The sequence below is a fragment of the Pelmatolapia mariae genome, linkage group LG4 (genome assembly GCF_036321145.2).
Source record: "Pelmatolapia mariae isolate MD_Pm_ZW linkage group LG4, Pm_UMD_F_2, whole genome shotgun sequence".
Taxonomy (NCBI): Eukaryota; Metazoa; Chordata; class Actinopteri; order Cichliformes; family Cichlidae; genus Pelmatolapia; species Pelmatolapia mariae.
In genome coordinates, this window is record NC_086230.1 from 24,739,439 (window position 1) to 24,810,828 (window position 71,390).

A 71,390-nucleotide genomic window follows, 5' to 3' on the forward strand; every position below is an offset into this window, starting at 1 on the left:
CATCTCAGCATCCATCTCAGTTATTCAATTTACAATAGACAAACTTAGAAAGCAAACTATTACAACGACAGTTCTCCAGTGGCATTGGGGAAGTCGTAATTTTCGTGCTTATCTGTCTAGACCCAAGCGGAACTTAAGCCCATTTTTCACCATATGCTTGTAGCGCTGTGCGATAATATCAAGTTTGATTGTGTACTTTGGTTTTTCTTTTTACATTTGATTCAATTTGTTTGTTGTACTACAGTTTTTAATTGTATGTACCTTCACATAGGTTGTATTTTCCTTAATGTTTAAGCTTTTCCCTATTTACATGCTTCTTCTTTTTTTATAGCATTTCCAATTTTGCTTGTGCTTTCATGTACTACATGCACTCTCCCCATAGCGTCAGCCACAGCAAAGGCCTTCTGGAAGGTCAGATCCAGACTGCTTTGTGTCACGTTGGAGATAATGGACAAACTTTGCATATAGTTGACACTTAAAGTAAAAAGGTTGACAATAGTTAGTGCCAAGGTGAAGAAACAGCAGAAAAGGATCATGAAACATGTGGATAGAAATGCCTGGAGTCACATATACACACATGAGATGCAGAATTTCCTCAAGCTGAAACAATCATTTAATCACACTCAAAACTTTCTAGAAAATAAAAGGAAGGAACATATTGACACCCTTTATTTTCTCCCTGAAAAGAGCTCATTAGCTTCTCGTTCCCTCAATTGAGCTTCCCAGACAGAACTTCCTCTCACATTGAATACAGATCTCATCTCCTTGTCTTAGATTGAGACACTCAAACCCTAACCATAGCCATAACCCTCAGAATGCCAAACAAATATAACCAAAAATATCTCATAATTAGATCTCATAATGCCTGCAGGCATGATGCCTACCTGAAGGGATCAGTTCAGGATGGAAGCATTGTCTCTAAATGAAAACATTTCCATTTCCTACACCTGTACTATTTACTTTTTTTTTTTTACTGTTTGCATATTTATTTTTTAAAAAAATACATGTGTTTGTCAACTGCTTAGTCAAATGTCTCACCAGACAAAATTGCCTTCCTCAGTTAATCACCCCTATTTACATGTAAAATCTGAACTCTGCCTATTACCCATTAAGTACCTGTCAGTTTGACTGAGGAGCAATTAAACTGAATCACCCCCATTACACAAATAAGTAGTAAGTAAGTGGTGGCCTCTGTTGTGTGTCCTCTAATTTAATTTAAAACAGTAATTCATACAACTTGGTATTTAGAACTCAAACACTTATTGAGTCTGGAAGCACATTAAATAATATGAAATGCGAATGGCTGAATCCTTTTCAGTCTCAAGATCTTAAAAATATTCAGGGGAAGACAAAACTACTGTGAGTAATTCAGGAGGTGAGGCAGAACTTGCATAATCATTTTATCATAAAAAGTGTAGACATTTGGATTTCATAATTCCCGTTGAGTTAAAAAAAAAAAAAAAAAAAGGTCAAATACCCAAAAGAAGTTCAAATTCAGTTTTACTATTACCCCAAACCAAGTTTTCACTAATCTTGTGATTGATTTTGAAAACTAGTGATGGAAATAAGTAAGGCAGACCTGTTCCAGAGGAGTAGTTTTCAAATAAAACAGTAGGTAAGCACATGTTAGTGTTGACATAAATTAAGGTTCTCTGCTATTAGATATAGAGTCTTAATAAATTTGAGTAACACTCATGTTACCCTACCACTTCATGTCAGTGAAAAGTTCTATTAAAGTAAAAATGAAATGCTTAAGTGAGTCAGGGCGAGTGTAATGTCTGGGGGAAAAAAACATGTAAATGTAATTGTAAAAGTGAATTGAACCTTTCAGTAAATAAATAATAAAATAAATTGTTTTTTGAGTCTACCAGATCAGATCCTACTGTTGAGATTTTTTTTCTGGTGAGATCAGCAGAGGTGACGGTCAACATGAAGGTGGAAGTTAGAAAAATAAAAATGAAAGTACACAAATCAAAAACGCACCATCCACGTTTTAATCAAACATAAAAACTTATTTTACATTTTGGAATGGAAAAAACGCAGGCCATCAACCTGTGATTATGAACAACAGTAGCTTATGAACAAACTGTTAGCTATTTTTTATCCAAGACCCACAGTCATACAACAGTGTGGAAACAAGGGTTTTTGTTACATGATTGACACTGAAACCCAGGAATGTGCAGATTTTTTTTCACAAACACAGCTATATCCACACTCTACAGAGAAGTGAAGCTTACAGCTGAGTGTAGTTTGAATACAGTAAAAAGAGTTGCATTTTCTCTAGATGTGTTGAAAAAAGGTCCATCCATTCATCCATTTTCTTCCGCTTATCTGGGCCCGGGTCACGGGGGCAGCAGTCTAAACAGAGAAGCCCAGATATCCCTCTCTCCGGCCACCACCTCCAGCTTGTCTGGAGGAGGCGTTCCCAGGCCAGCTGAGAGATATAATCTTTCCAGCATGTCCTGGGTCTGCCCTGGGACCTCCTCCCGGTGGGACATGCCCGGAACACCTCACCCAGTATGCATCTTTATCAGGTGCCCAAACCACCTCAAATGACTCCTTTCGATGTGGAGGAGCAGCGGCTCTACTCTGAGCCCCTCCCGGATGGCTGAACTCCTCACCCTATCTCTAAGGGAGAGGCCAGCCACCCTTCGGAGAAAGCCCATTCCTTTTTATTTATCACTGAGATTGATCACCTTGAAAAAAGGTGATAAATCACAATATACGTTACTGCAATACTTTGCCAACCTGAGAATTCAAAATCAATCTAATATCATAGTAAAGTATCTTAATGATATGGTACCATGGGGTCTCGCGGTGATTCACACGTGTAATTTTGACCACAATTCAGATTCAGAAGGTTAGACAGTGCTAGGGTCATTACTCATTCTTTGTTACTTTTCTTAAAAGTAATGCAATATGTTACTTAATTACTTGCTGGGGAAAGTAATTAGTTACAATATTTGTTACATTAATTTTCTGTTACTCCGTAAACTGACCTTAAACACATTGTCTGATGACTACCAGCACACATACAATCTTTCTTGCCTTTGTTTTGAAACAACTTTAATCTCCACTTTTCGACTTCTCAAAATAGTATTTTGAGTTTAATCTTGAATTTTCAACTTTATTCTCAAAATAAACAAGAATATTTTTTAATGCTGCCTTAATACTGCTTTGTAATATACAAACAAAGAATCGCAGTGAACAAAACAAAAAACATGCTTTTTAAAAAAAAGTGTTATAACCTAAAATTGTGACAGCAACATTCAAACCAAACAGGTAACGGTGCAGAGGAACAATGATGATCTGACTGAGGGAGGACAACTTTTAGTACACAGGGGCTGTCTGGGAATGAGTCATACGTGGATTCAAGGCACCGGTGTTAGAGTAACTTTTTTTTAAAAAGTTACACATCGCATTTGTAGCACACTACTCCATAAAGTACTTTTGCATTACTTCATTATATGGCCTGATGATTCTCAATTATCTGGTAATGATAAAAACCTCGAGTTAGAGTCCCACACACTGACACAAGTTCCTGTCATCTGAGGACAGAGGCAGACCTTTCTTTTAGTGTTTAGGCATCAACACAAAGCCAGTATTAAGGCTAGAAACCCAAACAGCACTTAACAGCTACTGCCACAGCAATTCTACAGTATAAACAAGCACCGGTAGAAATGACGTTAGAAGCAGCATCACTGCTTTGTTAACTGTTTAAAATCACACTCTGGTTGTCTGGCTGGGGCCTGCATACTCTCAGCTAAATTCTCTCAATGTTGTGTTAGCAGCAGTTCCTTCTAACCTCAGTGGAGTTTTCACTTTATGTTCTTGTTATTTCATGAAAAAAGGACTAATATTCATATCTCCATCCCTCAAAAGACCTCCAGTATTCACATTCAGTTAGCCTTTGAAACTCAAGTGGAGATAATTGGAAGTGTAACATGATTAATGATTTGAGTACAGTAATGTGTTGCAGCAAACATTTAATATGATTACACAAAACACTGCAAGACACAAGTGGAAACAATTAAGGAAAGACAAACACTGTGGGGGAAGGAACAAAAGCAGGAAGTAAAACCAACAATAAGATGCATGACAACTAACTTACAAAATAAAGTGAGAATGAAAAAACAGAGAGGGACGCCTCAAACACAACAAAGACACCTAAAATAACAACCGTGATATGTCTCTTGTATTAAATTATTATAAAATGTCATCTGTTAAAGGGAACTGACAGCTTGTAAGGAACTCTATGACTCATCATGTTTGGGTTTTATATTTTTTCTTTGTTGTGAACAGACTGCAGAAAAAAAAAATGGGACGAGCATCTTTAAAAAAGACTGTGGTATACAGTCTGTCGAGATTTCAGGGGCTTTAAAAAAAAAAAAAAAAATATATATATATATATATATATATATATATATATATATATATACATATATATATATATTACAACACTGTGGTGGGGAAGTCGTATTGGAAGTCAGCTGGCATTTTGTGTTTCTGTGAAAGTAGGTGGGTCTGCTTGAACTCCTCACAGTGTCCTCTGCATACAGAATGAGTAAATTAGTAGGTTGGGCTTGAACCTTCTTAAAGTGAAGTTGTAAGATAAGATAAGATAAGATAAGATAAGATGACCTTTATTAGTCCCACAGGTTTTTTTGTTGTATCTCCAAAATCTCCAAAATGAACCTTTAACCAGGTAACCTAAACAGGTTACCACCTTTGCCCTTGACCTAGACTCATTTCAGTAAATACATCCACTATCAGCCAAATTAGTTGGATATGAGTACATGTGTCAGAACCTGCGGCACTCTTTGTTTAAATCATGTTCTTTGTCTATTGAGAATAAAAATGAAAACACTGAAAAAGAAAATTCCTTTTGTTTTCCACAGAAAAAAAAGAAAGAAAGAGAAAAGTGAATGGCATTTTTACACCCTGACCAGCCTGAGAAGCTGAACAGCGGGGTTGTGGTTGTGAAGGCCAGAGGCGCTTCTGTTTAAAATGAAACTTAAAAAGAAAGTTATTCACTTCTGTTGGGATTTTAAAAAAATTGACGATGATATTAAAATTTGATTCATTTTGGGGTCTTGTGGAGCCTCAGAGAGAATTACATGCCTCAGTATTACACTGATCAATATTTACTGGTTATACTCAAACAGGGTTTAGTCTAATGTTTAATAATTTATGTCTGAGTAATGAAGCTGACAACTTAGTCGAGGCAGTTTTGTGTTACTCCTAGCTCTGCTGGCTTGATGGTAGTGTTAAAATACTTTTGATTGGTGGAGCTTATTAAAAGCTCTTTGGGTCCACATATGCAGAATGGCACAGTTACGAGGGGACAAGCTTCAACAGAATGGCTGTGAGAAGACAGAAGTTGTAAACAGACAGAAAATTGGCCTCAAGCTGTGCCGCAGGAATGAACATGAGGCAGTGATTAATCTGAGGGACATTTATTTATTTATCTACAGCAAAGCTACAATTACAAAGCAGTTGACTCTGACTCTGTTGTTTATTTGTGGATTTTTGTACATGTCACAAAGCAATCGACTTGAGTGAACCGGAAACGTTATTTATTTAGAGATTGTCCTGCTTATCTTGTAAATTGCCTTTTCAAATTTCTTAATGATGTAGTTTGATCATTCTCTCTTTGACCATGCGGAGCAGATGAAAAGCTTAAAGGTTATCCTGCATATTTGTCTTTATTTTCTCTAGTGACTCCTGAAAGATCTGTTTCTTAAATCTTTAATCACCTGTGGTGCAGAAGGGTAGAGAAATAATTGCTTATTTTGTAAACCACCGCAGTAAAATGGAACTGGTGTTTCACTTAGAGTGACACATAATGCAGTTACTGAATTCCTGCCAGGGAATGCTTGTTTGGAGCATTTATGCCAATAATCAGCCAAATAAAAGCATTGCTAATGGTGATCAGGTTGTTGTCGATTTGTTGATCACCACTAGAGCGTTAAAATTATGTCTGAGCGCTATTCATTTTCTACAATCTCTGATTCTGCAAGAACAAAAACAATTATTAGTTAAACACAGGCAATTCAAAAAACCATGGCACCACATAACTAGCGTTTGAAGTCCAACAGCTAGATTCATCTTTCCCGCTGGACATGTGTCAAAAGCAGCATTAATACACCAGGCACTGTTTATCAAGACAACATGTTTTTATGAGTCATTTTTTTTCCTCACATTTTTATAGTGAAATCCTTTGCAGTAGATTGTGATCTATTTTTATGTAAGGTTAAAGAAACAGTCGATTTTAAAAAATGAAATGTGAGTATCCATATCCAATTGTGGGTATCCATAATGGATGTTCTTGGTCAGTCCCACATAGGAATAAAAGTGTTGTGTAAAAATGTTAAACTTGATGTGAAACGATTATAGACACATGAAATCAAAGATTACACTGAGTGAATATATTGAACAAGACTTGCCAGAGATCTCTTAGGAACAATAATCTTGTACTGTGGTACATAACCTCCAGACAAAGTATCATCCTAGATTTTTTTTTGCAATATGGATGTTCCAAAAACAGGAACAGCTTTGGTTATCAGGTTTACCAACACATCAATAAATTATACAAAATTAGGTTGTGCCTGATATCTGCTTAAATAAATAAGTCTTTAAAGATTCAAATAAAATGAAACACATGAAAGCCACTGCCCAACTCTGACTCGGTTCATCCTTCAGGTAAGTTTGTTTTTCTGTCCAGAAAAACCGTTTAAATGTCTTCTCTTGTGTATCCTCCCCATTAACATCGCCACTAGGGTGAGACGAGAGGTACCAGGATGCAGTGTTGTCCCCACCGAGCTGTAGGCAGACGGAGAATGTTGGCCGGTTCCTGTTAGCCTTATTTAAAAGCTGACCTTTAATGCATCTTGAGAATAAAGGCTTTGCATACAAATAATGATCTTATTCCTCAGTCAGTCAGTCTCTCAGTTTGGCCACACCAAACTGATGCACTACCATTTCTGCCAGTGATTTTTTTCCCCCCCATTTCTATTAAAATATGATGTATTATTCATTTAAACCTTGTTTTTAACTAAATTCACATTCATTGCATTTTACTTCACTTGTGCGGTATTGTGAATGAGGTGATACGAAAGTGGGGCACATGCCAATTTTGGGTTATTTAATTAGTCATTATAAACATTATGGTTTTTGAAGCCAGTGCAATTTAATCAGGTATGCAAATGCATGGCCTATATTGAAAACATAATTATGCAGAAGAGAGTAGATGGCAGGTCTATGATACAAGTTGCATCACTTAAGAAATGATGCAACAATGCCACCTACTGAGAATGAGCTGCATGTAATCAGTTAAGAGTGTGAGACATACCAATGCAGTCTGGGCCTCGATTCTTAAAGCAGGTACTGGGATTTTGTCTTTTGCAGTTGGTTACAACACCATCTCAATTTGTATTCCTAAGAAAATGCAGCTAAAATCCTATAATTGTTACATTATATATAATTCAGATTTTTCTAGATCATCTATGTAGATGGATTGCCTTGTGATTAGATAAAAAAGAAAAAAATCATCTGGGTTTGGGGTGTTTACATTTAAAATGTAACAAAATAAAAGAATAAGTCTTTCAGATTCTACTTCTGTGCACACAACAGCTCAGTCAGCATATTGAATGTACAGACAGAGCTGTTGTCAACTTAAATCAGTGACACAATGGCACAAATATTATCTTATATGACCAGATATCATGTTTTATTTTATTTTTCTCCAACTTCAGAAATGACTTAACCACTTCAAACTCTGAAATGTGCTTAACATTTATTAAATCTTGAAAAAAAAAAAGAGAAAATATTTTATATGCAAAAATGGTATATACACATTGCTTTTAACCGGAAAGGCACCAAAGACACATAAGCAGTTACTTGGATAAGTAATGCTGCTAGCTGGCTTCATGACAACATAAAAAAGACATTGTATGACAAATTAAAGTGTGAAAAAAGTAACATTATCAGCCATACAATTAGCTTTCAGTTTTCTCTCTAAAAAGTAAGTTTTTTTTTTTTTTATTTGAATGGTTAAATCGCTAATAAGACAATAGTGGTGTTGCAATAGCTAAAATATATATTATTTATTACATAAATACAATAGTCTTAATGAAATACATTTTATTTACTCCCTTTTGTGGCTACAAACTGTCCACTATGTGTGCAAGCAAAAAACGAAGAACATGAAAACATCCTTAATACAAAGTACAACTTCTTTCAAACATGAACATTTGCGCATCTGCAATAAATTATTTTTCACTATAATTTCAGGATGTAACCATGAGAATAGGTCCTGCATATCCTTATTACTGCTAAAGGTCTGAAATTAACTTAAGTGAGAATGATATGGCTGTGATTGTCTGAACATTAAAGTGTTTGTATGGTTGTTTGAATCTGCTATGATGGGAGAGCCGTCCTCAACTTCTGGTGTTACACACTGCTAAAAACCAAAAGTAAAGTATTCTGCCGCAAATGAAATTCACCACCCGGTGACACTCAAGCACTATCGAGGGTAGAGAGTGGCATGCTTGAAGCAAATAAAAACTAGCAGTGGAGTAGACTGCAATGAGCCATAGGAGGTCAGGTTTTTAACTGAAAAGGTAAACAGGAGAAGTAACTTCCTCCCAAATATTAATGGTGTTAACACCCAGTGTAAAGATGGCAGCAGCACTCCTCCTTTACTCCTTCCTCTCACACTCAAACTAATGCCTCACTAGTCTGTGGAATGAGACAAGCACTTGTACCATTAATGGTGCCTGAAAATGACTTAAAAAAAACAACAACAACAAAAATGACAACTGTATATTGTGATGCAAGACTAGAAAATAGAAAATAAAATGTCTTAGTGGTTCAGGTGGCTTAGGTAACTGGGATGGGGAAAAATGTCATTGAAGCCATGATGAGCACACTGTTAGCACCATTCTTCTTCTTCTTATATGGTGCACCTCTTTCAGTCAAAACACGTCATCTGCATATTTCTGGTAGTCTTGTCCATTAGTGCTGTCTTCTTTATGATCAGTCCAATAGGAAGAATTGCATACAGTTTTTTTTAAAAAAAAATGTTAATGTGTTTTTCACTTATTTAGAGTGATGGTAACATAAGATGTAGGTATGTAGCCTTCATCTCCATTGTTCCTACGGACACGGGTCCAACCATCCCCTTTGTCCTCCTCTACCACAGCCAGCACCTCCCCTTCCTGCATAGCGATGGTCCCTTCACTGGCACCTGAAAAAGAAAGACAGGCTAGAGATGATTTCATATACCGATGTGCTGACACAAACCTTGCTCAGTCAAATCTAGAGGGGAAAAATTGATTCATAATTTTATGACTGACTTCTTATTTTGTGTTTGTTGTGTCTGAAAGTTTATTAGATAACAGTATAATTATGCTACAACCTACAGGTAGAATTTCAAAAGCCAAGCCAGCACTATAATTTTAAAATCAATATGCATAGACATGCATATTGATGCATAGACAATTGGCAAACACACTCCCTGGACTTATTACTGTCATATAGCATTCTGTAGCCATAATGAAAACTTAGAATAAAATTGTCATTGTACATGTACAACAAAATTGTGGGTGTGCCACACCAACTGTGCTGGAATGAAATATAAACAGCAGACAGCAGGAATAAATAGCAAACAGGAGAAATATATTCAAAAAAATAAGAGAAATGCACACATTGGAAAACAAAATAGTTGCAAAGTGCTTGGAAGTAGTGCAAAGAAAAGACTTTGTCTGAATAGAGTGTGTGAGTGGCCAGAGTGATGGGGGTTACTCTGACCATGACTGAGATTGGTGAGGTGGGTGGGCAGGGGTGGGGGCGATATTGTTTATTGACAGTCTGAATGGCCCAGGGGAAGAAGCCGTTCGTGACTCTGGAGGTGTGGGACCTGATTGACCTGAGGCGCTGACCTGAGGCGCTGACCAGAGGGCAGTGGTTCAAACAGGTAGTGAGTAGGGTGCAAAGGGTCACCTGTGATGACCAAGGTTTTCCTGAGATAGACGGATCTGGCGATGGCCTCCAGTGTTGGCAGAGGGCAGTCAATGATTTTGTGCAGCCTTCGTGTTCTCAGTAGTGGCCCCTGCGTACCAAACACCCAGGCAGTAGGACGCTCTCCACTGAGGAGCATTAGAAGGCCAGCACCAGCTTCTGGTCCAGGTTATTCTTTCTCAGTACATGGAGGAAGTGCAACTACTCTCGGGCCTTCTTTACCAGGCCGTTGGTGTTGTGGGTCCAGGTGAGATCAGCGGAGATGTGGGTGACCAGAAACCTGAAGGTGGAGTCCAATTCCACCTGTTCTCTATTTATAAAGAGAGGGAAGTGGACCTGTCTGTGTCCATTATGAGTTCTTTTGTATTGAGGACGTTCAGCTTCAGGTTATTTTCCAGTGCTGACTGACTATGGGTGGGTGGGTGGGGGGGCAGATCAGCTGACAGCTCACCTGATACCCTTCAACACATGCAGTTAGATTTACCAAAAAAAAAAAAAAAGAAGAAAAAAAAAACCACTTTGCAAACCACGTCCACCTCATATTCTTCTTTCATGTCGTTTCTGACTTAATCGGTGTCATGTCTGCTGTCATTAAGGCTCGCTTTCTTCACTAAGTGAGCCTTTCTGCTGTTCTTGTTGCCTCCAATTTTCCATGTATGAACATGGAAGTCTGGAGACATCTCAGAACAGAGCACAAATATTACAACCAAATTCTAAAAAAAAAAAAAAAAACTTAGGATGCTGTGTTAAATGTAAAAACAAACAGAATTCAAGGTTTTGAAAATCTCACAGATCCATATTTTATTCACAATAAGACATAGAGGGAGCAAAAAAGGGTGTAAAGTTGTATTTAAAAAGAACATTTGGTAACTGATTAGGTTATTTGGCAAAAGGTCACTAACATGATTGAGTATTTAAAAAAAAGACATCCTTGCAAGATGATGCAAGACAATTTTAAAGGACATCTACTACAACGGCGTAACTTTGTAGTAGAAGAGTCTGGATGTTCAACTGTGATGCCTGCAGTCGGAAAAATATGACCAAGACAACCCGGGATTATTGAACAGCAGACAATAACAGGAGACAAAAGTCCAGCAACTAGACTCGAGTTCCCCGATTCTTACAGACACTGTTGTTAAAAGAAGATGTGACGCTACACAGCGCTAAACTTAGCTCTGCTCCAACTTTTTTCAAACGTGTAGGTGCCATCAAATTCAAAATAACTTTTTTAAAATGATAATTTTCTCAGTTTAAACATATTATATGCTTTCTCTATTCTGTTGTGAATAAAATATGGGTTTAGGAGATTTGCAAACCACTGCATTCTGTTTTATTTGCGTTTTACAAAACATCCCAACATTTATTGAAAATGGGTTGTAAAGTATACCTCGCAGGAGAATAAAAATCTTAGACTGTAGTGGTTCTTACTAAACAGTGAGAAATAATATTTCCATAACTCAGCTTTTTAGGAATGCAACTCTTGTAATCACACATCCTAGCATACAGCATAGACTCACTATGCCTCATTTTGAACAACAGTAAGTCGATGAGTCCATTAGTTAAAAAAAATAAAAATAATAATAAGTGTATTACATACCAGGGAAGTTGTACATGGCTGTGCATTTCCCGATAGGAGCAGCTAGGTCTTCATCCTCAAAGTCATCATCAAACTCAGCATAAATGGCTTGTGAAGGATCAGGAGTGCTTTCATCGGAGTAAGCTCCATCAGGGCTGGAAAGAAAATAGACATGCTTCCTGTACAGAGTAGACAACAAACCTGTGTTTTAAAGTAATGTCTACAAGCAGAATGTAATCCTACCTGTGTACATCATTAGCTCCATTATTGTTAAATGAGTGGGCTTTATAGCGCAGCGTGTCTCCTCGACCTCCAGCTTCAGCGAGCCATGTCTACTCAAGAGAACGGTCCCAAAAAAAAAAAAAAAGGAGAAATTTCCATCAATCCATTATTCTGCCATTTGTGTGACTACATGCTTTAAAAGCTTTTAATTGGTTAGAAGAAAAGGCTGGAAACCTATTGACCTAATAGTTTATTAGAAATAACATATATGGGCCACATCATTTGACAGCAGCAGAGAGCTAGATTACCTCATATTTGCTCTGCTCTCCTCTGAGCCGCTCTATATTCTGGGATGTCTGGTTGATTTGGGATGCCAGGCTGGCGGGGTCTCCCATTTGAGGATTTTTCTCATAAACATCTTTCATCTTTCCCAGCGCTTCACTGAAAAGAGAGAAAAAGAGAGCAACAGACAGAAAGGGAGGGGAACAAAGGAAGAAGAGGGAAAGTGACTTTCAGTAGAAATCAGTTCCCTGCAGACCTCAGGAGTGGATAAACACACAGAGACACAGCACAGTTGTGTACTCTGCATGAATATTATATCCACTTTCCCGGTGGAGAAGTTCTAACAGAGATGGTTATTAATACACAGAAGGAACTGCACATGTGTGTCTAATATACACACACTTCACACACCTCTGATCAACTTCCTTTTGCAACTCTTTGCAGATTTCATCCAGTTTCTGTTGTAACCTTTTCCTGCGCTGCTCTGGAGGGAGGTGGGCAAAGTCCTCTGTCACTGTAGGCTGCAAGAGGGTACAGGAAGGGGGGAGGGGGGGGGGGTGTTAGCACTGAATGTCTTCTTACACTTTCATAATGACAGTTACCGTGGTGTGAGAACTGGACAACTGCGGAGGAAGCCTGTGGTTTGTGTTCAGCTCAGGAGACGTCAAACTAAAAACCATTTCAGCTCTTTGAGTTTCATGTTTGTTTGGTTTTGAGTTGATATAAAGCCAATGAAGTACAGAACATCAGTGAGCTGAACACAAAACCATCACCCATGGACCAACAACCACATTCCAATAACTTCGTACAGTCCCATCTCTTATCATCTTCACATTAAAAAAAAAAATAGTCTTGATTTACATGTGTGACACAGAAAAGTGCACGATTGAGGCCATTTGGAAAACCGGGTTACTGATTGCTCAGTGTTTCTGTGTGCCACCAAGCATTCCTCCCTTCCTCCACCACCAGGTGGCCACCTCTTCAATACAGGCTTAAGAGGACAAGTCCTAGACCACATTACCTTATGCAGGATGCGGCATATTGAGGCCGTTTAGGGCAAAAACCAGCAGAAACTTATGAAGTTCCTGCTGGTTTCTGCTGGAAACTTCATAACTTTCTGCTGGTTGAGAAGGGAAACTACAGAGAATTCACAATGAATGTGAAGGGAAATTACAATGAAATGAGCCATTGTAAAGAAAAGGTGGCTACTTTTTACGAGTCAAACACCTCCACACCCCAGCTTTGTTTCCCGTATTACCATTATCCTCTCTGGAGTAAACTTCTGAGGGGGAAAAAAGAAAGAGTATGTGTATATAAAAATGGTAAAATAACCTTAAAGTGGGTTTCTTGCTTTTCACTTTTTACCTTGAAATGAATTTTAATTACATTTTTATATACATAAACATTAAAAATCAGACTAAGTTTAATACAGCATGTTCATGTCCTAAAAATATAAATCAAATTATTCATTGCAGGAATTCAGTGACTCTTGCAGAGGCATGAACACAGGATGATGTGTAAGCCCTTATGAGTGAACGTCTCCTGGCACCCGAACCGTCTTCTGTGGTGACTCACCGATCTCCTGAGTGTCCGGAAGGAAGAGATTCTGGGTTTGACTGTCTTATTGATCTCCTTCAAACAGTACGACAGGGGGTCCCGGCCAAACTTGGGGGAAGGGGGTCCGTTAGGTGAAGGGGCAGGGGGAGTGGAGAAAGGAGCGAGCACTGGAGAGGACAGCTGGTGTGGGAAATGAGCAAAGTACGAGCACCCAAAAATAAGGTACACAGACATAGATTGGTGTATTGGGGAAGGAGAAGGGAAGAATAATTGAAAAGAAGAAGGGGAAGACAAGAACAACAAGATGACATGGGAAAGAAAAAGACACCGTCAACACCTTAAAGCACACCACAAAGCAAGGAAGACAACACTGAAGCCAACCCAGCACATGAGCCCAATAAGCATGAAAGCAAAAAACACTCTCATAAACGCATACATCAAGTAATAATTACAAAAAAAATATCCCAAAACACTAAGATTACACAGCAAAACAACCAACCACAGCTCCCACATTGGTGCCACAGCAACCCTGCAGCTAAGTTCAAGCCCAGCTGATGGGCAGCCTGAGCTCCAGTGAGGAACTGGCTGAAGAAGGCCTGCTAGGTTAAATTACTTTGCATTTTTTACAGCTTTAATTGTTTATTAGTAATAGCAGTAATATAATCATTCATAATAACAACATATTTACTACCCAGTTTCAATGCTAACAATAACAAGACCTAGGTTTCTAACTATGGACTGGATATGATCCCTCTCAATACACCCAATAGGCTATGGTTACTGGCTTGCTGAGTATCTATAGACAGTGGTCAATATGTTTTTCCAATTTGGCTGTAATTCAGTTACACTGAAAAGATTTATTTTGTGATGAGACGAAATTCTAAGAAAAATGTTTGATTCACAACTAAATATATATTTTTAAAGTTCAACCAGCACTATTAGAAGTCTGACCTATATAGACAGAAAATATCAACTCACAAACCAGAACAGTAGCTATAAATAGCCTGCTTAATTACCGCAGTGGGATTCTGCACATAGATTTTTGGGGGGTCTAATGAGTGCCCTCTGTGACCTATTAGAAAGAGGTTAAATTGCAAACATGTCTGGGTGAACTAGACGCTGAGGTGTACATAAATGTAGTAAGGTGGGTGGGGGTCTATTAGCTAAATTACACAGGAGGCTGATGGCTTCTAGTCTCCAATAATGAATGTCTAAAAGAACCACACACAGTTTCTTGTGTAAATACTGTGAGCTAGAAGTACAACATTGTTATTATATGAACATCTACTGAGTAGGTGCTGCTTTTCTTCAGGGTTACGGGGGCCTAAATACAGGAGAGGAGTTAAGAATGGGAATGTTTAGGAGCTAGACATAAACCAAGAGCTCACTCAAGCCGATATATTCAGCCTCCTATTCACACGGCCGAGTCCTAATTGGGAGAGCATGACTGATGATACAGAGCACTGTGCCACACACATACACAGAGCGGGAAAAGTGCACAGCCAGTAAGACATGCAGAGAGTAGAGGGGTGCTGAACAAGCAAACACTGCAGGGAAGAAAGAAGGGATCATTTAGAGCTAGGACTGGAGGTGGGGGACCATTAGCTTGTTAGTGGTCAGCCACTCATATCACCGGCTTAATTTTGGACCACAGCAAAAGTGCTCCATTGAGATAAGATTTACAATGTAGCGCAGCTCTCTTGCTCCAAACACAAAGTCATACGCAAGAACATAAATGTCAATGAAAACATTCAGGTCATAAACGTGTGACTGTAACTGGTCAGGGTTTTTTTTTTTTTTTAAACCTACAAAATGTGGTATCATTCTGAAGTTGGCACAAAGATTTTATTGTGATGCAACACATAATGGCAGGTTCTGCACAGTATAATAGAAGCAGTGTGTTTGTGGATGCCTATAGAGAAAAATTCAATGTTGTTTGGGTCCCGTGCTGATGAAAGCACAAGCACAGCAGAATGCTGCCTGCTAGTTGACCTATTGGAAACCAGGGATAGGGAGGGTGTGGGTGGGCAAGGTTTATACACTGACAGCCAGTCATAGAGTCATGCAAAAGACCTTTTCCAGAAGTGTTGGGGTGTGTGAGAGTGCCCGTATAACTCATGGCAGAGGGTCATGCATTATTATTCTGAGCATTAAAGGTAAGAAGGGTGTGTATGTGTGTGTTGCAAGTGTGTGCAGCTGCAACCACAGGTCCACCAGGGGTGCTCTCTGTAGGGGATTTCCTGGCTCTGCCATGCAAGGAGTCACACACTAATCCGCCTGATTGCCAACCTGAAGACTCACTGATTCATTGAAAAATTTCAAAAAAAGTACAATAAAGGACATCTGTGTGAGTGTGAGTCCACGTCATTAGGCTAAATTAGCCTAATGTTGCACTCTATAGTAAAATCTCCTACCTTACTTCGCTTGCTGAAAAGCCAAAAGTTATTGGTCTTCTTCTTCCATGGGTCAATGGAGACTTTAGGTGTACCGAGGCTACTGTCCGAAGAGGCTCGATTGATCCCCTGACTGTAGTCCTCAAATTCCAAATCTCCCGGACGCTCAAAGCCCGACTTATTCTGCTCTATTACAATCATGGAGTCCTGCATTAAATGCAATTATGGATAAGAGCAATTAAGAGCTATCGTCAAGCAGATTTAAGGCTAAAACGAATTAGCTGTACAAAGCCATGCTTCACATTAATATCCGTTCTTTTTTTTTTTTTCTTTTCTTTTTTTGAGATCCACTCACATTCTTCTCATTAACATTAGTTCCGGCTTTAGTAATGCCTTCCAGGCACTTGCCAATGATGGGCATCACATGCTTCTCTGTGTCTGAGAACAACATGTAGCCTTGTGCCAACTTCTGTATTCGCCTCTCATCCAAATCCTGCAATTTCTAGTGAATACAAATTAACAGTTATTTACAAACAATGCCATTATTAGAGATAAAACAAAGCACAATAGATAGCAGCTAAAAATGTGTATTTTAAAAAAGAAAGATCAGGTTTATACTAAAATATTGAAATCATATACATATTTATCTGAAACAAAATAAACAAGTTGTAGCTGTTTATGATTTTCAAATACCTTCAAAGCATAACTTTGACATACATAATTTTTTAAGTTTCTCATTGATTCATAATAACTAATACGTGTTACCAGTAGAATTTCTGCTAAAACCTAAAATAATGATGGTGGTAGGTTGTCATTTTGCAATAGATAATTGACTTACATTGAAAATGAGAGGCATGTCACTAAAATAGAATTGGTTCTGTTCTTTGTTGTATTTCTGGAGCTGAGCAGCATAGTCGTTCTTACACTCGTCTGCTACGTGTGCCCTCATGTGAGCTTGCTGTTTGGCCTAAAATCATGCACAAATAAAAACAGGTTAACAAAGCGCATCTAGTATTACTTTGGACGATGTCAAATAGGATATGGATATTCAATATGTTTCCTGTTTACTTTTTCAACATCAGCTTTTGTGGCATTGATGTCTTGATCTGTCTTTTCTGCATACTGTGCTGCACGCTCTGCTTCTCTCCACTCTCTCTCAAAGCGCTTCTTACTCTGGTGTGGATGGAGGAAAGAAATAGAGAAAGAAAAGGAAAAACATTACATTCAGTTCATTTAGTAAAGAATTAACTCTTAAGAGGTTACACAACTTTAAGCAAAAGATATGGCAGGTTTGACAGAAAACAGGTCTTGTAGTGCGAGGTGGTATTACCAAAAAATTGTATCTCTGTAATACTTAAGATTCTGGCCCTCTGACCTACTTTAACACATTACTTCAATTTTATTATTATTTTGTATTACATAAGTACTCCTTTATATTGGTTTACAGCTACAAGTAAAATGTAAATAAGGTACACACATTTAACTGCTCTTTAACACAATTATCAGTTGGTCACATGGCAGTAATTGAGTGCATTCAGGCATGTAGGCATGATCGTGATGGCCTGGTGAAGGTCAAAGCACAATGGGGAAGAGAGGTGATTTAAGTGACTTTGAACGTGGCGTGGTTGTTGGTGCCAAATAGACTGGTTTGAGTATTTCAGAAAATGCTGATCTACTGGGGTTTTCCCCTCACACAAGCATCTCTGGTGTTTACAAAGAAAGATCCAAAAAACAAAGAGAGAGAAAAATAGCCAGTGAGCAGCAGTTCCCTGGGCCAAAATGCCTTGTTGATGCCAGAGGTCAGAGTAGAATGGCCAGACTGCTTCGGGTTGATAGGCAGACAAGTAACTGAAATGATCACCGAAGCACAGAGAAAAGCTTCCTGGAATGCACACCACGTCAAACCTTGGAGCTGATGGGGTACAGAAATAGAAAACCACACCGGTTATCACTCTTGTCAGCTACAAACAGGAAACTGAGACTGCTATTCGGTACCCTTAGTACCAACTGAGTACAATTAGCACCACAGCCTACCTGAGTATTGTAACTGACCACAGTGTGCCCACGTCGAGATGGTTGCTTCTAATAGGGTGACTCGCTATTTCACAAAGCCTCAATTATCTCAATCACAGACACCAGGATGTCAATCCAACGGAGCATTTTGGGATGTGGTGAAATGGGAGATTTGTATTATGATTGCGCAGCTGACAAATCAACTATGTGATGCTATCATGTCAATAAGGACCAAAATTTCTTAAGAATGTTTCCAGCTCCTTGTTTAATCTATTCCCAAAAGACTTCTGAGGGGAAGTCAGTTCCGAGGGGAAAAATTAATCCAAACTGGAACTAGAAAAGTGGAACTAATAAAGTGGTCAGTGAGTGCATCACGAAAAAGAAATAAAACACAAAAACCAAAAACAAAACAATGAATTCATCTGCAATAAAGATCTGTTTGGTACAGGAAGTCCTCAACAGGCTGCTTAGTAACCTTTCACAATATGCCACCGTTTTTTTGTTTTTTTTTATTCTTTCTTAAAGTCAACAAACGGTTTATTAGGATTTAAAACTCTTATGTCTGCATACAGGAGTAAAAGGCAACTGGATTGTGTCCCAACACCGGTAGTTGTAGCCACTTTGTGTGTGCTAGGCCTCACATCCATTAATTCAAGTCACTGAACTTGACCTCGCTGCCATGTATGTGCTGCTGGTAGTTTTGGACCATTCAGTGCTGGTTTACATGAGTTCCCTCTCAATGCCAGCACAGCTTGTCCAGTGACCAATGTAATAATAGTAGACAGTTTCTTGAAATGCCACAGTAGCGTGTTTTACTTTTCACCTTTATAGTGGTACTTGGTACTTATGATGTTTGTGCTGCATACCAGTTTGTCCAGTATGCCGCCCAGCAGTGGAAATTCAAAGGGAGGCTTGCTTTCCACTCTGTTCATCTGATTTTACTATAGACAAATGTAGTCACCTGACTGAGCACACAGAATCTAGAACCATTCACTTTATCTTTCATTTTTTGCACTCAAATCAAACATTCCAGTTTTGGTTATAGAGAAATCTTTTTTTTTTTTTGGTGGTGGTACTTTAAATGTTAACATGCATTGTAGAAATTACTTGTGTGCTGTGTTCATCAATCTTTAAATTCTAAGAGTAAACTTACACTGTCAAGCTGCTTGTAGGTGCTCTCCAAACTCTGCTGGGCCTTCTTGGCATCCATCAGATACTGCAGACATCCATAAAAATAGAGTGAGAGGAGGGTCAGATGACAAAAAGAGAGACAGCCATGTGCAGGGGCAGACAGAATAAACAATGACTGCCTAAAGCCACACAGCACAACAGACAAGAAAACAAATACCAGTGTGTCTGTTTGAGACATCACGTCTTCAGTAGAAGCCTGTACATGGCTGCTCTGTTCTAACAGGAAAAAGCCAAAGCATTCCTCAGAGAAATGGCACACCACCACTCAGACCATGCCTCCCTCAGGAGACTCTAAGTGAGGCTTCTTTCCTGCCACAGCAGTAAGATCTCTGCATCTCCACTCCTCCTTATCACTGTTTGTTGTATATTCTAAAGAAAAACCCCATTTGGCATGTTGTCAGAATGTTGTTGACTATGGTGTAACAGGCACATACACAGTGAGTTCTAGGTGTTTTCATTTACGTCATTCACATAACGGGGGCTTCCAGTGTCACACAGTATGACTCAAACCAGGAAGTAAACAACAAAACTGTTAAAACAGCATGGAAGTGAAACAAAAGTGGCCTAGAACAAGACAGTTAACCATCTGCAGGTAAAGAGTGGTATGAATGGGACTGTGGGAAACGAGACCAACTAAAATGAAAACATCAGTTTATCTTTGTTGCCACAGATTAGAACTTTAAAGACCCTAACCCTCATCCATTACATATCGAGCTCACCGTCTTTCGTTCCTGCTTAAGCTCTTGCAGGTACTTGGTAAGATCGATGCAAATGTTCATCATCAAGTTCTCTGCAATTAGCTCTCTCTGCCCCGCATAATCGTTCATCTCAGTCAGGATGTCCAAAAATGCCTGGTAGCTGGACAACCTATCATTTAAAGAGGTGGAGAAAGGAAAGGGTGGAGAAAGAAGGACACTGTGATGAGGCAGCTGATAAGATGACAAACAGACAGGTTAAAAGAGAAGTTTGCAGTGGACCACGGCACGATAAGAAGTTTATGGCTTCCTTATTCCTGCTTCCTTCTAAAGGCATTTAAATGGCAACGAAAACAGCAATGCACTACTGCGTGGATAACAACACCAACTGCTTGGATAACAGGGGGAAATGAAGGGAAAACCTTTAGTTTCAGATAGCAAATGAACTTAGGGGATGCACCAAAGTCCAGTATTAGACAAATAAGGATTATTTTTAACTATAGATAATGCAAAGGTAGATTCCACAAATAAAAATATACAAATATAAATAAGGGAGCTCTTCTATAAGAACAATCCTGCAACATAACCAACAACAACTCACCTGCATTCGGGCTCATCTTTGCTGCTTCGTTTTTGGTTATACTTCTTTGAAAGGTTCCTGTGAACAGTGACAGATCATTAACACAATCTGAAATGGGGAAAGGGCTGAAACGGCAGATGGCAATAGAAGACAACTCGCTGACTTAAAATGTTCTTATGTAACCATTTGATTTGTTTCCACACCATAGGATCAACAACAGCAGTCCACTATGAACATATTTAAATAGCTGTTCTTCCTCCTTTCACTCTCCTTCTGACCACTTCCTGTCTATCATGCGCCAGTCTGCTCCCGCTTCCTCTCCTTTCCAGCAAAGCTCAGCACTACAACAGATGGGGGCCTGCAAACTGGGAAACAACTGGGAGAGGAAGGACTATGTAAGAAAGGCCAGAGGAGAGAGAGAGAGAGAGGGGAAAGATACAGGGACAACAAGCTACAGCTGGAGAATCGAGCTAGTGTTTCACAGACAAGTTAGATTCTGTCCCACAGTGGTCATAAGACCAACAAGCATTTCAATAAACAGCCTTTTAACAGGCACCCATGCAAACACAAAAGGACACATACGCTGCAAGCTGCTTTGAGCAACACACTTGTACACAATTCTTTGTGGCAGTTGGGCAACAACAACATGAAAAACATAGAGGAGGAGAAAAAAAAACAAACAAAAAAAAAAAACCAGGCCTACCTCAGTTGTTTGGCATAGTTTTGCTCAATCTCTGTCCTCTCCTTCACAAATTTCACATACTTCTCTACCAGCTCCAGGCCAGATTGTGTGTGCTTTTCAATGATGTCACATTGGTCCTGGTGGAAGGAGCACAACACAAATAAGGAAAAGACAAAACACAGTGAGATACCAAACATGTGTTGAATCATAGGTAATGACCGGGATGTTGCACTGGTGGACTTTGAGGTCACCAAATTGCATCTTAAGCAGGGGGGAATAAAACAAAAACACATCAAGGTTTGTTCTTGCATGCTAGGTCCCAAGAATGCTCGCCACATGTGCACAAGATATTGGCAACCGTTTCTTAACTTCCGCTAGGCTTTAAATCATGGGGGACCTGCGTTTTTCTTACGAGGGGGAGAGAACTGTCAGAAGGACACAGAGGTCATGCTTCTCAGGCATTAAAGAATGAGGTGCTTTTCTCTTCCTTATGTGGTCAGACTGTGTGGAGTGAATAGCAACGTGACGCCCGATTCCCTAGAAAAAAAGATTTTCATGCCAGTTCCATTTACAGCCGAATTTGCTGACTTCTCCTCATCATTATGCAGTATGACTGAGGCATATATGGTTTCTGTTCCTCTTTCACTGCTCTCTTTATAACACCTTCAAGCTCTGACAAGCCTACTAAGAGTGAGAAACTATGCTGAAGACTTGAAGCGGGAGCATGTTGAAAGGGGATTCCTGACGTGTTGAGCCACGTTATTCTACACCCTTCCCGCTCTTCAGGTAAAACAAAAGAGTTAAAGTCCACATAAATGAGATGGCACTTAACCTAACTACAGTACACAGTTCAAAGTTAAGAGTAAGGCCTGCAATCCAGCGCTACAATAATGCCTAGCCAGTAGGCAGTTTGGGGGTTTTAATTAAGGGTCAATAATTGTGTAACTGTAGTAGAGAAAAGGAGTGAAGTAAGCAGGATTAGTGTATTGCTGAAAATGTTTCCCACTTAAAGGTAAGCGGTGACAATTTATGCATGATTTAAAATTAAAGATCAGTAATAATACTAATAATAATTATTTTACTATATGAATATTTGGATTTGCAGCATATTATAATTTACCACACAGTTTTTGGATAACAGTAAACTAGCCTCACATGATTCCTGGATCACAAAGTTAGTGCATGTGACAATTTCTCCTAAATTACTCGTACCAGCCACTTAAAACCAAATCCCCCTAAATGAGTGATTCCTCCATCAGGCCCCAGTTAGATTCATAACTGGAGAGGTGTCAAAGTGCAAACCAAATACCAGGAATACACCAATTACAAAATTCAACTCATGTTTAAAATAGCATTTTGTTTTAGTTTTTGCAGACATTTCCTCCCCATTTTGGGAACTGAAGTAAAATAGACCTCATTACACCATCTCTGAACATTTACATTTATGACACAAGAGATAAAAGTCAGCCACTGCCACTTATAAATGTCACGCCCAAGACCCTTATTTGGTAAATATATTAGCGCACCTCTATCAAAATCTGTTTACACATGAAGTAACCAAGAAGCTAGAGGCAACAGGAATAATAACACAACTGAAAGCCATATTATTCAGTCAGGAACTTGTAGGAATAACTACATGTGTACGAACTAAAAAGCACAGTAAGTTATGAGCTTACAATACCTGTTAGCACCCATTCAACTTAGTCCTGAGGCCTGACCTAATGCTGTTTTCAAACTCATAAGCTTGATTTAGTCTTCTGCAGGAAGCATCCTAACTTACGATGTAACCGGAAACCCCTCTTAACCACAACATTCCACGCCACTCAAGTCACCGCAGGCTGTGTCAACCCGACGTGTAATTACATTTCTCAAGAGGTGCAAATCAGGTTACGGCATAGGGTTAAAAGGGGTTTCCAGTTACGATGTAGACTTCCCACTGAAGCATAAATCAGGCATTGGTAGCCCCCAAGACAGATTATCAGAGGCTTTAAAATAATGTCCAAGACTGGACAACAGCTGGTTAGTCAAAATGCATTAATGCAGTGCCTTCGACTTGTAGGCAGATTACTTCCGACATATTACAATTACAAATTAATCACTCTGATGGGTTTATTTTTTAGATTGTTAGTTGCACCACTAAGACAGATGTGCTCATCATATTATGAAGACTTGGAAAGTTGTAGTCTGCCTCTGTAGTCTGGAAAAGGTCATTTGAATAGATAAGCCCTTTATTTGCATATTCAGTTTGTGGGCTGCCGACCAACCTGTGGCACAGTGTGCAAAAAGCTTACTACTTACTGTGGAGATTTAAGGGGAGGTTAGAAACTACAAGCTGTGCTAGGTGTAACCTCTTTGTGTGGGTTTGTCCTTAATCCAGTATTTAGGCTCCAATTTCAAAATACTATACTTGAAGTACTCCTGCCAATATTGAGTACCATTCTAACATCCAGACACTTCCATTGAAAATACAACTGCATATACTTATTAATGTTGGAAAATATTATCGATCCAGGAAATGTCACCATTTCTACATCAAGATAAAGCAATGCAGAGCTAAAGGTTTAAAGGTTTGACAGTTCTTTAATGGTTATTTAATAGTTGAGGTATACCAGGTATATTTTAATAAGGTCAATGGATATTTATCTGGTAAAGCTGTATGCTCTCAGTTATATTGTCTGGATGTTGGATGTCCAAGTGTGATGCTAAAAATAATTGTGATTAAGCCCTTTTTTAGGTCAACATTTTTCACACTGATGAAGAAAACCCTTTAGTGAACTGCCTGTTTTATAGATCCAACAGGAAAATGGAACTTTTAAACTTTTCATTGGATTAACGCTCATATCAGAAATCTGTTTCAATTAAAAAAAAAAAAAAAAAAAAGATGTTTGGCTTATTTGTTATCAATAGGAGTATACCGGTATTACAAGAAAGTCCTCACATACACACTACCCCATCTGTCCCGCAATATCACCCCTAAAAAAGCATCTACATCTGTTTTTTAAGCAATTATGAATAAATGACATGATCGAAGAAGAGTGGGAGGGGTTTCCACGCTAAAAAAAAAAAGATGTGAGAAATCTCAGTGTGAACTCCATCAGACACACTCTAAAACACAACGTTAGGAATAATTTCAAATAAATGATTAAAACCATTTCTGGGTAAATATTCAGTTTCTATAAGTTCCAAAAATTACATTTTGTTTTTTTCTTTAACATTTTAAACCACTTTTTCTGGAAATGAGGTTGGAAAGCAGAGCTCATAGAGCTCATCTAAAGACCGTGTTCTTCAAACTTTTCACCTGAGGAAAGTGAATTAGAAAACATTATTAAACTTTTTAATGGGTGTTGCTACCATAAAATTAAAAAGTTCAGTGTTGAAAAAACCCAAATGTTTCAATCTTTGCTCTGTGGTCTTTGGACTATTAACAAAAAAGTAAAAATATTTAAATTGTGACCTCCTTTTAGTCAACATTCTACACAACAACCCATTTTCCCTGTGATGGACTGGTAACCTATCCAGTGTATATCCCATCTACTGACTTGGGCTCCAGCACCCCCTGCTACCTTGAACCGGCAAGTGGCTAAGAAGATGGATGGACAGAGAGTATACCAGATTTCTTGTAAGCAGTTTCGTAAAATACTGAAAAAGTCACATTTGGTTATCTATAAACCTCAAGATAACAACTTTAATCTGAACAAGAACGCCCCACTTAAAAAGCAAAACCATTAAAACTATCTTAAAATAAATCAAAACAACTTGAAAAGATATCATCAGTGTCTTCTCAAACACCATTCAAAGCTACAGTCAAAGTTATGTATACAAGTCCCCACAGAGTTTGTACTGAACTGATTTTCATAAGACTCAAGTTTAAAATGAGCATGTTTTTGTTTTAAAAGCAAATGTTATGTTGGTGGCTTGCACGACTGCTTTTTATTTGTTCTTTTAACTTGCCTTTACCTATAGTTATTTTTTTATTTTTTTTATGGAGTAATCGCTCCTTTCCTCAGGAATACTTTGAGCCATGACTAGCATCTTTATCCTCCTCTTATTTCATCGTTTTGAAGGATAGTCTAAATATTCTAGTTCTGCCCTGGTAATTATACAACTTCCAAATATAGAGAGCCATAACCTATTTTGTACTGCACAGATTTATGTATGTGGGGTGCGTTAAAAGTATGACAGTTTACTTTGTTCTTCAACTCCCAGGTCTCATCTAAACCTCTGTCCTCAAAATAATGCCAAAAGAGAACTGGCATCAAGTAAAAGCCACACAATTTCTAAAGGAGGCACCCCTGAAAGTCACCAACCTACAATGCTTGGATGGATATTTCAGCCTTGAGTCACCCTGTCATCTTCAAAATGAGGGGCCAGGCCTGGCCAGACCAGCCTTACTGCAGTTCTGCAGAGTGCCCTGGTAACACTCACTATCACAGTTAATGCCCAGACAATGATCTTGTACTCTGTAAACTAGTGCCTTAAAATAGCCATTGGATTAACGACAATCAGGGGACAGATGTCATAGAGCTGATTTGGCCCAAGGAAGGGCCCTGTAGCCAAACATTAAAAGAGCCAATTATGCCTGCAGGGCTTTGTCCAAGCAGGCAGGTGAAGACATAGCCTACAATGAGATTTTTTAATGAAATCTATATTGACTGAAAGCAGAACAGTTCGCTTTCCTGTGAGGAATTTCCTCTAAAACTAGTGAAACAACTACATGTTCTAAAACAGGAAAGCCTTACAAAGAGACAAAGCCTCTGATTAATCCTGGGGTACCACATTTCTCTGAGTCAATCAAAGTAGGGCAAAACTAATTAGGCTGTGTTGCACCAGCACATAGGATGGAAAAGGGACAGGGGAAGAGGCCTAGGGGGAGATTGTAATGAGGTCACAACCTCACTATCCTCATCTTTGCAGTGCTCCATTTTACATATTCAGGTTTGTTGAAAATGTGCATGAGCAACAACAGGCTTTGTCTGGATTCTGGATAATGTCATTGCCTTTACAGCTGCATCCAGGAAGTGGCTTACAGCTGGCTACCTAGCAGTCTGTAAAACACAATTCATACAAATCCAGTATTTTACCAAATCATTGCAGCACATGGGAATAAAAATCTCTCTCAATCTGCACTCTTTGTTGAATAAAAAAGAATCACGGCACTGAGATGGACACATTAAGGGATTTACTCATGAAACTTGTTCGCAAGGCAAATCACAGCATCTGATTTCATCTCTATGGAAGCAAGGTGTGCCAGACTGTACACAATGAACCATCCCACGGGGCACAACCCACCTCTGCACTGTTTAAAGGCCTTTCTACATGTGAAATAGTGTTTTTCGGCTGATATCAGACACAACTGTTAAGAGTCATCTGGGTCACAAATAGTCACTTGATCCAATTAATTAATTAAGTAATTAATACTTAGATTTGGAGGAAAGAGAGGGACGAAATGATAAAACAAAAGGTGTAAAAAATATATATAATATGCAAAACGTGGATCCTTCATTTTCCAGAAGTGCTTGTATGGTGTTGAAAGTAAACTTAATCCTTTTTTTTTACGTACTAAAAGTTGAAGAAATAGCTGGAAACATGTTAGTATATTCCTGAATGTACAGCTGTGCACACAGGCGAGTTACACCGCTTCTGGATACATGTATGCTTCCTCGCCGGAGGTCGTGTAGCGTTTTTCACTTTCTCATCCCTCAATGCTTAAAAAAACTGCACTGCAACCCTGACACCCAGACAAGCTATTAAAATATCAAAGGAGACAGAAGCGAGACAGATGATAGACTCACCCAAAGCTCTGTGCCCCAATCCATGTTCAGCTTGTTGGCCAAGCTGTCTGACTACCCCGAATACAAAGAACTTCTCCAAAGTTATCCCAACAGCTCGGAGGACGGCCCTGGCAAGTATAATCCCAACGTGATAGATCGGTCGTAAACACTACCCTTCTCCGGCTTTTTCTCTCTTCAGCACACACAATACATCAACATCATGATCCTGCAATTAATTAGGTGTGCCAGTCGTTAGTCTGATTCTTCTAAATATTTTACATAGCGAGGGAAACAGGGACAAACTAGCTTTCGTATCCGCGTCACTCCCAAATCCTAAGCCTTAAAGGGGCAGTACCCTGAACCACACACGCTACCAGCCAGGAGACTGTGCTGCATCCTGACAGCCCGCACTGGTTACTTCTGTTCAAGACGTGTTCTTATCTAAGATGGTTATTTTTAAAAAGTCCTCTGTAGGCTATAAGCTCCGGGAATTCTGTGCTTCCCTGACAGAGAGCGTCCCCCGGACTTTCCCACATGAATCATAGCATTATGTTCATCATCGATCAACAAGTAACACGCTGACTGATTCTGGCAGTGCCTCACCGTCTGATTCAAATCATTAATGACTCACAATTAAGTTCTCATGCAAGAAAATAGGCTACTCTGTTTAATTTGCTTATATGCAGTGATGCCTAATAAGGTCTACAATGAACACATCCACTACTTCCAGACTAAAAAACAGCCAGACTGTGAAGGAGGAACGAAAGACGGAAGCCAAAAATGTAAGATTTAAATTCAAACACAACATAAAATAAAAATGTCTTAATGTTAACAGTTTAAAAAAAACCCCTGATTTATAGCACTGCTCAGCAATGCATTATTAGCATTATTACCTCTAAAACATGAGCATTTATATATATATATATATTACTACAATTTCTTTTGAGAGATATGAAGCTACGAATACTTCATACAAAGGGAAATTGAAAATAGTTTGGGTTTTTTTTTTACAGGAAAGAACAAATAATTAGGTTACCCGTGCAGTTAAGTTTTCACTTCAGTTTTCAGAATCCTGTAAAAACCCCTAGCCTTATCACTGGTTGATGACAAAAGGACATCTATGTCATCTGGAATTTTGTTTCTCTACATTTTTTTTCTTCTGAGAGTTGTGAAAAAGGACCAGGAGGATGAGAAACGAAACAATCAACACCCAAGGAACTGGAAAGTGTGTGTGTGTGTGTGGGGGGGGGGGGGGGGTTGTTACCTGTGAGATAAGCAAAATAAAACACAGTATTTCTTCTCACCTCTTGACATTGTTTAGTTACCTTTTTTTCTTTATTTATTTCCATATCTGTTCTGCACAGTCAGCAATCATATCTTTTATCACAAGTGTGGCAAATCTTGTCTTTCTTCCAACTTTATTCTCTCCAACACAAATGTAAACACCAGCACTGGTAGACGTGGCTCTAGTGACAGTGATAGACTTCTGGCGCCTCTTAGTGGTCTCATTTCACAGCAGCTGTGAGCTGTGTAGATCAAGCTGATGTTTGGGGGAGGGAGGGTTACTAGAGCTTCAAATAAAATCACAGTGACTGACGCTGGATCTTCAATTCTCACAACAATTTTAGAAGGCGACAGTGATACAGGGCAATCTTCTACAAGTAGACTTAATAAGTTACAGCTTTTCTTTTCTTCTCTTTTCTAAATTAAGAAATAAGTCAACAGTATCCACTGAACGGCTACCCTGAGGTACCCCTGAGCAAGGTACTGTCCCCACCGCTTCCGGGCGCCCAATGGCTGCCCACTGCCTCACAGAGTGAATGGGATAAATGCAAAGAGGAATTTCCCCACGGGGCTCAATAAAGTATACATTATTATTACTATTATTATTATTATTAAAGGATGCATTAGCATATTACCTGTAAGATAAACAGTGATTTATATGACAAGGTGCAGGTTGCCTTGCTGCAATGGAATGATCCTAAGATTGTTTGTGTCCTCCCCATCGCATTTCCAGTTATAGACAAGAGGAGGGTTTCCCTTGGTTTCACAGCTCAGGGTAATATCAGTGCCCTTAAGTTGATAGATATCACTGTGTTGAGTTTAGCTCAGAAGCATCAATAGAGACACGCATAGTTTGTTTGTTTGTTTGTTTGTTTACATTTAAACAATGGATAGCTAAACTGGGTTGTTTTGTTTTTTAATCTAAGCTAAAATTCAAAGTAATGCACTGTTTGCCTGGACACAGTAGGATGTTTACTCACATTGTTCAGAAACACTGTGTGAATGAGAAAAAAAAAACAGGAAGTTGTGGTCTCTTCCTTAGTTATGCTGCAATTGACGTAGGGCTGCTGGAGGGATTTTTATGATACGCTGAGCATTTATTCATCTGTTTATCTCTTTAAACATCTCTGTGTTTATTTAGCCTTTTTGTATTTAATCATTCTTTGGTCTCACTCCAACCAGTCACAGCAGATGACTGTCCTTCCCCGAGTCTGGTTCTGTTGTAAGTTTCTTCCTGTTAAACGGAAGTTATTCATTTTTTTTCTTCCTATTGTACAAGTGCTTGCTCATAGAGGGTTGTGTGATTGTTGGGGTTTCTCTTTGGTATTGTATAGTCTTTACTTTACAATATGAATCACCTTGAAGCAGCAACTGTTTTTATGAAGTGGCACTATATAAATAAAACAGAATTAAATTGAACTACATTTTTTTTCTGCTGATGTTCACTCTCAAATTACAGGATTCATTATTCAGTTCTTTGGTTTGATTGTTAAATGACGTGTCACAATGCTTTCACTGTTTTTATACGTCAGTGAAGTACTGAACAGGAACAAAACTGATGACATCACACGGCAGCCAGTTCTGCTTTTTTCTTCTATTGAACAACATTTGGGTTCTCTGGCAAACAACATTAGATAAAAGTTAGTTACATATACATCATCATTTTTAATTTTCTTAGCATTACACTGTATTCATTTCAAATTAAAATTTTTGTATGCAATAGGTCTTTACTACAATTAATGAGAATCATCTAGCTTTAACTTTCAGTCTAACAGTAGCAGTGAATGGGAGATAAAATGTCTTTGTCTTTAAAGCTGGAGCTTTGATTTCTCATTTCAGTGTGCTGGTAAACTTTACAGAGAAAGGATTTCCTCCATAGTCTTCTACAATCTCAAGTGGATCCAGGATAAGAGAGTTGAGCTCTGTTATGCATATGATGTCAGGATCTTTGCCTCCCTCTTGTGGTTCAGGCCACTAATGCATTTGACTAAAGCTTGAGCTGTAGCTCCTATGCTCCTATGTGTAAAGTTATATGCACAATCTTTTGATCTTTTAGCTTCAACAACTCTTTCTACAAGTTCATGCCTTCAATCTTGTTCTTGAAAATCAGTATCAATACGCTTTTCAGCTCCTTAGGCTTCCTCTCATTCTCCAGGATTTTGTTAAACAGTCTGGTTAGAGTTGACTGTCCTACCACCAGGTATGTCATCTTGACCAAGTACCTTTCCACTCATCATCCTCTTCATAGCTGCCCTCACTTGCTCCTTACTAATCAGCTGCACTTCCTAATTCTCAACTGGTCCTTTTCCTTCTCATTTTCTGCATTCAACAGCTTCTCAAGTACTTCTTTGAATGTTGTAAATAAATAAAGAATCACAGTGATCACAGATACAACAGCAGAAATGACCTTCCACCCTTTGAGGAACTTTGAGGGGCTCAGAGTTCCCCTGAGCTGGTACTTCTCCAGAGTGAAAATAGCCAGTTGAGGTGGTTCAGGCAGGAAGCGTCTTATGCACCTCCAGGCATGTCCTACCTGGAGAAAGCTCAGGGGCACATGAGGCAGTGATGATCAGGCACTTAAAACAATACTTTGAATTCCATATGCAATAGTATCTCAGATTATATAATCCATTCACAAAAATGGTGGTTTGAAATTTCTATTGGTATGAATGGCTTTTTTCCTTCAGTACTTTGAGTAAATCAGTATCATGATTAAACAATTAATTGGGGATGCCAGTCATTAGTTTGGTTCTTTTTCACCAGTGTGACAAATCTTGTCTTTCTCACAACTTGCAACACACATGTAAACGCCAGCATTGGTAGACGTGGCTCTTGTGACAGTGATAGTCTTCTGGCGCCCCTCAGTGGTCTCTTTTGCATTCACAGCATCTATACAGATCCAGCTGATGTTAGAGGGAGGGTTGCCATCAGCACTGCAGCTTAGTGTAACATTCTCACACATTCTCAGGGTGTAGAAAATCCCACTGGTTAACATTCAGTCACTTTGATCTCATAGGTTGACAGGTGAAAGAGAAAAGGACTGTCTGTGCAACCAGAGTTGTTTGAGTTCACAACACTTTAAGAATACATTAGTATTAGGTGGCAAGCTGATATTCAGAATTCACTTAGCAGAAAATAAGGAGGAAATCTTACAAAGAACAACAGCAGTGTAAGGTGCTGAGGTTGCAGAAGGATGGACTGATAAGATCCGAAGCAGGTGCAGGAGGGATCTCTGGTCCTTTGGGTCCTAAGTGCAGCACAGCCTCACATCTGAAAACTAATCCATTGTAATCTCTCTTGGGAATGAATCTTAAAATAGAGGACACATTGACCGGATTTCGATGAGGGTCATTAAAATTTTCAAAAATAGTTGGACAAATCAATATCATTTTAAATATAAGAAATGTTATTTAATACCTCCTATACAATCCTTTACGGTCAATGACTACCTGAAGTCAAGACGTCATGGACATTAACAAATGTTTTTTCTCCCTTGAGTTTCTCTGCCAGGATTTTGAATAAGCCTCATTCAGTTGCTGCTTGTTTGTGGCTCTCTGTGCATTCAGTTTTGTCTTCAGTAAATGAAGCATGCTCTGTTGGATTGTGCTAAGGTAACTGGCTTGGCCAATGAAGAATATCCAATTTCTTTAGCTTGAGAGATTTCTGAGTTGCTTTTGAAATGTGCTTTGGTTAATGATCCATTTGCATTGTAAAGTGGTGTTGGATCAGGTTTGCATTCAGCATTTTGTCTGAATCTAAGCAGAGAGTATAGCCCTCTGCACTTCAAAATTCATCCTGCTACACCGTAAAAAAAAAAAAATCCTAAAAAAACAGTAATATTCCGGCAGCTGGGGCGCCAAAATAATACCATAAAATAACAGAAAATAACTTTCTCATGAAAATACGGTTATTTTCAGTAATGACAATACAGTTTGTTGCCCTAATTTTACATGGGATTTTGCCTTTCAAATGCTGTTAAACATTAAATTAGGAACATTTTAATGTGATTAAACAATGAAATTACCTATAAACAAGGTCAATGAATGCGGCAATATGAATAATAATACTTAAATGTACAGAAATATACAGTTAACAGTTGGTTTACATAATAATGGATTGCATTCATATAGCGCTTTTTGAGACCATCAAAGCACTTTACAATTCCACTTTATAATTCCCCTCTGGCCATCACCAGTAGGTGGTAGGTGAAGTGTCTTGCCCAAGGACACAACAACCAAGAGTGTCCGAGCCGGGGCAACCTTCTGATTACAAGGCGAACTGCCAACTCTTGAGCCACGATCGCCCTAAATAACAATGATAATAATAATTATTTGATGTAAAAAAAGTTTATAAGAATCATTTTATATATTTTTCCATAGCATTACATTTGAATTTAACAGTTCAATCTTTCAAATAACGGACAAATATTTGTGAAATTATGATACATTTGTGAATGTATTTTAACAATCTAAATATGCATATGTACAGACAAATACATTTAAAAAACAAGAAAATTATGTTTTATTACATTTACAGTGATTTTATGTTAATTTACATTTGAAATGTAAAATCACAGTCTATTTATGTAAATTTAATGATATTCTAGAAGAACAGTACAAAACTGTAAAATACACAGTAAAATACTTTTATATTACAATTTTTTTTACAGTGTACTTCTATCAGCAGTCACATCATCAATAAATACCAGTGGTCCGATTCCACTGGCAGCCATACATGCCTCCACCATGTTAAACAACATGCTTCGCATCATCAGTTGTTTTTCTCCTCTACAGATTTATCTTCGTCCGTGTCAGAAGTTCACCTTGTTTATATCTGTCCAGGCTCTTTTAGATGCTTTCTGCCAAATCCAGTATTGCCTATCAAATGCAAGTTGAACAGTTGAAATCAAGTCCAAATTATTTATTTGCAAAATCCTAGGAAACAGGCATCACCTGACCATAAAACTACTTGTCATTCAATTGTCTTTTGAGCCTCAGAAAATGCTCCTAAACAACTAATGCAATAATTTTGTTAAACCTTGTGACTTAAAGCTTAAACTTTAAGTCATGAGGTTTGGTGTTTTAAGTACTTCAATCACATATTGATTATTTAATGTAAAATTGTGGTAAAATGATAGGATCATCAAAATGATGGCATAAAGAGACAAAGTCGCAATAAAATTTATTTAATTATGTATGGAGTTAACTGTATATATCGGACACAGTGACATCAAAATGAGAAGAAGGCAGAGACAAATTAGTAGGCATATGTCAATGTGTAATTCTCCAAAACGTTATTGTTTTTTATTTCTACACAGTGGTACAAACACTTGAATGAGAGCAAGTACAGGCTACTAATACCATAGAGAGTGAGCAATTAAAGTGACTATTCTAGCAATGAACATCATTCTACCAAAAATTGTTTCAGTTCATTTGAGCAAGAACAAACCCAGGAAGATTAGGACGGACCTCTCCCATCCCAACAATGGACTCTTCTCACTGTTGAGGTCTGGGAAGTGCTTCCGCTCCCCTAAGGCCAAAACAGAGAGAATGAGGAGGAGCTTCTTTCACCAGGTTATTTGGGCCCTGAACCAAGTGTAGGACTGGACTCTCATACATCACGTCGCTGTTTTTATTTGCACACTTCTTACAATTTCTCTCTTAAATCGTTATTTGCACATTCTTTTTTTTTTTACTGTAAATTTCTAAGTTAAAATCTGTAAATTTTGTCATAATCTGTAAATCTGTAAATTCTTTACTGGTCCGGCATTGCACAGAAATAAGCACTTCACCACTTGTCTGTGTATGGTTGTGTGTGTGATAAATAAAATTTGAATTTGAATTTGACTAGGGTTCTTTTTTGTAACATTAGACACCAACTGGTGGCCCTTGAGTTAAAAAAAAAAGCCATTTCTAAGTTGCTTTCAGTTTTCATATTATGACCGTTAATCTCATTCTTCCTCTTTTCTTCCTCTATTTAATATCATGCAAGTGAAGCAGATTATACACTCACTGAAAGCTCTTTGCAAAAATCAATTTTCAGGCCAGTCAGATTATTCAGAAAGCAACAAAAGCTTTTCCAAAGTTATCCCAGCAATTTGAAGGAAGGTCCTGTTGAATAGGATCCAAGCACAATATAAACACTGACTGCTCCAGCTTTGTCTTTCTTCAGCACATATAGCTGATTAATTGTTTAATAACCATCACACTTAAACAATTAATTATGCTTGCCAGCCTTTAGCCTGGTTTTTCCAAATATTTAACATGATGAAGGAAATCAGGTCAACATAGCTTTCCTATCCACATCACTCTCAAAAATCATAATAAGCCTTAAAGAGGAAGCGATCTGATCTCCACACAGGATGCCAGCCAGGAGGCTGTGCTGTAGCCTGACAGCCTCCACTGGTTAAAATCATCCTATTGTTTAATAGCAGATGATCACTCTCTAATTCAAATCATTAATAACTTGCCTTTAAGTTCTGGCATATGACAATAGGCTACTTTGTTTAAATGCAGTAATACCTGTTAGAGCTACACTTTGTGCTTTTAATATTTCACAATTAAAATGAACTGTGAGTCAAAAAACATAAAAACAATAAAAAAAATTAATTCAAAGATAAGACAATATTGCTTAATGTTAATTGTTTTTACAGCAGTTTGGCGCACTGTTTAGCAGACATGTACATAACATTATTATCTCTGAAGCATAACCTTCTTATTATTTTAGATATTTCTGCTATTTGTTTTCTGGTATATGAAGTTGTTTAACTCGAGGAATTAATTTATGGAAAAATTAAATGTACATTTATACAATATTATTGATTGACTTGTAGGACAAATGATAAATTACATATGCAATTAAAATTTTACTTCATTTTTCTTAATGCAGGAAATATCCTAAGCATTACTACTGGCTGGTGTCAGAGGGACATCTGTGGCATTTGATACTGTGTCAAAAGAAAAATGCCAATTTTTTCTCTTTCTATAGTAAATAAAGACCAGGAGGATGATGAGGCCAATGGCAAATGCAGCGAGCAACGCTCCAATGACGAGCAAAGGGACTTTATCTGTAAGATAAGCAAAATAAAAACAACATAAGATCAGTACTCAATGTCTTGTTCATTTTAAACATCAGTTATCACTTTTCTTTATACATTTCCATAACTGTTCTGAAAAAAGTAATCATACCTTTTATCACCAGTGAGACGAATCGTGTGTTTCTCCCAGCTTCATTCTCTGCAACACAAATGTAAATGCCTGCATTGGCAGACGTGACTCCTGTGATAGTGATAGTCTTCTGTTGTCCCTCAGTGGTCATGTTTGAATTCACAGCAGCTGTGTAGATCCAGCTGATGTTTGAGGGTGGGTTACTGTCAGCACTACAGCTAAAAGTAACATTCTCACCCTGCAGCACCTCCTTGCTTTCATTTCCTTTCTTGAACTCAGGGGCATCTGTGGAAGAAATACATGAGAGATTAAGTAAGATAAAAATAGTATGCTTCAAACTTTACCTTCATCTAAAATTCTTTATATTCAATATTGACAAATCATTTTTAAAAAATCATGTGAATCTGTTGCAGAGCTCTGACATGGAAAAAAACATGAAATACATGGGTGGAAATCTTACAGAGGACAACAGCAGTGTAAGGTGGTGAGGATATATTAGGAAGGAACTTTGGTCCTTTGGGTCCGAGGTGCAGCTCAGCCTCACATCTAAAAGTTAATCCTTTGTAATCTCTCTGAGTGGAGATTCTCAGGGTAGAAGATGCATTTACTAGGATCTCAGTGGACTCATTAAACATTGCTGTTAGCACAGTTTCATTGCCTCTGTACCACTTCACTGTGAGATTCTGCACAGGAGTAACACTGATGACATCACATTGCAGATCGTACTCTCTGCCCTCCACCATCGGACCATGACCCATGTCAGACACTGACACAAAGTCTGGAGTTTCTGTGAATAAAACAAATTTAGTTTTTTGGTATTGCTGATTTACAATGTAAAAACCAAATTTAATCTCTAACATTATTACATCAATACAGGAAACATGCATTTCTAAAAGTGTTAGTACTTTTGTTTGCAGGTGCCAAAATCACATTTTGATTTCCACATAAGGAACATCTCAATTGGATCAATTAGAAGCTGCTGGACATTATCATGTCTAAGCATTTAGAGCTGAAATTTCAGGAAGTTTAGTTATTGCTTTCTTACATTTATATTTTCCAGTTCATGCAGGTTATAATACAGTAACACAGCCTGTGCACATGTACTTACTGTAAACAGTGATGACTGGACTCACAGTACACTGGGATCCATCAACCAAAGTAGCATAGCAGGAAGGACTTGGAGTCCACTCTTCTAGTTTTTCAACCCTCCAAGTGACAACAGGAGCAGGTTCAAATCCTGTACCTCCAAATGGAGCCTCCCAGCCCATTCCTTCAACATCTGTGGCTGATGTGCTGCAGTTGATTGAAACTGGATCTCCAAATTTCACAACAATTTCAGAAGGTGTCAGTGTTAAAGGACAACCTGCCATTAACAAGCACACATGTTAACATTTAAAACTGATTTTGGATATAAAAAGACATAAGTTCCTAAAACAAGGACAGTAGTTGTAAGGTAAACAGGGATGTGTACCTCTTGGTTCAGCATGAACATGGAATGTCTTAGTTATGTTTCCTAGATAACTGGTAGCTGTGCAGGTGCAGGTTGTGTTGCGTTTTACTAGGGTGATATTGAGACTGTTTGTGTTCTCCAACATGTTTTTCCCATCACAAGTCCAGTTATAGACAGGAAGAGGGTTTCCCTCAGTTTCACAGGTCAACATAATATTAGTGCCCTCACTTGAAGATATGGCATGAGTACTGTTTTTTGTCTTTAGTTCAAGAGCATCTGAAAAAAAGAAGAAAACAGAAGATTGTTATTTACACAGTTATATATATATGGCACCTAACTACACTGGTTTTGACATTGTTTTACTGACTCAAAATTGGAAAATTAAGTGAATGTTGTATTTTCCTAGAAACAGCAGGATATTTACTCACAGTGGTCTGAAACACTGTGTGTTTGAGAAACGGCATGACCTTTTGGTCCATGCAGTCCAAATTCCAGCTGAGCTTCACATCTGAACTCAACTACATTTTTCTCTCTGGTGATGTTGACTCTCAGAATAGAGGACTTATTTGTTGTGTTGTGTCATTGAAGGGCTGTGTGATGATCCTTTCATTGTTTTCACGTCAGTTGCAGGTAAGTAATGCTACTGTAGCTCCTATTGGTCATAAAGTTTCCAGCAAGCAAAGTTTCAACCGACAGACCCATGAATTGTCGTGAATTGTTGATCACCACACTCACTTTATTGATTGAGATCAGAAGTTTGTTCTGCTATAACACATACCTGTAGCTCTTCCATCAATAATAATTTGAATGTTTTTGTCTTTTGTTCAAATCTCAGTATTTACAAATCATTATTTTTGATTTTTCTTGTTACCTTTACTTGTAACTCGTGGAGGCCATTGAAATTAAATTTCCAACAATAAACTAAGATTGAAGTTAAAAGGGAAAGTTAAAAGTTTTGTCTCTGACCACTAAATGAATTAATACACAGTATGTCAGATCCACAGAGATGTCTTCAGCACTCACCACACAGTGAAAAAATGAGCATGAGGAAGCCCAGCATCGTGACAGACAGCATGCAGGATGATGGAGGTGGATGGAGGAGATGAGGTGTCATTCAGGAACATCCAGAGAAAGTTCAGTTTCAGGATTTGCATTAGATGTTGTGAGGCACAGGAGTCAAATTTATCATTGAAGGTTCTCAGCTGATGATCATTAAAATGGCAGTTACTGAAGCTCAAAAATACATTTCACAAAATGAAAATCATTTGACTGTATCAGTTTCCAGTTAGAACTGTGACAAGTATGCAGTGACCTCTTTCATCAATACCAGGCTAGTTGTCTTTTTTAAAATAACTGCAGATATTAATGTTATATCATTTGGTTTTAAAAAATGATGTGGTTTATGGACTTGATTGACAAAGAGGAGGAAATAGCTGTAAAGCTAAGATCCAGATAAAAAGTAACTATTGAAACATGCATCAAGGGTTAAATTTCAAAAAGATTCACTTTCAACAAAAGCTGCATGTCGGTAATGTAAGACCCACTCTTCAACTAATGAATGTTTAATAAAAGACTGGGAAAGCATGGGGCTGTGTCTATGAATGCACAGTTTTGCAAACATAAGAGAGTTTCCACACATTCATTTCTTAACAGAGGACCTCTGGTGTTAATACTGACTGTATAAAAGATGGATGCAGCCAACATAATACTAACTATTGGTTAATGAAACTGTAGTTGGATATATACAGGTCAAGTTTGACCTAGATCAGCCTCGGTGTACAAAAATTTGCAGCACCTGTAAAACAAGATCAAATTTAAGGCTTTCAGAAAAATGTAAGGCTTTCGTTTACGTTTTGGGTCAGTTTAGGACATTTTGGGGAGTTTTATACTGGAAAATGTCAAAATGGGCCAAATTTCATTTGCTCTACCCATGATCTAGTGCAATGGTGTTGGACATTGCAAGATTAACAGTAACTCTAATATGGGATGTACGGGAATTATGGGAAGAGCGTCTTGAGTTTTCCTACTTTCTGACTCTCAGTATTAAAACTATTTATAAAATTAAGTTAATGTTCTATTCAGCATGATAGGAAACCACTGGCCGAGCTAAAAACACTTTTTGCATTAAACAGAATGGAGGGATAAAGCACTTCTAAGTTTACTTGACATATTGTGAAAATTACACACTTTCTTTCACAGCTTGCACTGCTTTAAAAAAATGCATTTTTGATATGCAGACAATATCATACAAGCCAAGCAGCTGACAAACTCACCCAGTGATCTCTGCCCAAATCAAATATTCAGCTTGTTGGTTAAACTGTCAGATTATTCCAAATAGTTTTTCCAAAGTTATCCCAAAAGCTCAAAGGACAGCCGTGGTGAGTATTATCCCAGTACAAATATAAATACTTATTTGCTCCAGCTTTTCTTTTTTCTGCATATATACCAAATCAGAATGCTCAAACTGTTAATTTGGGCTGTAATTCGTTAGTCTGGGTCTGGTTAATTAACATAAGGAAGGAAATATGGGATAAAAATAGGTTTCCTATCCACGCCACTCCCAGATCCTTATAAATCTTAAAGGGACATCACCCAAAACCACACAGAGACTAGCTAGGAGACTGTGCTTCATCCTGAATCCCTTAACTGGTTAAAGTGATACATTTATGCAAGACGTGCATGTTTCACAGCCTACACACTCAAGGAATTCTGTGCTTCCCTAATTCAGTGGTTCCCAAACTTTTTTGCTGGGCCCCCCTTTGTTTACAGGAAAAATGTTCGCCCCCCCCCCCCCCCCCCCCCCCGCACACGCACACGCGCGCACACATCCTCCAACCACACACACCCATATTTTGCTCCATTGCGGTTTATTTCACACCTCAAACATTTAGTAAAAAATTAAGAAAATACAAAGGTGTACTTTTTTATGTGTAGTTGTTTTTTTCATGTGTAATAATATTCAACATTGCTATCAATACATTTTTCAAAAAATGTCTCTCTGTGCAAAATGGGTTCAAAAACATAAACAGCTGTGGGATACTGTTTGTCCGTGATTTGGAGACCCCAGCGCTGCTCCCGACACAGGGAAAACCAATTCTGCAGGGGAGACCTACCTCGGCACTTGTGCAGGTGAAGCCAAAGGGCAGATATGCTTCATCATATTTTCTAGTCTTTGGCTTAGAATGAAGTCGGTTTGGAAACATATTCAGCGATGCTTCATCTCCTGCTTTGCGTTTCTGTGGCCGCCCCGTGCAAGCAGTCTCCAAGCGTTTTGTTTCCCCCCCTCTTTCATGCCGCGCCCCCCCTGCAATGGCTCTGCGCCCCCCCCCCAGGGGGCGGGCCCCACACTTTGGGAAGGTCTGCCCTAATTGACCATCCCACACTTCCCCACATGAATCCTGCCATGGAGTTTATCCTCAAACATTAAATAACTCTCTGACTGATGCTGGCAGACACTTACTGTGTGATTAAAATGATTAACCACTCATAATTAATTTTTTACACCTTAAAATAATCTACTTTATTTAATTTGTTTAGGTTGCAGTAATGCCATCCAATTTGCACAAAGACTGAAAATCGGCTTTAAGGAAAAACAAGTAAACCATTAATGAAATGCAAGACAAATAGTTAGGATACAAATACCATTAAGTTGCAGTTTAGATGCAGCAAGTATCCTAAGCATTAGCACTGTTTGATGTCAAGGGGATCTCGTAACCAACTGGCCCTTTGTCAGGAGAAACAGTGTAATGACCATGTTTTTTTCTGCCATTTGTAAAAAGGCACCTCAAGGAAGATGAAGCCAACGACCAACAGAGCAAGCAAAGCCCAAATGACTGGAAAAAGTCTAGCAGTAGTCTTATATTTGAAAAAAAAAAAGTAAAGAAGGTAAATAAAGAAATGTATGTATGTTTCATCTCTGACATTTTAACATAAAATATATAAAACATGCATTCATTTACCAATGTTTTAGTATTAAAATAGGTATGGCTGATGTGCCAAATCTCACAACAATTTCAGAAGGTACTAATTTTAGAGAGCAACCTGTCATTCACAAGCAAATATATTCACTCAAAGCAGTCAAATCATCTAAATAACGCACAAGCACATTAAATGTAAGGTAAACAGGGATGTGTACCTCTTGGTTCAACATGAATGTGGATTGTCTTGGGTATGTTTCCCAGATAATTGGTAGCTATGCAGGCAGTGTTGCAATTTATTCATGTGATATTGAGACTATTTGTGTTCTTTAATCTATGCTAACAATTTTAATTAAATATCTCTTTTTCTGTATAGAAAACCAGGATGTTTACTTGCAGTCTGCTGAAACACTGTGTGGCTGAGAAAAAACATGGAATTTTGGTCTGTATGGTCCAAAGTCCAGCTGAGCTTCACATCTGAGCTCAACTAAATTTTTCTCCTCTGATGTTGACTCAATAGAGGACTCATTTACTGGTGTTTTTATTGTGTCAATGAAAGATTCTGTCTGCATTTTTTTCATTGTATTTGTCCTAACTAACAGTCAGGTATTTGTCGGAGCAACATTAATGATGTCCCACTGCAGCCAATACTGTGTTTCTTCCCTCATCACATTCACATGCTGTACTGAATAATCAGCTTCTGGATTCTCTGGCAAACAACATTAGATGAAAAAGTTAGTTACTTATTGTAATTATTATTAACTTTCTCTTTGCACCGTATATCTTTAAAATGAAACTTAATAAATAAAATAACTTGAAAGTCCCTGTTGACTCATTTAACTTTATTTTGCACTTGGCCTTCTCATTCCAGTCTGACAGTGGCACTGAGTGGGAGATAAACATTCCTTCGTTCTGAAAGATTTCATTTCCAACTGTCTAGTACATCCACTCATGTTCATCGAATGTGGATCTGCAATTTACAGTGAGAGGTTTTCCTTCATATTCTGTTATAATCTCAGGTGGATAGAATAAAAAGGATCCATCCACCCATCCATCTTCTTCCTCTCATCTGGGGCCGGGTTGCAGGGCCAGTAGCCCAAGCAAAGAAGCCCAGACCTCCCTCTCCCTGGCCACCTCCTCCATCTTGTCCAGGGGAACACCAAGGCATTCTCAGGCCACCCAAGAGACCGGAACAGCTTCTTCCCCACAGCTGTCAGACTCCTGAACTCTGCCTCCTGACATCTGACCCACGTTAAACACATGGACTGGACATACACACACCCACAACCACCTACACACACACACACAATGGACAACTGTACCCTCATACACACAATAATAACATGGATTGAACCACCACTCTCAACCACTAGCACTTTATATAGCCTCTGTAGAAATTATCCACATATCTCACTTATCTTAACTGCACTACTGTATAATTCTGTATAAATAATCATTCTGTATAATACGATAATTTTTAATTCTACAACTGTTTATAACTTGCATAGTTCACATTTCTGTATAGCTGTATATCTCATATTTCTGTATAGTTTTTTTTATTTCATATTTCTGTATAGTTTTTTTTATTTCATATTTCTGTATAGTTTTTCATATTTATATCCTGTTCATAGCCTGTACATAGCTTGTACTCACTACAGCCTGTACAAACTTATAGTTATAGCATATTCATAACATACCTTCATACCATGTACATTATAACATACCATAATAGACCCATTTCTGTAATATACTTGCATATCTATATTATTGCTAATATATATTTGTAATATATCTATATCATGGCTAAAGCACTTCTGGATGGATGCAAACTGCATTTCGTTGCCTTGTACCTGTGACATGTGCAATGACAATAAAGTTGAATTCTATTCTAATCTCTCCAGCGTGTCCTGGGTCTGCCCTGGGGCCTCCTCCTGGTGGGACATGCCCGGAACACCTTGGGTGAGGTGTTCCTGGAGGTGCCCAGGAGGCATCCTTCTCAGATCCCCGAACCACCTCAACTGGCTCCTTTCTATGTGAAGGAGCACCGGCTCTACTTCTCCTTCTGAAGTCCTATCTCTAAGGGAGAGGCCAGCCACCCTTCATAGCAAGCCCATTTCTGCCGCTTGTATCCGCAATCTTGGTCTTTCAGTCACCACTCACAGCTCGTGAACATAAGTGAGGGTAGGGACGTTGATCGGCCGGTAAATTGGGAGCTCCCCAGCTCTCTCTTCACCACAACAGATGGTACAGCGTCCGCATCACTGCAGCCAAAGCACCAATCCGTCTGTCGATCTCCTGCTCCCTTCTCCCGTCACTCGTGAACAAGACCCCGAGATACTTAAACTCTAATATTTAAAGACTAAAAAGAAGCTGCCTTGTGAGGAGAATGAAAAAGAAATAAAAAATAATATATATGAAAACAGATTTTAATCCAAATAGAGGACACAATATGGGTTACTGTTAACAGTTTCCTGCTTCATAGCACTGGATAACACAGCATTTTTACATCACAAATGTAACTTTTTATTGTTTTGCATATTCATACTGTTTTCAGGTCTATGAAGTTTAGTAATGGATCATAATCCATTTATGTGTAAAAATGCTTTTCATTTTCTAGCTTTTAATGAATCAATGACTTATATTTAAATATGTAACTTGAAATTCAATAATGTAATTAATCTGTAAAATACTAACAAATCTAAATTGTATTAATGAGTTTGAGACGCAGAACAGAAAGCAGCAAAGATCCTAAGCATTGCCATTGGCTTGTGCAAAAGTCAAATGGATATTTGAGACATTTGGCACACAGGAACAAAATTGTATTGTCCACGTTTTTTCTGCCAGTTGTGAAAATAGACCATGAGGAGGGTAAGACCGATGATCAATAGAGTGAGCAAAGCCCAAATGATTGGAAAGAGGATTTTACTGGTATTGCCTGTAAGACCAACAAAATAAAACAAAATGTGAATTCCATTTAATACATCATGCCATGCATTGTTGAAAATGAACATCAGTAATTTTTTACGTCCTACATTTCCATAACTGTTCTGCACAGAATCAGTAATCATACCTTTTATCATCAGTGTGACGAATCGTGTCTTTTTCCCAACTTTATTCTCTGCAACACAAATGTAAACACCAGCATTGGTAGACGTGGCTTTAGTGATACTGATAGTCTTCTGTTTTCCCTCAGTGGTCACGTTTGAATTCACAGCAGCTGTGTAGATCCATCTGATGTTTGAGGGTGGGTTACCGTCAGCACTACAGCTTAAAGTAACATCCTCGCCCTGGAGCACCTCCTTGCTGTCATTTTCTTCCTTGAATTCAGGGGCATCTGGAAAAATGAAAAATTTGAAACAGAAGTAATATCCTTCAAAATATATTATTATCTCAAAAATTATATATTTTCACTGTTGAGAAATCATAAAAAGACAATATAATTCTGAAAATTTAAAACTTACACAAAATTTCAAGATACAGTGTGTGTTCAGCTGTTCCATGTGTGTTGTGTGCATTAAGCAAGTATTTTCCACTATCATTCTTTTTCCAGCGCTGCGGGGAAGCCATCTGTTTGCCATCTTTAAACCAGGTGAGGGTGGGTGTAGGTAATCCTACTGGTTCACAGATACTCTGCTGTTTATCATTCACTGTGATCTCATAGTGCTCTTTGCAGGTGAAAGAAGGACTGTCTGTAAAAATGGTATCAAATTCATTTTCAGAGTAAATAATTGAAAACAAAATATCATCTTGTCAATACTTTAGTGTGTTTTATCAATATTTGGGCAAAATATGAAATGATCCAGGTCTGATGCACTCACATTCCACTGTGATATGAACTGAGGTGTTGCTCCTGCCAAGACTGTTTTCAACTACAGCTGTGTACTTTCCTGAGTCAGTCCTGGTCAGTGACTTAGATGGATTGATGAGTTTGTCCTCATAGAACCACTGAACAGTGGGAAAAGGGTTCCCATCAGGCTGACAGGGTAACATGTCAATGCTGAAGGCAGCACTTTCAATAACAGTGACGTGGTCTGGACAAGCTTTTATGAATGGTTTATCTGGGAATAAAAATCAAAATAGATTAATTTATATTTCATAGATCACAGAGCTGTGTCTTAGATAAAAAAAAACAGGAAGTAAGTTGGTGGGAATCTTACAGAGAACAACAGCAGTGTAAGGTGGTGAGGTTATATTAGAGAGGAACTTTGGTCCTTTGGGTCCGAGGTGCAGCTCAGCCTCACATCTAAAAGTTAATCCACTGTAATCTCTCTGAGGGGAGAATCTCATGGTAGATGATGTGTTTATTGGGATCGCAGTGGATTCATTAAACGTCTGTGTGAGCACAGTTTTATTGCCTCTGAACCACGTCACTGTGAGATTCTGCACAGGAGTCACGTTGATGACATCACATTTCAGATCATACTCTCTGCCCTCCACCATCGGACCATGACCCATGTCAGACACTGACACAAAATCTGGAGTTTCTGTAAATAAATCAAAGTTAAAAAAAAAACCAAACAATCAAATATAAGCATACAGAAAATGCATTATTTCACAAATGGTGTTGCTGGTTGCAGATAGATTTTCATTTTGATTAAAACATACTAACATTTAAATCAGAGTAATTACAGGATACTAGACAGAAAACAGACTGTGTACATGTACTTACTATAAACAGTGATGACTGGACTCACAGTACACTGGGATCCATCAACCAAAGTAGCATAGCAGAAAGGACTTGGAGTCCACTCTTCTAGTTTTTCAACCCTCCAAGTGACAACAGGAGGAGGCTCAAATCCTGTGCCTCCAAATGGAGTCTCCCAGCCCATTCCTTCAACATCTGTGGCTGATGTGCTGCAGTTGATTGAAACTGGATCTCCAAATCTCACAACCATTTCGGAAGGTGTCAGCGTTAAAGGGCAACGTGCTATTCACAAAGAAATTTTTTTAGTCACAACAGTCAACAGTATGTGACTATGTCTAGCCTGTTTCAGTTTAAACATTGTTTTCATTAAATTGTGTGCTCAAAAGAATGTTTTGTCTCACTCCCATTTCTTTTTGTTGCATGTTGAAGCTGTGGTTGGAGCCTTCTTAAGATCCAACCATGCAAAATATGATTTTTTGCCATTTTTCAAGTGGTCTTAAACTGCATGAAACAAAATAAAAAACTAAATCAAAATATAAGTTCAAACTACAGAACTCACTAAGTACCCAATACATTAGGGGAAGAAGATCAGGAAACAGAATAACACCCAGGAACTGAACTGAAAATCTTACTCTGACAAAGGACAAAGGGAGACTGAGACAATATATACACTAGAGAGTGATTAGGGGAAGCGGAGACAAATAGGAAACACTCAGGAAGTCAGGAATAACATGGCAAGTAAACTCATCACAACTCACAGGAGACAAGACAGTATCACAATAAAACAGGAATCGAACAAACACAAAGACCCAGACTGATACAAACCTGATTCAGAAAAAGAGCAAACAAACACAAAGACAAAATTTTTAATCTCAGAGACAAGACAAACAGCTAGAGGACAAGAGAGGAAACTTGCACTAATACAGAAGAGCTAAGCTAATTCAGAAGCATTAAGGAAATGACATTAGATTTGAGACACTAAATACCATAGAACTAGAACATAAATTATTAATTATTTACCCAAAAGTAAATCAAAAACCACCAAAACTCAAAACACATAACCCAAGATTCTAGCAACAAAGTTTTGTAAATGGTGCTAGATTCTGATGATTTACTGATGAAGTTTAAACCACAAATAACACTTGAAAAGTGTTTCATTTTATCATGTTAAAAATTCAGATGTTACATCAATGACAATTTTCATCTTTTTGATTTTAATTTGAATCTCATTAAAAGGGAAGCATTTACAAAGCACCATTATTTTCAGTTTGTAGTTACCCTCGCTGCTGACATGTGGAGATTGTGGCCATTGAAACTAAATGCAAGCCATAAACTGAAAGTGAAGTTAAAAAAGAAAGTAAAATGTTTTGTTCTTAACCGCCAAATGAAATACTATCGAACATGTCATATCACCACGCTGTTTTATTGTGAAAGTTTTGCGTCCCTTGTTCAGTGTGTTTAGTTTTGCTTGTCATTTCTAATTTGTCTCAGCTGTGTTTCCCACCTTTTCTGTTCCCTCATCATTGTATTGTGTATTTAAGCCTTCTGTTTCCCTCTGTCCAATGTTACATTTTACCTCATGGTTTTTCTATGTGCTTCCCTGTGTGTTTAATTATCATAATTTCCCAGTGTAGTTTTGTATTATTTTCTATTCAGCTAAAAAAGGCTGTGTTTTGAGTTAATGTCCAGCCTATGAGTCTGCATTTTGGTCCTTTCCCGCCTGCATTACACAGCCAGTTTATGACACATAGAGCTCTTAAGCACTCACCACATGCTGAAAAGATGAGCATGAGGAAGCCCAGCATCCAGACAAGCAGCATGTTTAGTCAGCATACAGGATGAAGCAGATGGATGGAGGAGGTGAAGCCTGTTTCAGGATTGTCCAGCAGAAGTTCAGTTTCAGGATTTGCATTAGATATCCTGTAGTACAGGATTCAAAGTTATCTTTACAGGCCCCCAAATAGTTTGTCTTAACTGATTATCCTACAATCACATTTAATTTAAAAAAAAAAACAACTTGAATTTTAAATCTGTAATGAAAATCTGCACTTCAATTACATCTTGATGGTTTGATTTTACATCTATTGAATATAGTCAGAATTACAACATTTATCATTGTCTCAAAACATAAACATCTGGCTGAATAAATTTCCAGTTACAACTAGGACAAGTACAGTCATCCATGTCATCAATAGTGGGCAAATAGTTGCCCAACTTATCTTTTTAAATAATAGGAGATATAATACAATATGTTTTTTAGTTGTTGTTTTTTTTTTAATTAGGTTGTTTACGTCTATACGAAAGACACATGGAAGAGAAAATAATTGTAAAGCTCAAGATTCAGACAAAATCTAAACATTGAAAAATGTATCCAGGATTGACTTTAAAAAAAAACATAGGGCGGTAACTGTGAACGCAAAGTTCTGCAAACACAAGAGAGTTTCTACACATTCACTCCTTGCCAGAGGACCTCTGGTGTTAACACAGATTCTATAAAAGATTGATGCAGCCACCATGCCTGTCATGAAGACTCGAGTTGATAACACTTTGCACACACTCCTGTGTTGCTTTTGTTGATATGAATGAATCACATGCTCCACATGAGAGATGTGCAGCTACTTTGATTGAGCTAATGCTTGAAGTTGATTGTGGTGGTGGCTACTATGTACACTCTGTTAGGACAAGTGGTGAGAGAATTTGTTACTTTTTCCCTTACAATACAGGTAATAATTAATTAAAGCAAATATAACTTTAAGTGTGCATTTTTTGCTTTCTGCCTGCTGCCAAGAAAAGTTTATCAGCACTTATGGTCTTACCACTGGAAACTAACCACTGGTAACACAAATGACCTACTTTTGGAGGAGGAAAGAAAATGTACAGCACACACACCAGGTTAGTTATAGTTGACTGAAACTTCATCTGCTTCACCTCACATATTTCTATGACAGCAGATGGTGACTTTGAGCAACAGTGCTGCAAGGGCAAATTTAGAAACAATGTTTTAATTTAAGTATAGCTAATACCCACACATGCTCTTCTTGTGTGAGGAGTGACATGTTGAGATGCTGCAAAACTTTCACTTTCACTATGACACACAAAGATCCCCTAGTTTGAACATTGCTGGATTTTTATGTGAAACATGATAGGAAATTTTAGGATTCTGATTTTCTCTGTTTTAAGTTGATTTGGCTGACTGGAAGGCTCCACACCATCATGTTTTTGTCTTATAGATATATTCATCTGTACAAGTTATCTTGGAATGTTCTGACTGTAATCTGTGACCATGATGGGTAGATAATGTGTTTCTATGATTCTATGCTTGTTGTCATTCTTTGTCAAAAGCTACGCAGACTGCTGGTATACTCTGTACTGTTGTTTGACCCCTTTGCGAAGACAAAATAAAACCTCACAAAGACAAGCTGTTTGTGTAGATCAGTTTCTTTCAGATTTCCATAACACCACTGAACTTGACACCCTTGGACCTTTGGCTGTGCATAGCTCTGTCCATAAAAATTACAAATAGAATTGTTGATAAATGTCCGCCCTGCCAGAGTTAATTAATCTGTTTGGAGTAAAGGTCATAAAATTTAAACAAGATCTATATTATTAAAAGAATGAACAGAAAAGAGTGTTTTGTTTTGTTTTTGGTGCTGTTTAGGCTCCGTCTTATTACAGATTTGTTATTCAGGGCATTAACTATGAACAGTTTTTGTCTTGGATATCTTTTGCAAAGTAGGCAAAAATTTGGTTTGACTTTTTACTCAAGTTATAACCTTACTGAACTACCTTAATAGTGCCAGAGTTTGTCATGATCGTGTAGTTTTAATAGTTTTTGAAATTTAGCAGTTGTGTTTTTTGCCTGGGTTCTGATTTCAATTCTTTCTTCAGTTTTTTTTTTTTTTGGTTCCTACTGTTGTTTACTGTGTAAGTTTCTTTCTTTTTCATTAGTATTCTGTTCCTCTTCTGTTCTGCGTATATTCTCTGTTAGTACTAGTTATTTGTTCTCCCAGTCTTCCCTCTGTGTGGTAAATGTCCTTTGAATTTAGCTTGATATTCAATAATGTACAAAATACTAAGAAACTAAAACTTTAAACTAAATGTTAAAGAGTACAGAGTATAATGTCTGCATCCAAAATATATTAGTATTAAGTAAAAGCATAAAGTAGCAATACAATACTTAAATGTTTGTAGATGTACACATCTCCATTCGGAATGGTCCTGTCCCAGCTGTCCTCCAATGGTGTCGGGCATTATAAGATTAAACAGTACTAACAAAACTATATTAGTACTTTAAGGCACTTCTAAGTTGGTTTCACTTTTCATATCGTGAGCATTAGCTTCTCACTTCTTTCCTCACCTTGCAGCAAATGTATGTTAATAATGACACCGACAATATCATACATACAAACGAGGCAGATGATAGACTCGCCCAAAGCCTTATTTAGCCAAACTTTCAGATTATTTCTCTCACACAGAAAAAGAAAAAAAAAACCTTTCCAAAGTTATCCCAACAGCTTGGAGGACGTCCCAAGGGAGTATAATCTCAGCATGATGTAAACCTGCTCCGGCGTTTCTTTCTTCAGTTCAAACACTAAATCAACACCATGATCCGACATTTAACTCGGGCGGCCAGTCAGGCATTTCTGGTTCTTCCAAATATTTTACATTGTTACAAAAACAGGAACAAACTAGTTTTCGCATCCGCATCAAGAGAAAATGCTACTAGTCTGTGTCGCATCTTGATAGCCTGCACTGGTCAAAGTTATATTTCTGCATTGATAGTGTACTTCTTTAATCTGGTGTATAAAAAGCATTCCTTGAGATACAAGCTCCGGGAATTCTGTGCTTCGCTGATTCTGTGCTTCGCTTGGGTTTTATATTGCATGGGCTGTGATTTTAATCTGTGGCTGTATTCTTTCTCGATGCATGTTTTTGTTGTAAAAGTCGTGTTTTACTTACAGCTGAGCGAGTTCATGTCCTTGAAGGACACTGCCGTCAGCCAATCGGGACAGGGAGCCACCAGGAAAGGACCAATGAAGTGGTCTGGTGGGAGGGACAGAGGCAGACAGACCTTGCTGTGGGGCAGGAGGAGAGGTGGGGCGGTTCTCGTCCAGCCTTGTGAAGTGAACGACTGGAACTGTTAGAGACGGAGAAATACTGAAGTGCATAACGAGCGGAACTACGAGAGAATCGGTTGCGGATAGAGTTTAGGTCTGTGCTCAACTATTAATGTTCTTATAAGGAAATTAAATCCAATTTTGGTGCTTCGGAGCAAATGACTGCAGGTTGTTCATCCTTTGCACAGGGGGTCAGTGTGCAGCACGCTATAGATTGAAGAACACAGGTTAGTGCAAGTCCAAGTCGGGAGGGATCTGATCCCCCAAATTTCTTGTGGGCCTGATCAGTGGATTTTGATTGAACTTTAAGCATTGTGTTAGGGAGCCGTTGAGTATAAAGACTTTTTGTTCAGTAAATTGCCCGAGACCCATAACTTTGGGTTTTTCCTTTTCTTGGGATTTTTAATGCTTTATAATGTTTTTTAAATGTTTTATTGTTGCAAATAAATTATGTTTAGATTTACTAATGAAAGTCTTTGTTATTCAAGGTCCCTCTTTCGTGACAAGCATAAGAAGGCACACAGGTTCAGCATAATCAAAACCCAAGGCTCGGACTGAACCAAACATTATGCTCCTTTAGCATAATGGATATCAACTAAAACTAGTTCTTCATCCTTCATGATCGGAGAAACCTCTGAACTACTGGCATGTATTGGTCATTGTAAAATAGTCTGTTTGGTGTATAGGAATTTCTTTCACTTATGTATTAATCACATTATTTTATTGTAATGCCTTGGTGCCACTGGATTTTAACATGTCTGACACCCATACTGTAAGACAAATGGTGGGGGTCTAGTTAGGAAGTTGGGGGAAGCAGACAACTCCACAGGAAGAGTCTTTTGTCTCTTCCAGGGAATGGTGAATCTTAAGGTGTGAAACATCTGTGTACTGCCTTTTGTTCCTGGAGAAGGTATTTAACTGAGAGACACACTACTCTCAGTGAGACTCTGCTGACCCTGCCCCGTGGTCATGCAGGCTCTCCATCAAGCTTGGTTGTCCGTTGTCTTTGTGTGTCCGGATTAAAGAATGTTGGCTACCGCTCACCGCTCGTCTGCAGGCTTTATTTAAGTGGAAAAACTTCCACAACATTGGTCAGAATTCACCTGTAATGACTTGTTAAAGGCCTTTAAAAGGAAAAAGAAAACACATATCCTCATCTTGTTTATTTAAGTATTTATTTTGAATTAACTGAAAATAAAACCTAAGGAAATCATCACTTTACACACTGACTAATACTGGGAGACACCCACCTTTTTGAATCAAATCATTAAGGATTCATAATTAAGTTCTGATGCATGAAAATAGGCTATTTTGTTTAAATCCCGTGACATGATATGGCCGAACAATGTACACAACTCATACTTCGAGACTAAAAAGAAGCTGCCTTGTGAGGAGAAAGAAAAAGACAGCAAAATATAAAAATAAGATTTTATTCCAAATAGAGTACACAACAAGTGTTTCTGAATAAACATTTTAATATACAGGTTTGGTTAATAGTCCTTAAAATGGCTTGTATGTAACACAGCAGAAATAATAAGACTGTTGTGAACCTGTTAAAGTGAAATATAACTCTGGAAAATGAGAAATGTGGAAGTACTGTTCTTAAAGTGACATTGTCACTTTTATATCGTCATAGTAGGCCAACAGACCTTTTGCTAGCAGGCAAAGTGTACTTCAAGTGCATTAGCTATGCTAAAGAAATACAAATTGTATTTGGACAATAAATTAATTGGACTTTAAATTTTAATGTGTTTTTGAGATAAGAGGGGATGCAAAAAGTAATGTAGGCCTACAAATTTTTTAATGAATAGGCTTTGTATTGAGGCTTATTTATTAGTTGCTTGCTTTGAGTTTATAATATATTGTATTTGGTGATGCAAGAGGTATATTTGGGTAACCTGAACAAATACTGGTTTACCATGGCTAATGTGAACAAATGTTGAGATATTGTTACAATGGTCACTGTGTAGTTCAAGTACAACTAAAGAAGAACATTCATGGACATGAGTCACTCTATTGTGCTTCAGTTCTCATGTAATGATACCAGGGTTATTCATGCACTTCTTGGCAATGTATTAACATCTGTCGTGCCATACCTTTCAAAGAGATGCTGGTCATCATAGAAATAGATTGAGTTTGCCTCTCTTTGTTTAAGGAAGTAGAATAAATCCTGCGATCAAAGCTGTAAACAAGCTCATGATTCTTCTGTATTTTAATAAACAGTTGCAGGATTTTGGATCACGTCCTTCCCTGAAACCCACCAGGCCAGGGGGCAACATTTGATATGCAGAACAGAATTCGTTAAAAATCCTAAGCTTTTCCATTGGCTTGTGCAGTAGTCAAAGGGATATCTGAGACATTTGGCACTTTGACAGGAAAAAAACTGTAATGTCCACGTTTTTTTTGGCAATTGCGACAACAGACCACAAGAAGAATCAGAATGATGATCAATAGAGTGAGTAATGCCCAAATGATTGGAAATGGGACTTTACTGCTTTTACCTGTAAGAGAAACAAAATTCAAAACATAAGATTAATTTAATTTCTCAATTCCATGCATTGTTGAGACTGAACATCAGTAGTCTTTCACTTTCTACATTCCCATAGCTCTTCTACACTGAGTCAATAATCATACCTGTTATCATCAGTGTGATGAATCTTTTATTTCTCCCAACTTTATTCTCTGCAACACAAATGTAATAACCAGCATTGGTAGACGTGGCTCTAGTGATAGTGATTATCTTCTGGCGCCCCTCAGTGGTCACGTTTGAATTCACAGCAGCTGTGTAGATCCAGGTGATGTTTGAGGGTGGGTTACCGTCAGCACTACAGCTTAAAGTAACATCCTCACCCTGCAGCACCTCCTTGCTTTCATTTCCTTCCTTGAATTCAGGGGCATCTGGAAAAAATACAAAATTTTGAAACAGAAATAATATCCTTCAAAATATGCTATCATCTCAAATTACTTACTTTCACTGTTGAGAAATCATAAAAAGACAGTATCATTCTGAAAAATTAAAACTTACACAAAATGTCAAGATACAGTGTGTGTTCAGCTGTTCCATGTGTGTTGTGTGCATTAAGCAAGTATTTTCCACTATCATTCTTTTTCCAGTGATGCGGGGAAGCCACCTGTTTGCCATCTTTAAACCAGGTGAGGGTGGGTGTAGGTAATCCTACTGGTTCACACATACTATCATTCACTGTGATCTCATAGTGCTCTTTGCAGTTGAAAGAAGGACTGTCTGTAAAAATTATACAGATTCATTTTCAGAGTAAATAATTGAAAACAAAATATTATCTTGTCAATACTTTAGTGTGTTTTATCAATATTTGGACAAAATATATTCGGACAATCCAGGTCTGATGCACTCACATTCCACTGTGATATGAACTGAGATGTTGCTTCTGCCAAGACTGTTTTCAACTACAGCCGTGTACTTTCCTGAGTCAGTCCTGGTCAGTGACTTAGATGGATTAATGAGTTTCTCCTCATAGAACCACTGAACAGTGGGAGGAGGGTTCCCATCAGGCTCACAGGATAACATGTCAATGCTGAAGGCAGCACTTTCAACAACAGGGACGTGGTCTGGACAAGCTTTTATGAATGGTTTATCTGGGAAGGAATATCAACATAGATTAATTTATATTTCATAGATCACAGAGCTCTGTGGTAGATCAGAAACATGAAGTAAGTTGGTGGAAATCTTACAAAGAACAACAGCAGTGTAAGGTGGTGAGGATGTATTAGGGAGGAACTTTGGTCCTTTGGGTCCGAGGTGCATCTCAGCCTCACATCTAAAAGTTAATCCATTGTAATCTCTCTGAGTGGAGATTCTCAGGGTAGAAGATGCATTTACTGGAGTCATAGTGGAGTCATTAAATGTCTGTGTGAGCACAGTTTTATTGCCTCTGTACCACGTCACTGTGAGATTCTGCACGGAAGTCACATTGATGACATCACATTTCAGATCATACTCTCTGCCCTCCACCATCGGACCATGACCCATGTCAGACACTGACACAAAATCTGGAGTTTCTGTAAATAAATAAGTGAAATCATTGCTTTATTATATTATAAATATCAGTTAATGTAGTTTATAACACAATAAAACATTGTGGGCACATGTACTTACTATAAACAGTGATGACTGGACTCACAGTACACTGGGATCCATCACCCAGAGTACCATAGCAGAAAGGACTTGGAGTCCACTCTTCTAGTTTTTCAACCCTCCAAGTGACAACAGGAGGAGGCTCAAATCCTGTGCCTCCAAATGGAGTCTCCCAGCCCATTCCTTCAACATCTGTGGCTGATGTGCTGCAGTTGATTGAAACTGGATCTCCAAATTGCACAACAGTTTCAGAAGGTGTCAGTGTTAAAGGGCAACCTGCTATTCACAAGCAAACATATTCACAGTTAGCAAGGATTTGGTATAAAATAAGAAACACGTCAGCAGTATCATCTAAAGTAAACAAGGACATGTACCTCTTTGATTCACATGAACATGGATTGTTTTACTTATGTTTCCCAGATAATTGGTAGCTGTGCAAGTGCAAGTTGTGTTGTGCTTTATTTCGGTGATATTGAGACTGTTTGCATTCCCCAACGTAATCTTCCCATCACATGTCCAGTTATAGAGAGGAGGAGGGTTTCCCTCAGCTTCACAGCTCAAAGCGATATTATTACCCTTAAGTGAAGAGATGACTTTAGTACTCTCTGTGTTTAGTTCTGGAGCGTCTGAAGAGAAAAACATTTTTTTTGTTCAGCTTTATATTTGCACAATAGATAGCTAAATCCACAATAATTTATTTGATATATGTCAAAAATTAAAATTAAAGCATCTTTTTAATTTTTTTAAATCATTTTTTTCTTTTATAATTTTAATATACTTGTCTCTTTTTGCCTCTGTAAAGTATTTTGAATTGCTTCTGTATGAAATGTGATATACAAGTAAACTTATATTGCCTTGCTTTCTGTCTTGAAAAAGCAAGATGTTTACTCACAGTGTGCTGAAACCTTTTGTGTTTGAGAAATGGGAGGAGTTTTTTGTTCTTGTCGTTCAAAATTCAGCTGAGCTTCACATCTGAACTCCACTACATTTTCTTCTCTGCTGATGTTGACCATTAGGATAGAGGACTCATTTACTGGTGTTTTGGTTGTGCCACTGAAAGATTCTGTCTGGATTTTTTCACTGTTTTTGTACCAGGTAACAGTGAGGTACTGAACAGGTGCAACATTGATGATGTCACACTGCAGTCTGTACTGTGTTTCTTCTCCCATCACATTCACAAGCCGTGCAGAATGAACAACTTCTGGATTCTCTGCCAAACAAAGTTAGATAAAAGTTAATTACTCATGATTGTTGCTTTTAGTTTTCTTAGCATTGTTCTGTATTCATTTCAAATTAAACTTACTGAATGTAATAACTTGAAGGTCCTCACTGCATTCACGAGACTCATTTAGTTTTACTTTGCACTTGATCTTCACATTCCAATCTGACAGTGACACTGACTGGGAGATAGACATTTCTTCTTCTATGATGCGAGAGGTTTCATTTCCAACTGTAAAGTACATCCCTTTATGTTCAGTCAATGCTGTGGTGCAGTTTACAGTGACAGGATTTCCTCCATATTCTTCTATGATCTTAGGTGGACTCAGAGTAAGAGGGTTGTGCTCTGGTCTGCATATGCTGTCAGCATCTGTAAATAGACAAGATTGATGTGCTTATTAGGTTTTATTTGTCCTGCTTCACATTTTTTCACACTAAGTATTAATAATAAACAGTACAAAATGAAATCAAAAAGCATCAGTAATATATGGTAAAATGCAGAATATTAAAATACAGCCACTCATTTGCCTCAACAGTTTTTAAACATATTCATTTTCAGAGGTTCAGAAATCATTGAAAAATTGACCATGTGAGGCCCAGTGAGATCTCAGTGCAAGTAAAGAAGGCCAATATTACAATGACAAAGCAAAATAAATCAGAGATATTAAAAAGTTAGTTAAGTGTCCTAGTCATATGTAATAATTCTTAAAAAGATAGAATGCACTGGCCAGCCCAGTGCATTCTATCAATGTTGTCTTCTGTCCTAAAAGACAGAAGACAACATTGAACATTTCAAGGACCCTCTAGGATGTTGGCGCATTATTAACATCTACATCTAAGAGACACCTTCATGAATCAAAACACAGAGCGTTCACAATAAGATGCAAAAATAAATATATATCTTTGGAAAGAAACTGTGCTAAATACTGATTAAAACTAATAAAACATTTTAATTCATTTTGAAATTAAAGTGCATTTATATGTTGTCTGTTATTTAAACACTATAAATAAATATAGTACTAAATAAGTACACCCCTACTGCTTTCACAAGTTTTAAGAGGATAAATGGCATCCACATGCTGCTAATCAAATCCATGAGGATGTTTAACTGATCATCAAGCAAATTCAACCCAAAGTCAGACTGTACAATGCTCAGATAAAGTCCAATAAAAAAAGAGCTGCACATCAGACTCTACAAAGCCTCACTCAGCATGTTAGATGTTAAAGATCATGAGAGTACAAGAAATTGGATCATGCAACAGGACAAATATCCCGAGCACTCCAGCAAATAAACAAAAATGTTCATAAGTACAAGGCTGTATTCAACATTTTTGTACTCATCATCATTTTTGGAGGGATAACCCAGGCAATTTTGATCAGGCTCTACAACAGTTACTAGGCTGTATGCTTGTCATCCTCTATCTTATCAAATTTATTGGTATAATGAGCAGTGTGGTGACTTCTTTGTGGCTATGTTTGCAGAGTGATCAATTTAATTATTGCAGAGAGGGCATTTGCATTACTATGGTCAGTTGGATATAGTGTCCTTTTAATTCTGGGGTAAGAGACATTTGGCGCGTTATTCCTGTTGACCGCAAATTTAATAACTAGATGCTAAAGCCATTGTTTTATTTCTAGGACTTGAGTGATTTCATGCCCTGTGTCTTGCTGGTGTTTACCTGCATATGGTATTTATATTGGCTCATTTGGTGACTTGCTCCAATCACCACAGAGAGAGCCATATGGGCATTCCTTTTTGGAGTGTTTGCACTAGGATGAATTGTTATAATGACCATCAGTGGCGCAGGTGACGGTTCACCTGTGGAATGTAACTTACTATCTGACGTGTGTACTTTTTATTTTCTTTGTCTTAAAAGTGTGTGTGTGTGTGTGTGTGTGTGTGTGTGTGTGTGTGTGTGTGTGTGTGTGTGTGTGTGTGTGTGTGTGTGTGTGTGTGTGTGATGTCTTCATATTGTTTGCCTGGAATACATTTTAGTTATGATAGGTTGTGTAACAGTGAGTTTATATTGTGAACCAGACTGGAATTATAATTTGTTTTTAACAAATGTATTAAAGGTATTTTAATATTGGAAACAACCTGCCTTAGTAGTGCACTTTCAAACCAGTGTAGGCTTTTGGTTTGGATGTTTGAAAACACTCAACATATTTCCTAGGGGTGAAATTCCACTAGGTGGCGTGGTGGCAGCTTAATCATAACATCTCTGACCGCCTCACTACACACACACACACACACACACAAAAATTACCCACAACTATGTGAGAAACTGATAACATTGTAAAGAAAGTGGTTACTGCAAGTCATTGCTGCTAAAGGTTTTTTAAAAGCTACTGAATGATGGGGTATAATTAGTCTTTCACAAGACTGCAAAGAGTCCTGTGAAAGCTTTATTTTTCACCAGACTGTAAAGTTCAATATGGCCCACGCTCTTTCAGTTTGATGAAAGTGGAACTTTGTACCAGAAGTAACGTTCACCTCTCCCACTTAAAATGGGTTTTCATTTATTCTTTTAAAAGTCAGAGGTTACAATGATAATCCTTCGATTTCCATTAGTATTAAAATGGGAGTATTTTTTTTTTTAAACACATATAGAAATTATGTGTTTTAGTTTGCTTTTTTGTGCAGTTACCACCACTGGTAACATGTGAAGATACCGAAAGTTAGGCCAAAAAGAAACTCAAAGTTAACTAAAAGGTTTTACTCCTATCAACTCAATAAAATAATCAACTTTTCAGATAGATACAGAGTTAAGGAAAATCTCTTTGTACTTAAAGAGCGTCATTATTACTCACCACAAAGTGAAAAGATGAGTATGAAGAAGCTTAGCATCCTGACAGACAGCATGCTTGAACAGCATGCAGGAGGAGTAATGAGACGGAAGGAAGTGATCAGTGTTTCAGGATCGTCCAGACGATGTCCAGCTTAAGGACCCAGGTTAGATGAATATCAGGTCAATGCAGGAGATATGATGTCCGCCTGACAGGCTGGCAGTATCACACGCAGAAAGAAAACATAGAGGAAATTCAATGCTCTTGTGTACAGGAAACACTGTGAAGCCCGAAATACAAAACCACATCTAGAGCCAGCCCTTTGTGAATTAACGGTAGCTTAGTGATGCCCCTCCTCCTATGTTTTGTGCCATTTTTCACTGGGTTCTTTCACAAAGTGCCTAATTTCTACAAAGGAGAAAGAAGTTATGTGAGATAACAGAGAAATGCAAATTCTAGCACAAAAATGCACCACAGAAGGCAGATTTGTCAACCTAATCCATTTTAGTGATCATCCAGTTATTCACAGTCGATGTACATGTCATAGTTTTTATGTTTTTAATAAACACAGACACAGAAAGTTTGTTTCATTCTCTCTACACTTATGTGAGAATCATCCACATCATCTTTTTCTGTTTGCACATGTTTAGAATATAACCCTTTTATGCTGGTTTGATCATCATGGAAACTTGTTTGAGGGAGTAGGATCCTCCATTGAACGCTATCGTGGTAGTGGCTTTAATAGTGTCTAATAATAGTGTTTAATAGTGTATTTGACAGAGTTATTTAATGTTTTAAAGTGTTAATTCCTGGCTTTCAAAGGGCAAAAAGTCACCTTATACTGCTCCCAGTTCCGACCCATCTTGTCTCCTCTAGATGACTTTCCACCCTCCCTGAGCTCGACTCTGCCCACACCAGACCCACATGCATCAGCTGGTACTCTGCAGTCAGTCCTGCCATGCCCTTGAGTGAAGGGAAAATATGCATCAAGGGAGGATGTACAAAAAGCAACATGCAGATACAGTTTTATAATATGTCAACATATAACATTTTGAAATTCAGTAGTATTAAATAAAAACATGGCAACAAACAAGGCATTTCATAAAGTTCCCTTACCACTGGGAAGGTCTCATAAACAACATTTCTCAGTTTCATTTAAATAAGCAATTGAAAATCTGAGTGTAAAACCATGGTGGTAAGATGGGCATAGGAATCTGAAAAAACAAAAACGTATGCAAAGTGATCAGCCCTAATGGTCAGTCATGGCAGGCATGTTCTCACAACCACACCATGTGCTCTCTTTCTCTTTAGACATTTGAGGAAGTGGTGAAAAAAAAAAAGAAAAGAAGACACTGGAGGAAGTGGTGCAACACAGAAATTATCCACACTTTTGTGTTCTACTGTTCATATCCTGTTCCTAACTGCAAGTTCAAAAGGCAAGTATTATAAAAACCGAAAGTAAAACGTTGTTAGTCATCATGTTTTTATCATAAAGTCTTTTGTTCAGTGATAATTGCTGCTAGCTGTTTTTCTCAGACAGATAGGATTGAAACCACGGAGTCATTGATGCTATCAGCCTCTGCTGCTTATCTGAGCAGTTAAATAAATTTGACAGGAAATAGATACACTGCTCAAAAGATTAAAGAAACAGTTTGAAAACACATCAGAACTCACCGGGAAGAAAATCACACTAGATAATATGTTGGAAATTAAAGGAGGCCACATCATTTAAGGGAAATGACAGTTATCAAGCTATCAAAGTGAAAGAAATGATGTGTCAGGCTAGCACATTTTGCTGATACTTTTTTTTATCTGCAAACAGCAAAAAGATAGTATGTCTCAGTGTGCATGCTCTCTACCCTAATAGAGCACTCAAACCATGTTGTACAACAAGTTTCATTGACACACAAGTTCACCAATCTGTGACACAGGGCACATTCACTATTTTGTAAAAGGGTGCAAAGGTAAACACCTCAATTCTAAGAAGGTTTGTAATAGTACAGCATATAAAGTTCTTTTTTGTGAAAAAAAACAACAACCCCAAAACAAATTCATAATTTGTTATAATCACAATACACAGCAGTCGTGAGCATATGAGTATGGCTGTTTTTAGCAATTTGTAGCTCCAGTTTGTCTATTTTGTAGGCAAGACATTTGGTGTTAAGAAGAGGAAAATGCTTGGTGTAACCCATATCAACTACTCCCTGTCACATGACCCACGTCAGCTGATTTGAGGTCCCTCTCCTGATTGGCTCCTTCCACGTCGCGGCAACTATGAAAACCGGCTGTGGAGGGATACTTCCGGGTTCGACTCCTGCTGTGGCTGTAAGCTTATTGCATATAGAACGGCGTTGGAAAACAAAGCGTTTCTCCCCTAAATTCGTCTATAAAATTGTATCACCTCAGCGGTCAGGTTTTTTTTCCCCCTTTGAATTGATCTTCTTCCTATTGAAGTGGCGAGCCGGTAGGACCATTCTTTGTTTTTTCCCCTCTTTTCCCTCACTTTGCCGTCTTTGGATTACGGACATATTTCCCCACTATGAAGCTGGACCCTAAGGAGGAATTCCTTAAAAAGTGAACTTTAAAAAGAAAAGGACCAGAAGGACTCTTAACAAAAAGGACTCTTGCACAGAAAAATCACATTGCTTTATTATTTATTTGTGGGTAATTATTTATGTTGTGTGTTGTATTAATTATTTTGTTCCATTTCCCCTTTCCCCCATTTATTCAATATAATTTTGGTACAAGATATTGCAGTTTCTGGTCTCATCATTCACACCATCTAGGCTCCATAAAGAACCATTTCTTCTGCGCGTCAGTCAGTAAACTCAGCCATTGCAATAAAACTAGCTCTTAAATAACTTTGCGTTACATTGGCACCAGGGGTTTGTGTTGCTGTTTTCACTAGCCTAGCAAAAGGCCCTGCCTTGCATTCTCATATCTACCTCCAATCCCCATGCCATCTACAACACAGATACTGGAAAACAATCCTGTGATTTTGCTTTGTGCAGGTATACATCATGACACTACTAAAACCTGCTTGTAATGTTAATTTGATAGGTTAGTTCAGCATTCTGCAACTAAGCGTGAGTGTAGATGTGTGTAATCACATACACCACAGATCTCTTCATTCTAAAGCTTCTCAAGGACTCCTTGCTCTTTTTCAATAGTGTTGGAATCTTAAAAAGAAGGCAACTGGAGTTCTTTAAACTTAAGGAAGTCCAATCATCATGTTCTTTAGCTCTAAAGACTACTATGTCTCAGATTACTGAGAAACTACACAGATACATTTTTAATTTCCCTATCATAAAATCACAATTATTTTTGTTAAACCCCTTTAATAAAGCTGAAAATCTGCACTTCAGTTACTTTTTAATTGAGTTTAAATGTTTGATTGTCCAAAACTTTATAGACCCAACCATATCAAGTTTCAGTTGCAGCTGTTATAACTGTATAGTTACCATGTTATCAATAATCCATAACTTCCGCTACACCCTTTCCCCATCCACTCACACTAACTTGCATTAACATCTGTTTAACTTACCAGTATCAAATCGCATCTTAGGTGTGATATCATAGCAGTATTAACACCATCACTCTCCGTCAATGGTTTGATTAGAATGTTTCCGGGTTTTTTTTTTTTTTTTTTTTTTTTTTTTCTCTCTTCTTGTTTTTTCTTCTCTCCTTTTCCCCTCTTGTTTTTATGCTGCTCACCCTTGTCCTTGGTTTCTTTCTTTTTTCTTTCTTTCACTGCTTCGATCACCTGCTTCCACACTCATCCACAAACAACATCCTTTATTTCGACACATACGCACAGCACGATCACGCACAGTCATGCGCTCAACGGCAGCACATTTACATCACTCAGACAGCGCACACAGTTGTATAGGATACACACATTTAAGCCAAGCGTACTCATCTTAGTAAATATGCAAACACATAGTCAGACTCAGGGAGCATCTCGCCACACACTTTTTCTCTCTCTCCCTCTCTTTATTTATGAACAAGTGATGTATTCTCTCCACCTGTCTAAGCGACACACACAGCGCACACCCCTAGTTATACACAGACATCTATGGGTGCACTGAGATTCGTTACATGGAATGTAAATGGAGCTGGCTCCAGAGAAAAGAGGTTAAAAATATTTAACCAACTCAAAAAACTACAGGCAGATGTTGTCCTTTTACAAGAGACCCACAGACCTCTTAGAGGTTCGAATGAACTTAAAACACCTGAGTTTCCTAATGTGTTCTCAGCTTGTTATAATTCTAGACAAAGGGGAGTAGCAATTTTAATACATAAAAATATTAATTTCACAGTACTCGATACAGTTATAGATCCAGAGGGCAGATTCTTAATCATTAAACTATCTATACTTGATAAAAAGCTATGTATTGTAAGTGTATATGGTCCAAATGTTGATGATCCCTCATTCTTTCACAGTTTTTTCAGTGCACTCTCTGAACACTTAGATGGCACACTTGTTCTTGGAGGCGACCTCAACCTTGGACTAAATGAAGAAATGGATAGGCTCAATACAGCAGGAACTCAGCGTAATTGGCAGTCCACAAATATAATCAAACAGTATATGAGCGACTTTGGTCTTTGCGATGCATGGCGCTCCCTTCACCCCACCAGTAAGGAATATACTTTTTTCTCACATGTTCATCACTCCTACTCTCGTCTGGATTATTTTTTGGTCAGCAGCTCACTGCTGAGTGACATTTCAGACACTGAGATTCACCCTATAGCTGTCAGCGATCATGCTCCTGTATCTTTAACACTAATGCACAAGAATAATACTACGCCAAGTAAAAACTGGAGATTTAATACATCACTGCTTAAAGATGAAGACTTTATTAAATATTTTAAAAAAGAGTGGACTTCATATTTAGACTTTAATGACACTCCCGGAACATCAGCTTCTGTTTTATGGGAAGCAGGGAAAGCCGTGATGAGAGGTAAAATAATTTCTTTCTCATCACATAAAAAGAAAAAAGAAAACAAAAATATTCAGGAATTAGAAAAAACCATCAAATCACTAGAAGAAGCCTACGCGTCCCACCAAGATCAGGAAACATTGAACAAAATACGCAAAACAAAACTAGAATTAAATGAGATAATTGATAAAAAAACAAAATTCTTAGTACAAAGACTACGCTTACAAAATTATGAACATAGTAATAAATCCGGTCAATTTCTAGCAAACCAGCTAAAAATAAATAAAGAAAAAACAACTATATGTGCTGTTCAAGATTCATCTGGGAATACAGTATATGACCCGAAACAAATAAACAACATCTTCAGGGATTTCTATAAAACGTTGTATTCACCACAAATAAACCCATCTAAAAAGGAAATTGATCAGTTTTTAGACAACATAACTCTCCCAAAATTATTAGACACTCAAGCAATGGCACTGGATTCGCCACTGACGCCAGGTGAACTCCAGGAAGCCCTGATAAATATGCCCAATAATAAGGCTCCAGGTCCAGACGGCTTTCCTGCAGAATTCTACAAAGAATTCTGGACGATTCTAGCACCAGTTTTTTACAGAACGTTGTTGGAAATCAAAGATAATGGCAGACTTCCACCAAATATGAATTCTGCAAACATTAATCTCCTGCTAAAACCAGGCAAAGACCCTGTATATCCCTCAAGCTATCGTCCAATATCCCTTATAAATGTAGACCTTAAAATAATTTGCAAAGCTCTCTCAAAGAGACTAGAGAAAATAACCCCCCTCTTAATTCATCCTGACCAAACTGGTTTCATAAAAGGTAGGCACTCATCAACAAATACACGTAGATTACTTAATTTGATAGACTACTCATACAGTAAAAACCTTGAAACTACAATATTTTCTCTAGATGCAGAAAAAGCGTTTGACAGAGTTAACTGGAAATTTCTATTTGCAACTCTACACAAATTTGGTTTTGGATCTTCTTTCATCAACTGGTTAAAAATATTATATAATTCCCCAACAGCTTGTGTCAGAACAAATGACCAGACATCCTCCAGCTTCTGTCTCCTGAGGGGCACCAGGCAGGGATGCCCACTCTCCCCTTCACTGTTTGCAATTTTTATCGAACCACTAGCAGCAGCAATTAGACAGAATTCAGTAATTAAGGGCATAAAATGCAAGAACGTGGAACATAAAATCAGCCTTTATGCGGATGATGTGTTACTCTTTCTCCAAAATTCACAAACCAATATCTCTGGGGTGATTGAACTGATAAACTCTTTTGCAAGAATATCAGATTACTCAATTAACTGGTCAAAATCTACAGTCCTTCCGATTAATTGCTCCTTCCATAATTCCTCTTCTACTCCACTGCAATCGGGAAATATAAAATATTTAGGTATTAATGTTTCTCCCAAGCTTGCAGATCTAACTAAATTAAACCATATCCCACTTTTAAAGAAAGTAGAAGGTGATCTGGCTAGGTGGAAATGTCTACCCATATCACTCATGGGAAGGGTTGCCGCTATAAAAATGATGGTCTTACCAAAAATAAATTATTTATTCTCAATGATCCCAACTAAACCGCCGCAAGATTGGTTCAGATCTCTAGATTCATATATGTCCAAATTCCTTTGGAAAAATAAGCCCCCACGTATAAGCTTAAAAACACTACAAAAGACCAAGGATAAAGGAGGATTAGAACTACCTAACTTTCAGCACTACTTCTTGGCCAACAGGCTTCAGTTTATCTCAGGATGGCAAAAACATACCCTCTTAGATGAACCTTGGCTAGATGTAGAACAAGCACTTTGCAATAATCTAGAGATTTCAGATCTACCGTTTATCAGCTCAAACATCCAACGACATGAATGCTTCAAAAGCGCCAACATCAGCTCCTCTCTGACAGCGTGGTGGGAGTTTCTGAAGTTGACAGAGTCTCCATTAATCCCATGCAAACGTACACCTATCTGGAACAACCCTGACATATTACAAAACAATAATATGATAAACTTTTCAGATTGGAGTAGTAAAGGAATCAAATATTTAGAACATATACTAGAAGGAACAGAATTTATTTCATTTGACAGACTAGTTACACAATATGGGATCAACAAGAAAAGATTTTTAGAATATCAACAAATTAAATCCATAGTAAAAAAGAGATTTAAACCGGGTCAAGTTGAACTACAAACACCACCAAGTGTGGTTCAATTTCTTACTCTTAAAACCCCCAAATTACTATCCAAAATATACAGAATGCTTTCTAAAACAGATGAATCAATATCACTTCCTATTGCAAAATGGGAAGCGGATTTATCAGTTAACTTAGACCAAAACTTCTGGTCTCAGATTTGCTTAAAAACCTTTCATTTAATTAGAAATCCCAGTCTTCAATTAATTCAATACAAAATACTACATAGAGTGCACTATACAGGTCATCGGATGTTCAAGATGGGCTTTACGTCTACCAACAACTGCTCACACTGCCAAACCAATTCACCGGACAATTATATCCACGCTCTTTGGTTCTGTCCACCAGTTCAGAAGTTTTGGCGTGAGATATGTGAAGACTTATCAAAGTGTCTGAAATGTAACATTCCAACTTCTCCTTTAGTATGTTTGTTGGGCAGCTTAGATAATGTCACTACGGAAAAGAATATAGCCCATATGGTTTTCACTGCCCTATGCATAGCCAAGAAAACAGTCCTCATGAACTGGAAAAATAAAAATAATCTTAATTCTAACCAATATAGAAATTATCTATTAGATTACATTAGTCTTGATACAGCCTCTGCCACCACATCAGATCAATTGCTCTGGGCTCCTTTGATCAGCTCCATCACCTAGTGGGGGTGGGGGGCCATAGTTTGGTCCCACCTTCACTGTTGTGATTGGTGTGGGGGTAGGGACAGGCTTAGGGCGTCGGGGGGTTCCCCAGGAGCATCTTCCTTGGGGGGCTCAACCCGGGGTAGCGGTCATGGCCAATTAGGGGCTCTGTTGGCTCTTAGGTGACGGTTTCCTCGTGGCTGCGTGCAGCGGGGCTAGGGGAGGGTCTGTGCTGACGGACGTGGGTTACTGACCTGGTAGCCTGGCTGCCCCTGGGTGGGTCCGGGATGGGCGTGAGGTTCTGGGGGCGCTCCGTCTCTGGGCTGGGGCCCTGGCCGGGCCTCAGGGGCTTGGGTCCTGGTTGGGGTGTTGCCGAGGTTGTGGGCGGGTGGGTGTATGGGGGCCCGGCCCTGGCGCGGGGTGCCGCCGGTGCATCGAGCCACCTGGGGGGCTCTTCAACTGGTGGGGGAGGTTGTCACATCTTGCAGGAGCTTTCCTCTCTTCAGGAACTCTCTCTGCAGGAGGGGGAGATACAGGAGTGGTGGAGGAAGATCTCAGCCTGGGCGTCTATTGTCTTGTGTAGTCTGGAAGATGAGTGGATGATGGGGTGGGTGCAGTTTTCTCTGTGGTGGGGTCAGGTGAATAGCTAGGTTTCATTTGACGTAGACGTGACGTCGACGTAAAGCGCGAAATTTGACTGGCGGTCGGAAGTGAAAAAGATAAGCGCAAAATCACAGACAGACAGTACGCAAAATGCCTATGTCCTGTTGTGTTTACGGATGCTCCAGTAGGTCGACCAGAGAAACCGATAAACGGTATTTTAGGGTACCAAAAATAGCCCAACGAAGAGGAGAAAAATGGAAAATTCTAACCGAAAAACGTAGGAAAAAATGGATTTTAAATTTACGTTTACAGTCGGGAGGAGCAGAGTCTGCCAATGCCCGTGTCTGCAGCGACCACTTCGTCAGAGGTAATGTTATGTTTGCAAACGAACTTATTAGCATTAGGTTGTCGTTAAATTCTCGTTTACTTAGTGCTTTTAAGTTAGTAGTCTAATATTGACTTGATTGGGACTATAGGCTGCCCAAGTGCTTTGGATGACGAAGAGTCGGAGGACTGGGCTCCGACGGTCAATCTCGGCTACGAACGAAAACCCAGATCGGAATCGGCAATTACCCAAGTCTTCAGAGGTGTCTCGTTAGACCTCTGGGAATGGTTTACCTTGAAACAAACAACTGTCACTCTAACGAAGTCCTAAGGATGTGGCATGTTTGTTGACGTTAAAGCCGCTACCGCTAACTGTTAGCGTGTTTAAGATAAAGCAATATAAGAACAAACACTCACCCTTGCAAACACCAAACTGTATCCATCACGGAGACGTTTTGTTCCAAGGTTGTGGACCCACCCGCTGACAAAAAAATTGTACGCCTCCAGACTCTTGAAAGCTTTCATTTGCTGCCTAGTGTAGTAAGAAGTCTGGAGGACCAAGTAGTTGGTGATATCCACAGCCTCGATAGTAGGCAAATCCTTTACTTCTGTGGTGTATTCGGACATTTTCAAAGAATACGGATCACGTCCGATATATTTTTTAACTATCTGTTTATATCTCTCCCGAGAAACGGGGTCTAAAGTTGCACAATAGCTGCTCTCCTGACTCTCCACAGTGTCCTCCATGTTTACTTCCGCCCTCCACTCAAAAATCGCGCTGCCTCCGCACGTCATCAGAACCACGTGACCGCAACCCAACTATTGTCCCGGGCTCTGTGGGGCCGGGGGGCGCTGCTGCACTGGGCCCCGGTCCGGATGGGCCTGGGCCCCCTTTCCCTGGCGGGTTGCACAGCATGGGGGTGCCTACTGGGGTCAGCGGGGGAGCTGGCCCCAGGGAGGGGTCACTTGCCCCTCCCTTCCTTCCCTCCCCATCTCCAGCGGCCTCCCTCTTCCCGCTCCACCACAATCACCCACACATGCAGGGCCTTGGGGTAGGGGTGTGTCACCAGGGTGCAGAGGAGACATCCCCCCCCTCTGTCCCCTTCTGGCTGCCTCTGCCTCAATTTTATCCCACAACTTAGACATTCACATTACTCACACTCTCATTACACATACATATAGGATCTTGGAGGTGGGCACGCTACACGGATTCCAAACTACCATCAGGGTGTACACCTCACCCCTGGCGTCGTTGCCCACCTCTCAATTTTAAATACATGTAGACATTGAGGGCTAGCAGGAGGGGCTATATGCTTACCTGCTGCTCTGGCAGGTGGCTCCATGCCCTCCTGGGTTTTAAATGCACCTTAGAACACACATACATCAACAGTACATATGAGCGGGTGGAGGGAGGTTTGGAGTCTTCCTACACCCCCGTTCTCTGCGGCCTGCTGGAGCAGGGGGGCTAGGAGGAGGAGTTGGCCGTCCGACTGGGGTCTGGTGTATGGGGCCTCCCTGCTGCTGCGGAGTCGGGGCGGTCTGCTTCTCCCCACCGCAGGGAAAAGGGTTACACCACCTGAGTCTGGGTGCAGTTTCCCCCTCCAGGGGCAAGGGTACCTAGACTCGGGGCTTAGAGTACGCTTGGGGAGTGTGATTGTGTGTACAGCGTCTCTCTATGTCTGTCTCCACGTTGGGTGAGTGTTGAGCAATTGTATATGAGAGCATGAGGGTGGGAATAGATGTTTGTATCTGTGTGTGCCTGTTTGTCTGTGTCTATATGTCAGGTTGGGTATCAGACGCCACCTCTCTGAGGACATCTCAGGCCCTCCAAGGTTTGGAGGCCCATCTCCCCCCACCACTTCCCCTGCCGGTGGCGGACGCCCTCAGACATCGGTGCGTTGGTGGTTCTCTGTCTCCGGGGGTGGGCGCCCAGGTACCCACCGGCTCACTCCTTGGCGGCTGCTTATTGGGGCCTGGAGCCTGGGGCTCGCTCGGGCCACTTTGGGGATGGGGTGCCCTCGGCCTCACGGCCCGGGGCTCGGCCACTCAGGCACAGCTGGCTGCCGGCGGAGCTCACGGGCACGTCACTGCAACCCCCCCTGGCTTCTGCTCCGCGGCTGCTGAGTGACCCCTCATCTGGGACTCTCCTCAGCTCTTTCTGGGACAGTGGCGCGGCTGCCCCTCTGTTGGTCTTCCTTGGTCTCTTGTGTTCTGGGGGCCTCTGGATGTCTGGAGTCTTGATCTCCTCCATACCTGCTTCATGCCCTGGAGGTCGGGGCAGTGGCCCCCCACACCCTCTAGCAGATCATTACATGAAGGAACCTTTTAAAAACAAGCGCGTTCATGCTCACAGGTGTACACACGGGTGATCACACACACAAATTACACCCTTTTTGGCTCCTACCTCAAAGCACACTGTGCGCTGTCGATCTCACGTGCTGCACAATAATGTTTAATATTTAGTATTTACTGTCATATTCTCATATATCATTGTGATCTTGTTTATTACTCTCGTTTTCTTCTGCTTGCTTTCTTTTTTCTTTCTCAACAGGTGATCCAGGTGATCGATATATGTATTTTTTGTCTGCTTATTCTGTTGGTTTTTGTTTTTTGCCCTTTTTCCCCGTCCCTCTTCTCAGGTTTTTTTCTTTCCCTCTTTCTTTCTCCACATTCTCTCCTCCAGTCAAGTCTGTCCCGTATTCAGCAAGTGAAAATAAAATAAACAATAAAAAGTTGAATCAAATGGACCATTACGGCAAGGCTGGGATGGTCCATTTGGTAAAGTAAATCCGTTGGGCATCTTTCTTCGCCTTTAGACAATAATTCTGATGGCAAAAGAACCAAACGGGACAGGTTAAAAAAGAAAAAAAAAAAAATAATAATCCATAACTTGTTGTCCTTCTTAATTAGTTGCATGATATAATTTGATTTTAAAAGCTAGGGTTATTGGCTTTTATTGAGCAATGACCTGCAGATTGCACTGAGGCAGTTTGCAGCCAAGTTTGAAGTGACTGGGATCTAAATTAGCACCTCCAAGTCTGATGCCCTGGCTCCTGGAAACAAGTTGCTGTCACAAGTGGAGACGCTTAAGAGTCTCAAGATCTCAAGAACAAACAGATTGGTACAGCATCTGCGTTGATGCTGATTTTGTACTACTCTGTTGTGGTGAACACAGAGCATGAAGTGTGAAGGCAAAGACAGTTTACAATCCTACAAGTTCTAAGTAGTGACTCAGAAAATGAGACCATGGATCCAAGTGGCAAAGATGAATTCCTCCAAAAGGGGACTCATTTATATGCTGAGCCCCATTTGGTAGGGGCTCAGAAAAGAGCTGCTACTTCTTCTCCAAATTGAAAGAGCCAGTTGGAGTGGGTTAGGCATTAAATCAGGATGCCTCCTGGCCGTTCTAGGCATGTCCTACCACAACCCAGTATCACAGCGAAACGTGTAATGACATCACAGTTCACCGTGCCCATTTCATGCTTTCGAGATGCAAATCATGACATGAATACATGCATGCAGAAATTGCAGTAAGTTGCAGGAAGCTGCAGTACCAGCAGAGGAAGCTATTTTAATTCAAGCCAACATAAAAGTCATGAAAGCATTTAAACAGACATCATTAACACATTTATATGTACATACATATTCGCCACGTAGCTTCATTGTTTCTGGCGATTAATGATCCTGGAATGTACTTCATACCTTTTATGCTCACTACTGACTTCTTGGATTTAAATATATTATCTCCCTCAGCTGGAAATGCAATAAATGCATGTGTGTCCATTTCATGCTTTGGAGTCAGTCAAAGCGTGAAGTGGACATGATGGCTCAGTGTGTCTGTTACACACTTTGCGTTGATATCAGGTTGCCTACCAGGAGCAGATGAGGCAGTGATGACCCAAGTACTTGAAACAACATTTTAATGATTAAACTCTATGTCAAAGTTTTATCTCAAATTTTACAGTATATTCTGTAAAAACTGATTTCTATT

The 71,390-nt window shown here is 38.8% G+C and overlaps 4 protein-coding genes across 8 annotated transcripts; all 4 read right to left on the minus strand.

Moving 5' to 3' along the window:
• Positions 1-7,702: 7,702 nt before the first annotated feature.
• On the minus strand, positions 7,703-27,345 carry trip10a (thyroid hormone receptor interactor 10a). 2 transcript variants are annotated; one of them, XM_063472085.2, is made up of 15 exons: positions 27,004-27,345; positions 21,233-21,348; positions 20,551-20,607; positions 19,974-20,121; positions 19,217-19,279; positions 17,119-17,223; positions 16,889-17,017; positions 16,406-16,552; positions 16,072-16,257; positions 13,676-13,837; positions 12,512-12,621; positions 12,127-12,259; positions 11,840-11,928; positions 11,618-11,751; positions 7,703-9,247 (listed from the first exon to the last, which is right to left on the minus strand). In XM_063472085.2, exons 1-15 carry the CDS (start codon positions 27,025-27,027, stop codon positions 9,096-9,098), a joined length of 1,755 nt encoding a protein of 584 aa, XP_063328155.1. In that variant the 5' UTR covers positions 27,028-27,345; the 3' UTR covers positions 7,703-9,095. The 2 variants fall into 2 exon arrangements, with proteins under 2 accessions (XP_063328155.1, XP_063328156.1); XM_063472086.1 differs by lacking the exon at positions 13,676-13,837 and having other exon boundaries at positions 27,004-27,344.
• Positions 27,346-33,416: 6,071 nt separating this feature from the next.
• Positions 33,417-40,110, minus strand: LOC134625491 (vascular cell adhesion protein 1-like). Of its 4 annotated transcripts, none has more exons than XM_063470716.1 (7): positions 39,996-40,110; positions 37,906-38,084; positions 36,904-37,158; positions 36,541-36,795; positions 35,893-36,219; positions 35,454-35,717; positions 33,417-35,332 (listed from the first exon to the last, which is right to left on the minus strand). In XM_063470716.1, exons 2-7 carry the CDS (start codon positions 37,994-37,996, stop codon positions 35,163-35,165), a joined length of 1,362 nt encoding a protein of 453 aa, XP_063326786.1. In that variant the 5' UTR covers positions 37,997-38,084; positions 39,996-40,110; the 3' UTR covers positions 33,417-35,162. The 4 variants fall into 4 exon arrangements, with proteins under 4 accessions (XP_063326786.1, XP_063326785.1, XP_063326787.1 ...); XM_063470715.1 differs by lacking the exon at positions 39,996-40,110 and adding an exon at positions 39,156-39,474; XM_063470717.1 differs by lacking the exon at positions 37,906-38,084.
• Positions 40,111-43,248: 3,138 nt separating this feature from the next.
• Positions 43,249-50,086, minus strand: LOC134625493 (hemicentin-1-like). Its single transcript, XM_063470719.1, has 8 exons — positions 49,937-50,086; positions 47,213-47,364; positions 45,469-45,726; positions 44,957-45,283; positions 44,618-44,857; positions 44,261-44,488; positions 43,870-44,133; positions 43,249-43,734 (listed from the first exon to the last, which is right to left on the minus strand). Exons 2-8 carry the CDS (start codon positions 47,262-47,264, stop codon positions 43,577-43,579), a joined length of 1,527 nt encoding a protein of 508 aa, XP_063326789.1. The 5' UTR covers positions 47,265-47,364; positions 49,937-50,086; the 3' UTR covers positions 43,249-43,576.
• A 1,974-nt stretch (positions 50,087-52,060) lies between these two features.
• On the minus strand, positions 52,061-58,845 carry LOC134625494 (hemicentin-1-like). The gene is made up of 10 exons (XM_063470720.1): positions 58,705-58,845; positions 55,979-56,263; positions 55,568-55,885; positions 55,050-55,301; positions 54,697-54,954; positions 54,273-54,599; positions 53,937-54,176; positions 53,587-53,805; positions 53,196-53,459; positions 52,061-53,062 (listed from the first exon to the last, which is right to left on the minus strand). The coding sequence occupies exons 1-10, from the start codon at positions 58,754-58,756 to the stop codon at positions 52,872-52,874; spliced, it is 2,406 nt and encodes an 801-aa protein (XP_063326790.1). The 5' UTR covers positions 58,757-58,845; the 3' UTR covers positions 52,061-52,871.
• Positions 58,846-71,390: the final 12,545 nt, after the last annotated feature.

Coding starts and splice junctions, on each gene's coding strand:
- trip10a (XM_063472085.2), bottom strand. CDS start 27,027: ATGGATTGGGGCACAGAGCTTTGG. Junction 21,349..27,003: donor ATTGGGGCACAGAGCTTTGG/GTGAGTCTATCA, acceptor TCCTTCCACCAG/GACCAATGTGACATCATTGA. Junction 16,258..16,405: donor CTAATGTTAATGAGAAGAAT/GTGAGTGGATCT, acceptor CATTTAATGCAG/GACTCCATGATTGTAATAGA.
- LOC134625491 (XM_063470716.1), bottom strand. CDS start 37,996: ATGACACCTCATCTCCTCCATCCACCTCCATCATCCTGCATGCTGTCT. Junction 37,159..37,905: donor GCTCATTTTTTCACTGTGTG/GTGAGTGCTGAA, acceptor TCTTTTTTTCAG/ATGCTCTTGAACTAAAGACA. Junction 35,718..35,892: donor TTACACTGCTGTTGTCCTCT/GTAAGATTTCCA, acceptor TTTCTTCCACAG/ATGCCCCTGAGTTCAAGAAA.
- LOC134625493 (XM_063470719.1), bottom strand. CDS start 47,264: ATGCTGCTTGTCTGGATGCTGGGCTTCCTCATGCTCATCTTTTCAGCA. Junction 45,727..47,212: donor GCTCATCTTTTCAGCATGTG/GTGAGTGCTTAA, acceptor CTTTGTGAATAG/CACGTTGCCCTTTAACGCTG. Junction 44,489..44,617: donor AGTTCATATCACAGTGGAAT/GTGAGTGCATCA, acceptor CCATTTTTACAG/ACAGTCCTTCTTTCACCTGC.
- LOC134625494 (XM_063470720.1), bottom strand. CDS start 58,756: ATGCTGTCTGTCAGGATGCTAAGCTTCTTCATACTCATCTTTTCACTT. Junction 55,302..55,567: donor ACAAAAGGTTTCAGCACACT/GTGAGTAAACAT, acceptor TTTTCTCTTCAG/ACGCTCCAGAACTAAACACA. Junction 53,460..53,586: donor ACTGTATCTTGACATTTTGT/GTAAGTTTTAAT, acceptor TATTTTTTCCAG/ATGCCCCTGAATTCAAGGAA.